Raw genomic sequence first — 72,089 nt, forward strand, 5'->3', positions numbered from 1 at the left:
TCCAAAGCAGGCTCCAGGCTCCTAGCTGTCAGCATAGAGCCTGATGTGGGGCTTGAACTCATGAATTGAGAGATCATGACCTGAGCGGGTATCAGATGCTTAACTGACTGAGCCACCCAGTCGCCCTGTGTGGGGGTCTGTTTATCTCCCTTTTCCATGCCTATGGCATCCCTCCCTCCTGTGGACAGTTCTGTGAGTCCATTTAATTCCTGACTGCTTCTGTGCTTTTCCAACTGTCTTCGATGTGTCTTCTTCCTCATATTTTATTGTGGAGCTTATTCTGCCAGTCTTCAGGTCGTTTTTATTTATACTTAAAGTGAGTGTTATCTAGTTGTATCCATGGGATGACGTGAGCCTAGGGTCCTCCTATTGTGCCATCTTCCCCAAGTCCAGGACTCATTTTCTACATAGACAATCAGGTCACCTGTGAATAAAGACAGTTTTCTTTCTTCCTCCCCAATCTGTATACCTTTCGTTTCCTTTTCTGCATCAGTTAGGACTCCCAATATGATGTTGAAAAGGAATGATGAGAGGGGACATCATTGCTTTGTGCCTGATCTTAGTGGGAAAGAGTTTAGTTTCTCATTTTGATGTTAGCTTGTGGCTTTTTACTCCTCAAGTTGAGGGATTCTCCTTTATCGCTAGTTTACTGAAATCTTTGTGCGTGTGTGTGTGTGTGTGTTCTAAATCATTAATGGGTGTTGAATTTTGTCAAAATCTTCTCCTGCATCTATTGATACAATCACGCAAATTTTTTTAAAGTCTGTTGATGTGATGGATCATATTAGTTGATGTTCAAATGTTAAACCAGCTCTGCATACCTGAGTTAAATCTAAGTCATAGTATATAATTCTTTTTATGCATTGTTGGGACTTAGTTTGCTAATATTTTGTTGTGGATTTTTGCAACTAGGTTAATAAGAGATATTAGTCTGTAGTTTTCATGTAATGTCTGGGTGGTTTTGGTGTTAGAGTAATGTTGGCTTCATAGGTTAAGAAGTATTCCCCTTCCTTCTGTCATCTGAAGAAATGGTAGAGAACTTTTATAATTTCTTAGTTACATGTTTGATAGAATTCACCAGTGAACCCATGTGGGCCCAGTGCTCTCTGTTCTGGAAAGTTAGTCATTATTGATTCAATTTCTTTAATAGATATTGGCCTATTCAGATCATCTATTTCCTCTTTCAGTTTTAAGAACAGTTATGTTGGAATTCCTGAATGGCAGTCTTTTTCTTTTAGTACTTTGAATAGGCCACCCCATTGCCTTCTGCCCTCCATGATGCCTGATGAGAACTGAGCTGTTAACCTTATTGAATATTTGTACATAGTTATTTTTGTCTTATTGTTCTCAAGTTTCTCTTTGCTTCTGTCTCCCGACAATTTGACTATGATGTGTGTGATTGTGGATCTCTTCAGTTTGTACTATGGAATTCATTGAGTTTCTTGGATGTAAATATTAACATTTTTCATCAAATTGAGGATGTTCTCAGACATGGTTTCTATGAACGTTCTTTCTGCACTTTTCTTTTTCCTCTCCTTCTGGGACTCCCATTATGTGTCTGTTAGTATACTTATGGTGCCCCACGTTTCTGAAACTTGTTCTTTCTCCCTATTCATTTTTCTTTTTGTTCTTTTGAGTGGATTCTTTCAATTGACTTAACTTCAACTTCATTGATTCTTTCTTCTACCAGCTCAAATCTGTTATTTACCCTGTAGTGAATTTTTCATTTCAGTTGAGTTTTTCAACACCAGAATTTCTATTTGGCTCTTTTTTTTTTTTTTTTTTTTTTAATGACTTCTAACCTCTTGATAGTCACTGTCAGGCCGCTGCCATGGTAAACAATTGCTGATTTTTATGGTGAGGTATCATTCTCATATTTTAATTCTTTAGACATGGTTTCCTTTAGTTCTTTGAACATATTTATACTAGCTGAATAATGTCTTTGTCCAGTAAGTTCAAGATTTAGACTTTCTCAAGAACAGTTTCTATTGAGTGCTTTTTTTCTTTTGCATGGACCATACTTTTCTATTTTTTGTATGTCTTGTATTTTTTTAATTGAAATTTGGATATTTTAAATAACGAAAATATGGTAATTCTGGATCTCAAATTCTTGCCCCACCCCTCCAACCTGGATTTTGTTGCTGTTGTTTGTTGTTGCTGTTTGTTTAATGACCTTCCTGAATAAATTCTGTAAGACCTGGATTCTTTGCTGTGTGCTACCTCTGAAGTCTCTGCTCAGTTAACTTCCTGGTCAGCTAATGATTAGACAGCAATTTCCTTAAATGCCCTGAATTGGTAAATCTTCCACCCTTTGCTAAGGGACTTCTATGTATGTTGAGACATGCCTTCAGTATTTTTGCAGTTTACACCCCTGACTTAGCTTTTAATTCCTGCTTGTGAAGATCCTCAAGGTCAGCCAGAGATGAGAAATTAGGGCATTCTCAGGTCTTTCTTGGGCAAACACACAGCCCTACAAAGCACCCTACATATATATATACTCTCAGTAATATTTTGAAGCTTTTCGCATTTCCCTAAGGTCATCTCATTTCCAAGTTTGCTGTTGCTCCAATGGGTATTTCTGCCTCAGGCAGCTGCCATGTTAAACAATTGCTGATTTTTATTTATTTATTTTTTTTTTAAGAAAATGCCCTGGTGTTAGGACTTTCCTCAAAGAGCAAGCTCTGAGTCAGGTCAAATAAAGATAAGCCCTGTTAATGGAATTTTCGAGGGAGCTGCCAGACCAGTCAAACATTGACAGTTTTCTGGGGATGTGGCTTTTGGGGAGTTCCAAGCTGGTTTTGCTTCTTTTCAATGCCTGATGGGCTGCTGGTTTTCTCAGTTACTGTGGTTCTGGGTCTGTTGGTTTTCATGGCTATGGTGGAGCTGGGAAGAATGAGATGGGAATAGAGCAAGGTAAAATACCACAAGCTTTACTGTTCATAATGAGATTCAGCCATTTTTCTTGAATAAATGTTATTCACTGTTGCAAGTTTTTGGTTAATTTCCAGAGTTCTGAAAATTTTGATTTTTGACAATTTTGCCTGTGTTCTCATTGCTTTTATAGAAGAGATTTTCAGAGGTCCTTACTCCACCATTCTAGAAGTGTTTCCTCCATAAACATTAATCTCTGTACTGAGCTGTAATATAATGATGTATTCAGGGCATGTTGAGGAATATTCAGTTTTGGCCCCATACCACTGTGCTTTTTATCTTTTTTTCCTGCCTTTAAAAAAAAAATATTTATTTTATTTTTGGGAGAGTGTAAGTAGGGGAGGGATAGAGAGAAGGGACAGAGGATCCAAAGTGGGCTCTGCACTGACAGGCTGACGGCAGCGGGTCCAATGTGGGGCTCGAACTCATGAACCGTGAGATCATGAACTGAACTAAAGTCAGATGCTCAACCGACTGAGCTACCCAGGTGCCCCTCCTGCCTTTTTCTTATAAATGTTAGCCTATGAGTCTTCCCACAGCAGTCCCTTTTTCCTTGTTAATATATTATTTCCAATATGTTGTGGAGTTAATAATCAAATAGCCAAATTGGTTAGCAATACGTTAAAAAGCTTTGGATGGCCCACTGCAAAGTGTGTGGACTTTTGTGACATTGTGACTGCCTAGAAATCATTTTGACTTTTTCTCTATGTTTTAAGAATGAGGTTTCTAGATAACTGAATTTACAAGTGAGTTGGTGATGTCCAAATCATGGGAGATCCTAATGCCACAGTACTCCTTGCTGAGTTAGATTACATCTGTAGTGGTATATCTAACTCTGGGAAACATGTTTAAGATGATGTTGAACAAATAGGAGTTTCAAGATAACAGTAACCAGGATGGAGAATGAGGAAGTTCTGAAACTATGCCATATGAGGAATAATTGGGAAGAGTGGTGATATTTCATTCAGAGAAAGAAAAGCTTGGAAGAAAGGAAAAAGTTACTGGAGTATAGGACAGGGCTAATATGGTAATAAAATTGTTCTGTTTCCCTGAGCCATACTCATGCCAAATGGCAGGATTATGACCAAAAAGCATAGGTTACAATGGAACAGATTCTGACTCAGTATAAGAGAAACCTCTGATAATGAGAACTATCCAATAATGTCATTGACTAAGCATTTATTTACCATAGCCTGGGCCTGGGGAGACCAAACTAAACACGATAACTGGGCACTGTTAAACATACTGTATTGGATAGAAGACTAGAGTATCTGACAGCTAAGGTCCTCTCTACAACAACCATTTTAAGGCTTCAGATACAGGTTGGAGTCCACTGGCACCTCTACAGAGCTGGCAGTGGCAGCTGCCATTTAGGGCAAGATAAAAAATTCACTGTGAGTCTAGTGTCTCCAAGGAATACAATGTATTTTTGAACTCTGTCTACCAAGGTCTCCTTCTCATCATGTATGAAGTTGGAGGCAAGTTAACTTTACCTTAGAGTTTTACTGACACCTAGTGGTAAATATGGATATCAGTATACTCTAAAATGTTAGAAGACCATATATACAGTAGTGCAAATAAAAATGTTCTAATACTGGGGTGCCTGGGTGGCTCAGTTGGTGAAGTGTCTGCCTCTTGGTTTCGGCTCAGGTCATGATCTCATGGTTTGTGGATTCGAGCCCCGTGCTGGGCTCTGTGGCTGACAGTGTGGAGTCTGCTTGGGATTTTCTCCTTCCCTCTCTTTCTCTGCTCCTTCTCTGCATACCCTCTCTCTCTCAAAATAAATAATAATAAAAATAAAACTTAAAAAAAGAGCTAATAAACTATTTAAAAATGTTTTGATATTTACGAAAATTATTGATGCATATAGCGATAAAAATTTATTCATGCTTTGAACTCTTCTCAAAAGATTTAAAATTGCTCGGGACACCTGGTTGGCTCAGCCGATTAAGCGTCCGATTTCAGCTTAGGTCATGGTCTCGCAGTTAGTGAGTTTGAGCCCCGCATCGGGCTCTGTGCTGACAGCTCAGAGCCTGGAGCCTGCTTCGGATCTGTGTGTCCCTCTCTCTCTGCCCCTCTCCTGCTCATGCTCTATCTCTGTCTCTCTCTCTCTCAAAAATAAATAAACGTTAAAAAAAAAAGATTTAAAATTGTTTAAATGTTATCTTCAAGATACTTTTATCCTGAAATTATCTTCAATATTTCATAGATTTTATTTATAAGCAAAATTATAGTGTCATCACTGTATCTTCTCACATATTTCAGTTATACTATTCTCATGGTTTATGAAAAACAAAAACATCATCTAAGCTATCAATTCATTAAATTTTAATCTGTAAGTTGATATCACTAACACCCAAAGGTAAATATCCTTCAATTCAAAGGGAGAATTACAGACACCAATCCAATATCACTAACAGTATTTTTTATCATAGTGATAAAAACCTGATTTGCAACATTCTTGTTTGTGCTTCTGAAGGACAAGTCAGGAGAAGGCTGGTTCTGGTTAGACCTGGGAACTATGGCTAAGAAACAATAGGTGCTAATTGGTCTGTGGGGAAATTAAATCCCTGTTTTGGACCTCTCCAGAATGCCTTTAGGCTAAATAAATTAAGATAAATGGCTACAGCTATTAAGCTAAGAATGTATATAAATACTTTCTGTAATTCACTTATAAACAAAATAGAAAAGCAGAATGTGCCAAATTTTTCATAGTAAGTGAAGCACACGAAAATAAGATTATAGATTTAAAAAATGTAGCTGTTGTGGTTGATATGTTTTAACACCATGATAAGAAAATGAAAGCCTTCTAGGAGAGAAGAAATGGGGATCATTAACATTTTGATGGTTATGGTACCATAACATTTTGATATGACATGAAAATGCCACTTGTCCCATCCCCGTTATGACTTTCAAAGGAATTATAGTCTCCAAATAGTTTTTCCTTCTGCAGGTTTCCCACCCTGCCATATTTCAGAAATAGGACATGACTGATAAGTCGGTTCTTTTTCCTAATAACAAAGGCAAACCACCTAATGTGTGGTGAAGACTGTATTCTTGCAGGACAGAAAGCAAGCCCAGGCGGTCTGGCTCCGGTATCCAGGCTTCCAGTCACTGCCCTGAGCTGCCCTGCGTGACTTCCCAGGTCGTGCCAACACCCCTTAGCTCAACAGAAGTCAGAATGACTTGAACACCATGACGCCTACACTGGAGAAAACTACTTTGAACTCTCTGCCCTATTTTAGTGATGTGGGAATTTATCACTGTCAGGGATGACAGTCTCTATAAATTTATTACATAACATGCATTTTATTACTATTTAGCATCTGTTCGCTTAGTGTTAGTAGAAATGATGAAAAGGAAAAGAACTCATAAGAAGAGTATTAGCACATGTAGGCAAAGCCAATTTAAAGTTTCCATTCAATAATTTTTCTCCAGATAATATATAACCTGTTTCTCTAAGTTTTCTCACAGGGACAGTCACCTAACCTCTTAATCATTTTTGTTTCTCTGTAGCATCTAATAGGATGGCAGTTAAACTTAACTGATTTCAGTGTGGAGTCTACAGATTTTCATATATTTAATAAACTGAATTAATTCATGGAATTATAGAGCACAAGTCTGGATGTTTAATGGAACATCTGCAAAGTGTTTAATGGATTAGGTTACTGTAAAAGAGGATTGGAATTGTAGATGAAAATCAACCTCCAATCCATTTTGAAAGCATTTTTAAAACTGTAGGTTTTTTAAAATCAATAATAATGATTCACAGTGATCGCAATAAAAAAAAGTCTTGCTGTTCTTTCCAAAATTAATATCTTGTATACTTTAGGATGCTCATAGAGACTTTAACAAGATGGAATAACCTAGCAATGGTAACAGGTGTGATTCCAATTTTTAAAAATGCTGCCGATGCAATAATTTATTTAAAGTTATTCTTTGTATCTCACAAGGGCTCAAGGTTGTTTACAAGAAAGTACAGTAGATTAGAAGGAAGATTTATGTTCTAGCTTCCATCCCATTACTTACGAGGCTTGTGACTCATGGCAAATCACCTAAAATCCCTGAGCTGTGGTTTCCTTATTTATACCCCTACTTTATTTAGCCCCACTGCTAGGCTGTTACTGGCAGTCTCCTACACAGGGCCCAATAGACAGCAGGCATGCAGTTAATGTTTGCTGGCTGACCTAATAAGACTGTTAAAAATGAAAATAAAAATATTGCCACACATACCTCAGAAGGGTTGCTACGGGGTTAAAATGATAAAGTGGTATAATACATGGGAAAATGGTTTGAAAAGCATATAATGCTATGTAGACATATGGTGCATTTCTTGTTGCAAATGGAGGAAAATGTTCTTTCTCCATTTTTAAAATGTGGATACATTTTTGGTATCTATCTTCAAAAGAAACAAAGGTAAATGTGTTAATAACTGCAGGTTATTTCAACTCACTACAGCTCACTACAAATATTCTGAGGAAAATAGGCTGTATCTACCTAAAGCTTCAGAGGACTTCAATGACTGCTTAAGGTTAATCTGACGAGAGAGAAAATATCTGTGATTTTCAATAGTCCAGGTAAACTCTTCAGACACGTTTAGATTAAAAAGTCAAATGTGAATTCCCTACAATATAGTCATAACATATAATATCTTACCATATTTAAAAAAGAGATTTATATGTACTAACCTTTAAGGTCTATGATATATTGTTAGGTGAAAAATGCAAACTATACATTTACATTTATATAAAGAAAAGTCAACCCCTCTATTTTTAGGTTTTAAATGTATATGTATATCTTGAAAAAGGCCTAGAAGGTACTCACCTAATTATAACAATGATAACAATGATTATACTGAGGAGGGGAGTGGAACTGCATAAGGGCAAGTAGAGACTTTAGCTTTATTGGTATTGTTTGAATTTTTTTTAATAGAAATGTGAAAAAAATGGACAAGCGCATATTACCAATTTGTAGACTCTTGGGCTTTACCTGAATATTGCAGATGGAAGGGGTAACCAACCATCTATTTAGTTTGACACAAATAAGGGTATATTTCTTGTCCTTGCCAGGAGGGGGCACTACAGCTTTCAGTGACACAACAGTTAGGTATTCTTCTTGCATGGAATAGGTTAAACGGTTTTCCCATAAAGAAGAAAAAGGCTTACTGGCTGACAGCACTGATATCTAACATGAAATATGATACTAAAAAAAAAAAAAAAAAAACTAACCCACAAAATTAGAAAAATTAAGGGAAAATATATTTGTTAGTTATATTAGCAGTAAAGTTTGTAATACACATGATTCTCATTAGAGTTACAGTATAGCTTCTAGATAGTCTACCAGTAAATAAATGAATTAAGTTTCATTTTAATTAGTTTTATTATTTCAACATATTTGATTTGTCCAATCCAGTAGACAAAAAGACATGTTGAGTAAATGCAACATAATTTCCATAACCTGAGGGGGCCTGCGTACCATTACCTGATTGCTTGCAATGCTGACTGGCCGTTGATTGGTTTCATGGCTGGAAGTCTGCCCTTGGTTGTAGCACTTCTGTCCCCGAGGTTTTCCTTATTTTTGTTTGCTCATACTCTCCTTCTTCCATTAGCTTCGTTTCTTGGGCTAACACACTCTCCATATACCTTCCATCATCTGGTGTTCTTTGCAGGGAGTCTCTTCCCAGAAGTGGCCTCTGTGGCTGTGCTGTGCTTTGTTCCTGGAGTTCATAACCCACTGGTGGTTCTGTCGTCCTCCCGGACCCCCCGAGCTCGTCCTTAGGCTTCCTGGCCGGGGGCTGGTCGTCCCTCTGCTCATACGCAGCCTGTCTCTTCTCAACCACCTCACGAATCAACACTGAAAAATTTTATGTGGAAAAATCACTGACTGTTCGGATTTGGGTAGTTATAATGCTGACTTACAGAGGACTATAAAGCACTCACCAGGCCTCAGTCCTTCCCTGTACATAACCTTTTATACGATATCGGCACATTTAACTTCTGTGCCACTTAACGCACTGAATATGAATTACATTCAATGCAAGTTTTACCAGAATATCATTTATAAAGTAATGACAGAAGATATTGATTCTGACCAAATTATACAACAACCAAAAGTATTATTGAGGGTAAAAATATTTGCCTTTGTTAATACAGTTGATATAATGAAACTTTAAAAACTAAAACTATAAAATTTAACATCTTTCTTCTATTCATTCTTTCTACTGGAACATTTCAGAAATGGCTTTTCTTTTAAAAAAAAATTTTTTTTTTAAGTAATCTCTACACCCAACACAGGGCTTGAGCCTACAACCCTGAGATCAAGAGTTGCATGCTCTACTGACTGAGCCAGCCAGGAGCCTCAGAAATGACTTTTACATAAAATAAAACAACTTACTGTCAAGCACTGTTCTTCCCACCATACTGTATTCCATGGTTTTGTCAACTTCATTCATTAGCCATGGAAGGAATCCTATTTCAATATCTGTAATTAAAAAAAGTTAATTTTGTTATAATGAAATTCATTATAATTTCATTATAATGATTTTTATGAATCATTATAGATAGGAAGAATCTGTGCTTTCCCCCTAATGTTGAAGGCTCATTAACACAGTTCTATTTACTTATTTATCTTAAGGTTTTTATTTTGAGAGAGAGAGAGAGAGAGAGAGAGAGAGAGAAGACGTGAGAACAGGGGAGGGGCAGAGAGAGAGAATCCCAAGCAGGCTCTGCACTGTCAGTGTGCAGCCTGACATGGGCTCGATCTCACAAACTTCAAGATCATAACCTGAGCCAAAATCAAGAGCTGGATGCTTAACTCACTGAGCCACCCAGCACACCCCCCTCCCCACTGTTTTCTTAATACTTAAAATATCAAATAGACTTATACAGCATTAATTTTGCCACATTCTCTGTGTATGTTTTGGTCCATTTCCTTTCTATTGCAGTAAAAATAGTATTTTCAAAACTATGAAGCCTTCCTTGGAGTCCAAGCCTTTGGAGCTGACTGCACAGGTACAATCTGAGGTACACAAGGGGGCGGGTTCAGGAGTGGGGAGGAAGATGTGGGTCTGGGAGCAGAACTCCAATCCAAGTGCAATACAAATCTGGGACTGAACCAAGATGATAAAAAGAATGCTCCCATCTGAAGCCCCGAGCCCATGAGGAGCTGACCAAGGGTCAGAGAGTATCTGAGAACAAGGCCATCTAGAAATGGGTCAGAAACTAGGTGCTTCCATTAGTGATAAATTTGTTCAAACCGAAATGGAAATCTGATGTGTAAGCCTTTTAAAAAATATGATCCATTACAATATACATTTTAATGTTTCAAAATAGCTTTTTTGGGGAGGGGGTAGCATCTGTTACTTTTCAATGGGGTGACAATAGAGAGTGTAATAGAATATTATATTCACTACTATAAATAATTTTTTAATCTGAGGCATGAATCTCATTTGCAAGCTTCTCAATGATCTGTGACTTTTTTTTTTTTTTTTTTTTTAGCAATTCATGAGGGGAAAAAAGGTTACCAGACTCTGTGTGGCTAACAGCAGTCTAGCTAGACCCCAAGGAGGCAGCAACGAAGCACAGGAAGAGCACTGGACCTGGGGTCAGAGTCCCAGGCCTAATGGCTTCCTTGCCTGTCTGGGAGAAGGTATTTAACTTCTCTGGGCTTCAGTTTCTACTTCTGAAAAATGGGAATTGATCTGCTCCATCTACCCCCAGGGTTACTGGTATCAATGCTATCATGTATAAAAAATACTACAGAAATGGTAAAGTACAATATAAACTAATAATATTTGTCTGTAATCTGACCCCTTATGCATGTGTACTGAATTGAATCTGTAACCAGTGAAAATTAATATTACTGAACTCTGTCCCCAAATACTATTAGCCATTTGAAATAGGACCTGTACACATTTTGTGAATTTAAATGCTTCTGAACGTGAGGAAGGAGGGCAGCTCTGAGAAGCTGTTCATTTGGCCTGACTAGCTGAGAGGTGGGGCTCAGAGGGTGGACAGAGAGCTGACAGGTGCGGTTCTCTAAGCGCAGAGACAGGTCTCCTTGTTTTTATCTCCCACACCTAATACAGGCCCTGGGATGGTGTCCACACCTAAGCGAATGATGACTTTAAGGGTTTTTGAGCAGAACCGGGAGTCAGCTGAGAAAAAGTTACAAGTACGTACACACATATTTTATACACATCATGTTCCACACATATTTTGACATTTAGCTCCTAAATAATCCTCATTTCACCCATGAGGAAATTGAAGGTCATACAGCTGACCCAGGATGAAACTGGGGCCCGCACTCGAGTTTTTGACATCAGGTCCTAGTTCTTCCTACTGCCCAGTGCTGCTTCTCAGCAAAAGCCACGTCCAGGTCTTTCTAGCATACCTCTCATTAGCAATAGTACTAACTTAACACGACTCGAATTGACTTTCAGAGTTGGTTTCAAGGAGAGATTCCAATTCCGAATGGAAACGGGCACGGGATTACTTGGAAGCATTCAGAGGAAGCGGACAGTAGCAGAGTGACCTGACAACACCCCACAAACCTCTTTCAATGGGGTCGTAGAAGTAGCCGCCGTCCCGGAGGCTGTCGAACACCGAGGGGAGAAGGTCGGCCAGGTACCGCTGGGCGAACACGCGCGCCGCCACTTTCTGCGCCGTCTCGCCGTGTTTGTACACCACCTCCCACTGCTGTCGCTTCCGGCGCTCCTGCACGCACAAGACACGCCCGCACACGGTTACTCAGCCGCGCCGTCCTCCCCCAGCGCCGCGTGTGCTGAGCGCAAGAATCTGGACGCGGATTTGGATCAAAACGTGGACAGCGAGGAATCCGTTAATGGTGCATGAAGGTTTTAGAGAATTTCAAAGAAGTCAAACAAGGGATGGAGCTTCAGGTGAAATTCATCTGCTGATCCATTTTTAAGCAGAAGAATTTCAACACGTGCACGGTTGACCGTATGGGTGTTAGCAAAGAATAATATATAACTCTTATTAGCAACTAGTATTATAATAAACTACCAATATGAAAATTATAGTTGCTCAGATATCTTCATTTAAAGTACCTGGGCCAACGAGTTGTGTCATTTGTAATGATTCTTTGAATTCATAAAATTCTGAAAATTATAAACCTTTTTTTGTTGTTGCTTTTTGTAGACCGTAGGATATCTATAGAGCTAATGAACCACCTTCTCTGCTCCCATGTGCAAGTGGGAAAATTAACGTAGTTTCTTATTAAGTCTATTTTCAGAATTTAAGTAAATATAAATTTAGACGATTTGTATTCTTCATTGTTTTCACAGTGTATTTCCTAATAGTAAATAAACAAGAAGTTTCCTTTGATGAGCATTTCACTGATTATTTCAATAAAGCTAATACTGCCACTGATCATTTTACATTTGTGAACAAATGGTCTTCATTTGCATAATCTCTACCATAAGCCCTATGCCCTTCATGCAATTAATTATTCATTTTGGAGAAAAACTAAAAGTCAATTTAATTAGGTATTGAGCGGAATATCCCAACAACTAAGCTATTCTGTGCTGTGAATGAGACTCTTTGGGAAATTGTTTGAACTCTTTTAGGTATTCAGTCACTTCTGCATAATTTATACATTCGGTGTCCAACAGCGACAATTATTACCAGACCCAGAAAAAGTCTTAAAAGATGACTGAGCCTATCATTTCCTAATTGAAGGTTATTGTCATATTTTAAAAACTAGATCCTAGAACTTTTCTTATTAAAAGTTCTAAAAACTTGTAATGTAAAGCAATATTATGCAAAGAAGTTCTGGAGAATCCCTAGGGTATAGAGAAAGGTCTGGCCACTGAGAAAAAAGACCCAGAATTCTGTCTGGATCCTCTGCTTCTCCACCACACCCATCCCCAATCTAGTCCACTTTTCCCTTCTACTTTTCTGCCACTGATTATGGAAAAACCAATACATTTCCTTTGCTAGGAATCTTGATATGTAAGACTGCCTTTCAGTCAGGACATATGTGATTACGAATGAAATTAAATGTAATTACAAATGTAATTAAAATTACATTTAGAAACTTTTGGCAACTCTAGGTACATATACGTAAGCTGGTATTAAAGAATGTGCTTCTGTGTGTAAAAGTTCTGTGATCTATAGGAGATAACTGAGCAACAAACTCTTTTCTAACATATTTGCAAAGATCTCTAGCTCTATGACATACTACGTGTGATTCAAAACATGATCTGTTAAACATCCAAAGACTGTCTAAGAAAGAAAACTAGAGTTCTATACTTTTTCCTCTCTGTGTCGTTTCTCTTGCTCTGCAAGTCGCTGGACTTCAGCAAGTTCGACGTTGCGTAACTCTTCGTACGCATACTGACTGGCCCGCAGGTTAGCCAACTCTTCTTCTTCCATTACTTCCAAAAGAGACTGCTCAATGGTCTTTCCCACCAGGACTTCTAACATTGGTTTAACTTCAAGATCAAAGTCAAAGAGCTTAAACACACAAAACAAAGCAAATTTAAAATCTGAGTCATGAACCAAATGCTGAAAGAAACAACATCCAGAAAAGTAGTCATGACAGGATACTGTTTATTGAGGATCTTGTGTGTGCTATAGATGCTGTGATGGTGCTTTACTTAATGGTTTCCAACACTCAACACAGCCCCACAGGGCACACAGAATAAGCATTTCATTTACAGGCAAAAATCAGTTTGAGTCCAAATTATATAAAGACCTACAGAGCCATCAAAATGAACCCTGATACTCAATAATTTTAAGAGCAGACTCTGAAACCTGAAAGAAATATCCTTGTATTTCTCAGTTTTTGCCCTTTTGACTCAATTTTTACTGGTTAGTTTTCACTAACACTTTGAAGAACTAAGGAACAAGAATAAAGGGCATTTTGGTGGTTCTCCATGGTTTAGAGGCAGCTATACCCTTGGATGTAGTTTGTGAAGACTTATTTTCTCAATTTCAATGGAAGTTCTTTCAAGTTCCTTCAAGTCTTAAATCTCACTCAAGTCATTATGCACATAAGCATTGCTTCTCTTCTTCCATTTCATAAACTGGCTTATTTATGCATTCTACATTGATATGAAAATGTAATTATTTTAGTTTTTTTCTAACATAGGGAGATTATCTTAATGAAAATTATATAATTTACAAGCAGCTAACAGTGGACCTCTTATACCAGTATCTTATACCAGAGAGGCTACTTTTCTTTATTTGGTACAAATTTACCTTGTATTCAGACATTAATCAAGTATGCGAACACACAAAAATCAAAGTGCAGACATTCTAAAAATATTTCTAATGATTTTTATTGCTGATCTGCAAAGAGGAGAAATAAGAATATGCTATTTCAGGATAAAACTATTGTAAGTACAGTTGGAAAGAAATCCAATAAGTAGAATCTTTCTGATTATGAAGTGGTTTGTAAGCTTTTAACTAAACCTAACTTAACCTGTTTATAAAGAAGATAGAGGGAAGTCCAGATAAAGTACTGTACCTCTCCTTCCAGTATTTGGGTGGCCACATCTTTGCCAGTTTTGGCAGGAATAAAGAGTGGTGTTGGTGGTCTGTCCAAAAATGCATCTGTTTGGCATTCCACATCAACTTCTATTATGCGGTCAGCAATTTCTTCAAGGTACATTTCTAAGAGAATACCATACGCATTGAGTTTGAAATTCTGGTCTCTTTTAAGCATATATGTGTATTGAAACTTTAGCTCCTTCAAAACAGAATTAAATGGATCAGAAAAGAAGTGCTCAAATGTGGGACTAAATTCACATATTGTACTAAGCATTTTTATGTATTTGGAAGACCCAAGGGCTAGTCAGGCTAGGACATTTATTGAATGTTGAGAAAGCACTGAGCTTTGTACTTGAAAACAGAACTAAAGGAGAACATGAGGCCTAGATGTTTGTAAGATGCAAAGTACAATTGGGGATGAAAAGTTAATAATCCACCTATATAACTGAGTTCTAAGATAGTAAATGTGTAAAGATTTGAAAATTCCTGGATATTTAAAAAATTATGCACCATGTCACTATGTTACTTGATGTTCCCTCTAGGCTATAGATTATAAGCAGGCTTATGAAAACAGATTTCACCTTAGGAATAATTTATGTGAGGCAAGGTCAGCGTGGTTATCATGCAAAGAACATGAGAACTGGAGTCATATGTTGAACATAGGACCTAGTCAAGTTACATCTTCTTAGAGCCTTAGTTTATCTGTAAAAGGGATCAAAATTACCATCACAAGGAGTCCTTCTAATAATAAAGAAAGGAGATACACGTAGAGGACTGGAATAGTTTCTGAGATGTAGGAAAACTCAACACAAAGTGGTTGCTCCTGTATCATTTAATATTCTGCTGGTATAAAGAAACACTAAAATTTAGCTCTTACACATTTACAACTATATTGCCTAATTACAGACATATCCTCATTCTAGACTTGGCCCCAGGGTAGGGGGAAAAGGCATGAAATAGTTCTCTTCCATTTGCCCTAACTACCCAGAAATAACTGATGAAGCCACTCATCATCTTGACAAGGTGCAAGGTGAATCCTTTTTTTTTTTTTTTTTAATGTTTTTACTTATTTTTGAGACAGAGAGAGACAGAGCATGAGCAGGCGAGGGGCAGACAGAGAAGGAGACACAGAATCCGAAGCAGGCTCCAGGCTCTGAGCTGTCAGCACAGAGCCCAACGTGGGGCTCGAACTCAGACCACGAGATCATGACCTGAGCCAAAGTCGGACGCTCAACCAACTGAGCCACCCAAGCGCCCCAAGGTGAATCCTTAATAGTTACATCAGTCCAAGGAAAACACCAAGTATTGTCTGATTACCAAGATTCTGACAACAACACAGCTGGGACCTCTAGGTCCAGGTAAGCCTCCCTAGCTCAGAACCGGCAGACAAGCAAGAAAGCCTGGCACTGGCCCAGCAGAGCTTGTGTGGCCCGGGGGAATATGCGCAGTGAGAGGAGATTAAAAGCAGAGAACAGAAAAGGCAGGGGTGAGAGAGTTGGAGGACTCAGATCTGGATGAGTTCACTCCTTTTAAAAGACAGACAAAGTGCCAAGATGGAACCACCCTGCTCTCTCCTCCTGTAGGTCCCAGCTGTGATTCATGTCGGGCTATAAAAAGAAAAAGGGAGAAATAATCACAGTTTGGGAAACGAGTGTGTGAAAAGGGCTAAGACAGAATTAATTTGGTCATCAAATTCTTTTCTAACCCCATCTCACACCTGATGTAATAACATAGTCTATGAGTTTGTTTAATGAATGGACTCCTACTACCATGTGATTGGAGCAGTACTGCATGGCATGACAGATACGTAAATAATGGAAAAGCCAAATAAAAATGGACGGACTTAGAAAACTGGGCAAACCAAGGAGGCATGATGCCAATGGCATGGTCACATACCTGTCTGCACATCCACGTGCTTTCTGCCTTCCACGGGCTCGGGTGTTCGTGGTCTGAACTGTTCTTGAGCTCGTTTTTTGGCAAGAGCCCTCCTCTTAGCCTGTTGCTGTCTCTGAATCTCTATAGGATCAGGCTGCCCAGGCTGAGTGACAGAAAAGGCTTCTAAAAGTTAGAAAATCTTTCTCAAAGCACACAGAACTGCCGTTGCAGAAGTGATTCCTGGACAGCATGAAAGTATCTGTCATATAATGCTTTCTGATTTAATGATTACAATTCTATTTGAACTTTGTCAGGTAATTATAGTTATCTGATGAAGCACGTAAGTAAGCATACTTCAAAGTATGACTGTTAACTGGAATAAACAGTGACAGAATCCTATCTAATAAGTTGTTTTTCCTCATTCAAGCTTTTTTACCACGAATCTCTTGGATGCTTAGTAACCTAGTGTACTATATAACTCCTCAGTAATTAAGGAACTGAAAAGCACCAGGATTTTTTTAAAAATCTGGATTTCATTTAGACAAAATTTCCTTAAAAAATATATTAGCTTACAAAGAAAACATTTTAACCCAAACAAAGCCTGTCCAAGGGCACAAAACAACAGGTGACTAAGGCATTAAAAATATAATTATTCACAGTATTCTGCAGTATTTAGAGGTCCTTGATTTCATATCTATATCTCATTTTGTGGTCATTAAATTTTTTTTTAATGTTTATTTATTTTTAAGAGAGAAACAGAGAGACAGAAAGCATGAGTAGGGTAGGGACAGAGAGAGAGGGAGACACAGAATCCAAAACAGGCTCTGGGCTCTGAGCTGTCAGCACAGAGCCCGACGTGGGGCTCGAATTCACGAATTGAGAGATCATGACCTGAACCGAAATCGGACACTTAATTGACTGAGCCACCCAGGTGCCCCTGTGGTCATTTCTTATAGCAAACCTGTCTTATTTCAAGGTAAATATATAGAGAGGGGAAATATGAAAGTACTTTGCATGAAAAAAAATTAATATTTAAAATTAGAATTGCAAAACATTTTAATTGAAATAACAATGTAATAACATTAAAATTTTTAAAAGGAAAATATCCCATAATCCCATTTCCCTAATACCCTGGCTATTGTCATTTAAATGCACACAGTTTTTTGCAGTTGTGATAATCATACATTTTATATGGTTTTTCCTAACTTAACAGATCATAAGCTCTCTCCATATGAGCGTTAAATAGTAGAAAGAAGAGCACTGGGCTCTGAAGCTCAGATGCCAAGTCTTCAGTTTATTAATTACTAGGATTAGTAAAGCTCAGACTAACAACCTAAGTTTTCAGATATCCTGTTTTCTCTGTACAACAGCAATACCAATAACATATATCTAAAGTTTTTGTTTGCAAGGAACAAATCAGATAATGTAACAAGCCTAACATAATGCCTGCCATAGGAAAGCTTCTCTATGTAGTTACCATTTCCTTTTATTATAAAATAATTTACCCATATTTCTTTAAAAAAGGAAGAAAAAAGAATCACTTATACTTCCATTTTTCTAATATAATTACTAATACCATAGTATTATTATTGGGATCATCTAGTGAAAGCTTTTTTCCTGTGTTCATTCTACATTATTCCAAATATGCTTGACTTATTTCCATTTCCTTACTGGAACAGAACTATTTTTTTTTTTTATTTTTATTTTTATTTTTTTTAACGTTTATTTATTTTTGAGACAGAGAGAGTCAGAGCATGAACGGGGGAGGGGCAGAGAGAAAGGGAGACACAGAATCGGAAGCAGGCTCCAGGCTCTGAGCCATCAGCCCAGAGCCCGACGCGTGGCTCGAACTCACGGACCCGCGAGATCGTGACCTGAGCTGAAGTCGGATGCTTAACCGACTGCGCCACCCAGGCGCCCCTGGAACAGAACTATTAATGTCAGCTCTGGAAAGATTTGGGATAACATAAATGCAAGTAAGTTCATTGTAGAAATACATTAGTACATTGCCCTACTTAACTGTTTCATAATCTAGTCAAAATATTTTTTAAAAAAGAACTTTTTAAAAAGTTTTCTTTCGAAATCATTTATCAAAGATTGCAAAAATAGTAGAGTCCTTTGTACCCTTCACTCAGCTTCCTGCAATATATAATTTATATAACTTCAGCACAATATCAAAATCAGAAAATTAACCCTGGTAAAATATAAACAGATCTTATTCAGTTTTCACAAATTTCACAAGCATTGATTTGTGTTTATGTCTGTGTGTATAGTTCTATGCGGTTTTATCCCAAATACAGATTTATGTTAGCTATCACCCAATCAACAGAGGGATCTGTTTTATCACCACAAAGGAGCTCTCTTGGGTATTCCCTTATAGTTCTTAAGTCCTATATTCATTCTCATCCCCTGGCAACCACTAATCTGTTCTCCATCTTTATAGTTTTGTCTTTTCGAGAATGTTACATGTAAGGAATCATATAGTATGTAACCTTATGAAATTGGCTTTTTTCACTAGGCCAAATGTCCTTGAGATCCATTCAGGTTGTTACATATATCAATAGTTCCTTTCTTTTTTGTTACCGAGTAGTACTTAATTGCACGGAAGTGCCAGGTTTCTTTAGCCATTTACCTATTGAAAGACACTCAGGACGTGTTTTTGGGTTTTGGCTATTATGTATAAAGCTGCTATGAATGTTTGTTAATGTACAGGTTAAAAAAAGTTTATTTATTTTGAGTGAGAGACAGAGAGAGAGAGAGAACCAGCAGGGAAGGGGCAGAGAGAGGGGGAAACAGAGGATCTAAAGCAGGCTCTGTGCTAACAACGGAGAGCCTGATGTGGGGCTCAACCCCATGAGCCATGAGATCATGACCTGGGCTGAAGTCAGATGCTTAACCGACTGAGCCACCCAGGTGCCCCTTACAGGTTTATATGTAAATATAAGTTCCCATTTCTCTGGGATAATGTCTAAGGGAAATTGTGGATTCAAACAGTAAGTAAGACTTGTTAGTTCTTCTAAGTAGCTACTAAACTATTACCTAGAGGGAACGTACCATTTGACATTTCCATCAACAATGCATGAGAGTTCCAATCGCTTCACATCCTCACTCTTGTTACTATCACTATTTAAAAGTTTCAGCTTTTCAACAGTTTTTTTTCCCCACATTTTATTTATTTTTGAGAGAGAGACAGAGAGAGACAGAGAGGGACAGAACCCAAGTGGGGGAGAGGCAGAGGGAGAGGGAGACACAGAATCCAAAGCAGGCTCCAGGCTCTGAGCTGTCAGCACAGAGCCCGACGTGGGGCTCGAACTCACAAACCGTGAGATCATGACCTGAGCCAAAGCTGGATGCTCAACCAACTGAGCCACTCAGGCACCCCTGGATGATTTTTTTTTTAACCTGAGTTTTGAGAGTTCTTTAATATTCCAAATTTAAGATCTTTGCTGGATATGTGGTTTGCAAATATTTTCTTCCAGTTTGTAGCTTGTGTTTTTATCCTCTTATAAGGGTTTTCCATATCACAAAAGTTTTCAATTTTTAAAAAAGTTTATTTATTTATTTATTTTTGAGAGAGAGAGAGAGAGAGAGAGAGAGAGAGAGAGAGGGAGAGCACAAGCTGGGGAGGGGCAGAGAGAAAGAGAGGGAGACACAGAATCCGAATGTGAAGCAGGATCCAGGCTCTGAGATGTCAGCACAGAGCCCGATGCAGGGTTAGAACTCACAAACTGTGAGAGCATGACCTGAGCCGAAGTCGGATGCTTAACTGACTGCACTGCCAGAATGCCCCACAAATTTTTTATTTCAATTAAGTCCAATTTACCATGCTTTCTTCTCTGGATTGTATTTTGGGTATTATATCTAAGAACTCTCTGCTTAGCCCGAGATTCTGAAGTGCTTCTCCTAAAAGTTTATAGTTTTACATTTTACATTTAAATTCATGATCCATCTGAATTAATTTTTTTGTATGGTGTATTGTTTAGGTTGTGGTACATGTAATTTTTTTTGTCTACAGATGTCCAATCGCTCCCGCACTATTTGTTAAAAAGGCTATTTTTCCACTATTGAACTTCTTTATTCCTTTGTCAAAAATTAGTCAAGTGTATCTGTGCCGGTATATTTGAGTTTTCTATTCTGTGTCATTGTTCCATATAGCTATTCCTCCACTGCCCTGTGTTAATACGATTACTGATGTCATACATGATAAGTCTTAATGTTGGGTAGAGTGATTCCTACCACTTCATACTTTTTCAGATTTTAAAATAAGCTTGTCTAGCCCTACATAAATCTTGCTGAGATTGATAGAAATTGTGTTATACTTATAGATCAACTTGGGGAGAATTAACATCTTTGCTGTGGTGAATCTTCCAGTCCAGGCATATCTCTCCATTTCTTTAGATGGTCTTGATTTCTTTCATCAGCACTTTGTAACTCTTATCTTATAGATCCTGTACATGTTGTGTTAGATTTATACCTAGGTATTCCAAGTGTTTTGAAGTAATTGTAAATGGTATTGTGTTTAAAATTTTATTTTCCGTGTGTTCCTTTCTAGATTTATTATATTTCTGTATACAAAAATATGACTGATTTTTGTATGTTGACCTTGTACCTGTGATGTTACTCAGCCCACTTATTAGTTCTAGGGCTTTTTAATAGATTCATTGAGATTTTCTATGTATGTAATAATGTCATCTGCAATTAGGGACCATTTTACTTCTTTCTTTCTGATCTGGGTCTAGTACTGGATAGAACTTCCAGTACTATGCTGAATAAGAGTAGTGAGGGTGGATATCGTTGCCTTTTTTCCCAGTCTAAAGGGGGAAAGCATTCATTCTTTCATTAGGTATGATAGGTAAGCTGTAGATATTTTGTGGATGCTCTTCATAAATTGAAAAAATTTCCCTCAATTCTTAATTTGCTGTGTTTATCATCAATGAACATCGAATTCTGTTAAATACTTGTTCTGCATCGATAAATATGATCATGGGATTTTTTTTCTTCTTTAACCTATATGATATGGTGGATTACATTGATGTACAATTGTTGGAATACTCTTGCATTTCTGGAATAAATCCTGCTTAGTCATGGCATATGATCTTTTTATATATTGCTGGATTATATTTGCTAATATTTTATTGAGAATTCTTGCATCTACATTCATGATAGCTATTGGTTTATAGTTTTGTTTTTAGTGTCTTTGTCTGCTTTGGGTATCAGAGTAATGCTGATTACCCGAAGTGTTCCTTCCTCTTTTATTTTCTGGAAGAGACTGTGTAAAATTGTGTAAATTATGTAAAATCAATGAGGATTTTTTTGGTAGAATGAGGAATGTTTGGTAGAATTTTCCAGTGAAACCATATGGGCCTGATACTTCTTTTTTGAAAGTCTTTAAATTAGAAATGTAATCTCTTTTATAGTTATAAGGCAACTCAGAATATCTATTCCATTGTAGGTGAATTCTGATAGTTTGTAGTTTGGAGAATTTGTCCATTTCATTTATTTTGCTGAATTCATATGTACAGATTTGTTTGTAGTATTCCAATTTTATCCTTTTGCTCTTTTAAGAGATGCAGTGTGTGTGTGTGTGTGTGTGTGTGTGTGTGTGTGTGGTCTATTTTCTATCTGTTGTTCCAACTGGGTAATTTCCATCAATTTGACTTTGAACTCACTGATTATTCCCTATGTTAGCTCTGATGAGTCTGTCCTACGAGTTTTTTTTTTATGTTAAGAATTACTTTATTAAGTACATAAAATGAAACAATTTTAAGTCTACAATTAAAATAACTATGTATACATCAGTAAAACTACCACTCACATACTGATCATTTTACATATGAATGCCATGTTATTTACCACATAAAGCTTAAATATTACATACTACAGTTTTATACTTTGTTATAACTTAAATTCTGATAAAAACGTTGCTCCTACTTCAATTTTTGTGACTTATGGTTTTCATTATCTTTAAATTCCTTTATCCTTTGTTTTGTACAAATGTGAACATTCAGGTTCAGAGACCGATTTTTGACCCAATTTGAATCTTTTTAACAGAGGTATTTAGCCTGACTATGAGTGTGATAATTCACCTCTGTCAATCTATTTTATGTTAATTTTTATGTTTCCTTGCTGTTTTTCATACTTCCTCTCCAATCTGTAAAACTGGTATACTATAATTTACCTGGAACCTTATCTCAGTGTCAAATTTACTTATAATGAACTACTATATGAAGCAGGAACTACTGATTTTCCCTGGACAAGATGTACATAAAACAAGGTTTTCATCTACCACCTCCCCAACCAGGGATTTAGAAATTTTCTTTTTGCACGGTATTCACATTATAGATAAACTTGTTACTTTTTTCCCCCTCTATAATAAAAATAGAGGACATAAAACTGTACTGATTTCCCATTTTGTCAGATTAACACTTGGATTGCCTTTACTCTATGTGTCCTGTCCACACTGACAAAGCCCTTTTATTTTACTTATGTTTAGCTGAAGAGCATGCATATCTTTATCTACATTACATACTAAAAATAACAGCACTTGCTTTCTAAATGAAACATTTACCACACTTTCAGTTTACAATGAGAGAAACTGAAATTTTAGATTGAACTTACAAATCTATTTTTGCACTTAGTCTTATAACCCTACAGCTAACACTTTAATCTTAATGATGTTTAACTAGCTTTAATGCTTACCCACTTTTTTTTTTACCCTTTTTTTTTCATACAATTGTCTCACTACAATTGAATTGTTTTAACTTATGGTGTTTATGGGTTGCAGCAACATCATTTAACAAATTTTTCAAGGACAGCATTTGGGTGATATACTTTAACTCCTGAATATCTGTGAATGTCTTCCAGTTGCCCTTGTATAGAAACGATAACTTAGCAGGATACAGAATTCTTGGCTCAAAATTATTTTTCCCTTAAACCTCTGTAGACATTGCTTCATTGTCTTTTTGGCATTTAGAGCTGCAAAAGAAATATCAGGTCAGTCTGACTTTTACCCCTTTATAAGTAACCTGCTTTCTCTGAATACTTGCAGAATTTTTTCTTTATCTTCCAGTTTAACGTCACTAGGGTATGTCCAAAGTGTTGCTTTCTTTTCGTTAAGTTCTACTGGTAGCCTATGAGCTTTTCTATTTGCCGATCTAGTTAGTCCCTCAAATCTGGAAAATTTTCTTCTATTGGTTCCTGAATTATTGTTTCTGCTTCATTTGCTTTCCCATCTATTTCAGGTATTCTTATTATGCATGGATTGCAACTCTTGGAGAGATTCTGTAGATATCTCTTCTATCTTTTCCCTTTTTTTCCGCATGCTGAGTTTCTCTTGTTTTTCATTTATTTCTGTAATTCGTTTTTGTGACTGACCGGGTTTGCACGTTTCCATTCTTTTTCAATTCTCTTATACTTTTCCAAGTGCTCTGACAGTAGCCTCTTTATCTTCGAGCATAGGTCTGTAAGCTCCTGTACCATAGGATGGTCCATCTTTAAAACCTCTTCAGTTTCCACTTCTATATCCGTTTCAAGAGGCGGCATTTTCTCAATTGTAAGCGGTTTCTGCTGAACTCAGGTATTATGACGTTTTGAACAGCACTTCTTAGTAATCTGACCAAAAGTGACGATTAGAGAATGCCGTCTGTCTGAAAACCAAACGAAAGATAACTGTCTTATGAGTTTTTAACTTTGGTTATTACATAATTCAGTTCTATATTTTCCATTTGGTTCATTTGTAGATCTTCTATTTCTTTGCTAATATTTTCTGTTTTTCATTTGTTTTAAGAATGGTCATAATTACTCACTTTTGACTGAGGCACTTTTTATGATCATTGCTTTATTTATTTTTAAAATTTTATTTTTTATTTTTTAAAATTTACATCTAAATTAGTTGGCATATAGTGCAACAATGACTTCAGGAGATTCCTTAATGCCCCTTACCCATTTAGCCCATCCCCCCTCCCACAACCTCTCCAGTAACCCTCAGTTTGTTCTCCATATTTATGAGTCTCTTCTGTTTTGTCCCCCTCCCTGTTTTTATATTATTTTTGCTTCCCTTCCCTTATGTTCATCTGTTTTGTCTCTCAAAGTCCTCATATGAGTGAAGTCATATGATTTTTGTCTTTCTCTGACTAATTTCACTTAGCATAATACCCTCCAGTTCCATCCACGTAGTTGCAAATCACAAGACTTCATTCTTTTTGATTGCCGAGTAATACTCCATTGGATATATATATATATATATATATATATATATATATATATATATATATATATATATCACATCTTCTTTATCCATTCACCCATCAATGGACATTTGGGCTCTTTCCATACTTTGGTTATTGTTGATAGTGCTGCTATAAGCATGGGGGTGCATGTGCCCCTTCAAAACAGCACACCTGTATCCCTTGGATAAATGCCTCATAGGGCAATTGCTGGGTTGTAGGGTAGTTCTATTTTTAGTTTTTTGAGGAACCTCCATACTGTTTTCCAGAGTGGCTGCACCAGCTTGCATTCCCACCAATAATGCAAAAGAGAGCCTCTTTCTCCACATCCTCACCAACCTCTGTTGTCGCCTGAGTTGTTAATGTTAGTCATTCTGACAGGTGTCAGGTGGTATCTCATTGTGGTTTTGATTTGTATTTCCCTGATGATAAGTGATGTTGAGCATTTTTTCATGTGTCAGTTGGCCATCTGGATGTCTTCTTTGGAGAAGTGTCTATTCATGTCTCTTGCCCATTTCTTCACTGGATTATTTGTTTTTTGGGTGTTGAGTTTGAGAAGTTCTCTATAGATTTTGGATCCTAACCCTTTATCTGATATGCCATTTGCAAATATCTTCTCCCATTCTGTCGGTTGCCTTTTAGTTTTGCTGATCGTTTCCTTCTCTGTGCAGAAGCTTTTTATTTTGATGAGGTCCCAGTAGTTCATTTTTGCTTTTGTTTCCCTTGCCTCCGGAGACGTGTTGAGTAAGAAGTTGCTGCGGGCAAGGTCAAAGAGGCTTTTGCCTGCTTTCTCCTCAAGGATTTTGATGGCTTCCTGTCTTACATTGAGGTCTTTCATCCATTTTGAGTTTATTTTTGTGTATGGTGTAAGAAAGTGGTCCAGGTTCATTCTTCTGCATGTAGCTGTCCAGTTTTCCCAGCACCACTTGCTGAAGAGACTGTCTGTATCCCATTGGATATTCTTTTCCTGCTTTGTCAAAGATTAGTTGGCCAAACATTGGTGAGTCCATTTCTGGGTTCTCTATTCTGTTCCATTGATCTGAGTGTCTGTTTGTGCCAGTACCATACTGTCTTGATGGTTACAGCTTTATAGTATAGCTTGAAGTCTGGGATGGTGATGCCTCCTGCTTTGGTTTTCTTTTTCAAGATTGCTTTGGCTATTCAGGGTCTTTTCTGGTTCCATACAAATTTTAGGATTATTTGTTTTAGCTCTGTGAAGAATGCTGGTGTCATTTTGATAGGGATTGCATTGAATATGTAGATTGCTTTGGGTAGTATCGACATTTTAACAATATTCTTCCTATCCAGGAGCATGGACTCTTTTTCCATTTTTTGTGTCTTCTTCAATTTCTTTCACAAGCTTTCCATAGTTTTCAGCGTATAGATTTTCCACCTCTTTGGTTAGATTTATTCCTAGGTATTTTATGGTTGTTTTGCGCAACTGTAAATGGGATCGATTCCTTGATTTCTCTTTCTGTTGCTTCATTGTTGGTGTATAGGAATGCAACCGATTTCTGCGTGTTGACTTTATATCCTGCAACTTTGCTGAATTAATTTATGATCGTTGCTTTAAAATGTTCATCAGGTAATTTCTACATCTGAGTCATCTTGGTGTTGTCATTTCTTGATTGATTTTTCTCCTTCAAGTTATGACTTCCCTGGTTCTTGGTAGGATGAGTGATTTTTTTAGTTGTGTCCTGGAAATTTTGGGTATTATGACATGACACTCTGGATCTTATTTAATCTGTGTAGCAGGAAGTCACGCTTTTTTGTTTTAGCAGCAGGCATGGGTGGAGATGGAAGTTCAGCATCCTGCTAGGCCCCATGTGAAAGCAGAGGGTCAACTAGGTGCCTGCTAGGGGTGGTATTTCAGCTTCTTGCTGTTATCAACTGACACCAGTGCTGGGGTGCAGAGGAGTGGAGCTCTGACCAGCCCTGCCTTATCCCACCTGTTTTGCTTTGTTGCTGACAGGTAGGGTTGAAAATTCAGCTCCCTCATGGCTCTGCTGCTGTCACCCCAGCAAATGTAGGGCACCAACTTATACCATTTCTTACCATCTCCCTGCCCCTGGGTAGGAGTGGAAGTTCAGCTTCCTGCTCCACCCATGTTGGCACCACCTCAGTGAGGGAATCAGAGCACCAATGGGTACGGTGGTGTTGCCACGCGGGGCTGGAAGATCAGTTGCCTGGCTCAGTCTCGCTGACTCCACTGGGAGGGCCAGGACAGTTTTTCTGTTGGGGTTTGGCTGGAGGAGGGGTAGTAAAAAGGTTTCTGCTCTGCTCGGTTACCCTTCCCTAGTCTTCTGGATAGATAGAAGGAGCAGGCCTGTGCCTGTTGGTGGTTCCAGGTTGCAGGCTTTTCCAGCGCTCTGAATGGGATACGCAGGCAGCAAAAAGAAGACTTAGGGAACTCACCACTATCTCGCTCAAATCCTGAGGACCCCAGCCAGTTCCCTTGCTTCTTTCTACTTCCAGAGTCTTCCTATGTTTGCTTCTTGGGCTATGTCCGGGGCTTTTTCACTTGAAAGAGGGAGGAATGGGAAGGGATTGGTGAATCCCTGCTTGTCTGGAACTGGAAGTCTCAGTATAGACTTTTTATTTTTATTTTATTTTTTAATTTTTTAATGTTTATTTATTTCTGAGACAGAGAGAGACACAGCATGAGTGTGGGAGGGGCAGAGAGAGAGGGAGACACAGAATCTGAAACAGGCTCCAGGCTCCAAGCTGTCAGCACAGAGCCCGACGTGGGGCTCAAACTCACGGACCGCGAGATCATGACCTGAGCTGAAGTTGGTCACTCAACCGACTGAGCCACCCAGGCACCCCTCAGTATAGACTTTTTAGTTAAATTGTTGAATAACTGACTAGAGAACTAAAAAAAAAAAAAAAAGTATATCAAATTATCAAAATATTAATTTAAAAAAACCTAAAAAAATGGTGATTCTCTTTTTTCCTTTACTTCTAGATGTGCCAGGGTTCATTTCTACTGCCACAAGATGCTGAAACACATATCCATATTGCATATTTGAGCTGTTGTTTTCAAGTGTTGGTCCCTGAATTGGCTGTACCAGGACTGCCTAGGGAAGTTACTAATAATGCACATTCCTGTGTCCAACCCTTGAAGGTTTTAATGTAGTAGATCTCGGGTATAGATGAAACATCCATATTTTTAGTGAGTTTTCTAGGTGGTTTTGATGTATATTTCATGCTTCAAAATGTCTAATATTCCACATGTCACCATGTGGTGTTAGGCACATATATATCACACAGTGTTTACATATTAACTGAACTATATTTCATTTCTGTACCAAGAAATCATCACTCTTAATATCATGCCACATCCTAATCATCTCTGTATCCTAGGTACTCAGCACAGGAGTGCTAAAACTTTATAAATATTTACTGAGTGAATTAAAGAAAATAATTTTTTTTTTTTTTATTTTTTTTTCAACGTTTTTTATTTATTTTTGGGACAGAGAGAGACAGAGCATGAATGGGGGAGGGGCAGAGAGAGAGGGAGACACAGAATCGGAAACAGGCTCCAGGCTCTGAGCCATCAGCCCAGAGCCTGACGCGGGGCTCGAACTCACGGACCGCGAGATCGTGACCTGGCTGAAGTCGGACGCTTAACCGACTGCGCCACCCAGGCGCCCCAAAGAAAATAATTTTTGACTAAATAATGAAAATAGTATTACAGTATGAAATAATTTAAACAAACCTAAATATGTTACACGGATGCCTATGAACTGTTTGGTCTGCAAAAATTTAATTACAGAAATTGAGAGTAGAAGTTTACAGACTTTTAGAGCAGTGTTACAAAGTTCTGTTAACCTAATAAAATCTTGGGCTTTGTATTGTTTAATTATTATTTTTAATTGCAGTGAAGTACACATAAAATTTACGATCTTAGCCATGTTTAGGTGTAGAATTCAGTGGCATTAAGTACATTCATATTGTTGTACAACCATTACCACCATCCATCTCCAGAACTCTTTTCATATTGCAAAACTCAACTTCTGCACCCGGTAAACACTAATTCCCTATTCCCCCACTCTCCCAGCCCCTGGCAATCACCAGCAGCCTTGTATTTTGCATGTCTTTTTTTATTTTTAGATTTCATTTTTCCAGTAGTCTGTCAATATTCTATTTTACAAAAGTTTTAGTTTGCAACAAATTAGAAATCAAAACAAACAAAATGCTCCATTAGCACAGTTAGTTTGAAAAGCTCTGTATTAGAATATTCACATTATACTTACCAGCGGTCCTGTGTGTAGAGCATAAGTATTGCCTCGGACCACCCTTCTGTCATACATTATGTTTCCATGATGCACAGGCTCTTCAGCACTGTAAAACAGCAAATAGTAAATAACTACGGTAATAGAGTGTTGTCTATGCAAGTCAACTCATTTTTAATTGGATTTAGACTAAGATAAAAATGTTAAGAATACAGATTTTTGTTCTGACACACTCAATGACAAATGACTACCACTTATTGAATGCTTATTAGATGCCAGCCCCTCCACATATTTTAATTATTGCTCACAATAAGCTTCCAGATGGGAACTATGATTCTCATTTGACAGAAGAGGAAGGAGATTGAGAAAGGAATGTGCCCGAGGTTACCTAGCTAGCAAGTGGTAGAGCTGGAATTAGGCTGTAAATCTGTTTGGCTAACTGACAAATGTGAAAATGGCCAGTGGGAAAGGGGTCTGCCTTCAAGTACTGACAATAATTTGATTCAAGGGTTGAAAGGATTCACAGAATCAGGTTTAAAAAGTAAGTCAAATTTCTCATTGTTCTTTAACCTCAAAGATATATTTTCATGGGACTTCAAGCTTAATACAAAGCTGTAACCATCAAGACAGTATGGTACTGGCACAAACAGACACTCAGATCAATGGAACAGAATAGAGAACCCAGAAATGGACCCACGAACGTATGGCCAACTAATCTTTGACAAAGCAGGAAAAGAATATCCAATGGGATACAGACAGTCTCTTCAGCAAGTGGTGCTGGGAAAACTGGACAGCGACATGCAGAAGAATGAACCTGGACCACTTTCTTACACCATACACAAAAATAAACTCAAAATGGATGAAAGACCTCAATGTAAGACAGGAAGCCATCAAAATCCTTGAGGAGAAAGCAGGCAAAAACCTCTTTGACCTTGCCCACAGCAACTTCTTACTCAACACGTCTCCGGAGGCAAGGGAAACAAAAGCAAAAATGAACTACTGGGACCTCATCAAAATAAAAAGCTTCTGCACAGAGAAGGAAACAATCAGCAAAACTAAAAGGCAACCGACAGAATGGGAGAAGATATTTGCAAATGGCATATCAGATAAAGGGTTAGGATCCAATATCTATAGAGAACTTCTCAAACTCAACACCCAAAAACAAATAATCCAGTGAAGAAATGGGCAAGAGACATGAATAGACACTTCTCCAAAGAAGACATCCAGATGGCCAACTGACACATGAAAAAATGCTCAACATCACTCATCATCAGGGAAATACAAATCAAAACCACAATGAGATACCACCTCACACCTGTCAGAATGACTAACATTAACAACTCAGGCGACAACAGAGGTTGGTGAGGATGCAGAGAAAGAGGATCTCTTTTGCATTATTGGTGGGAATGCAAGCTGGTGCAGCCACTCTGGAAAACAGTATGGAGGTTCCTCAAAAAACTAAAAATAGAACTACCCTACAACCCAGCAATTGCCCTATGAGGCATTTATCCAAGGGATACAGGTGTGCTGTTTTGAAGGGGCACATGCACCCCCATGCTTATAGCAGCACTATCAACAATAACCAAAGTATGGAAAGAGCCCAAATGTCCATTGATGGGTGAATGGATAAAGAAGACGTGGTATATGTATATCCAATGGAGTATTACTCGGCAATCAAAAAGAATGAAGTCTTGCGATTTGCAACTACATGGATGGAACTGGAGGGTATTATGCTAAGTGAAATTAGTCAGAGAAAGACAAAAATCATATGACTTCACTCATATGAGGACTTTGAGAGACAAAACAGATGAACATAAGGGAAGGGAAGCAAAAGTAATATAAAAACAGGGAGGGGGACAAAACAGAAGAGACTCATAAATATGGAGAACAAACTGAGGGTTACTGGAGGGGTTGTGGGAGGGGATGGGCTAAATGGGTAAGGGGCATTAAGGAATCTACTCCTGAAATCATTATTGCACCATATGCTAACTTGGATGTAAATTAAAAAATAAATTATTAATTAAAAAAAATAAAACCTATTATCTCACATAGGCAAAAAAAAAAAGAGATGTATTTTCAAATGATATATATTTTTTATTTTTTTTAATGTTTATTCATTTTTGAGAGACACAGACGGAGTGCGAGTAGGGTAGGGGCAGAGAGTAGGGTAGGGGCGAGTAGGGTAGAAGCAGGCTCCAGGCTCTGAGCTGTCAGCATAAAGCCTGATGTGGGGCTGGAACTCATGAACCATGAGATCATGACCTGAGCTGAAGTCACTTAACTGACTGCTTAACTGACTGAGCCACCCAGGTGTCCCACAAATGATATTGTTTTAAATGTTAATAAAATGTTAATTTAAATTAATATTTAAATGTTAATAAAATGTTAAAATTTAAAAATGTTAAAATAAATAAACATTTATTTTAAATGTTAATAAAAATGTTAATAAAAATTTAATCTGGGGTATCAGAATATCAATAGTGAATAGTGAAAAACATAGAATTGATGTTTTAATTCAAAGTTCTTTTAAAAAGTTTTTTTCAATGTTTATTTATTTTTGAGAGAGAGGGACAGAGCATGAGTGGGGGAGGGGCGGGGAGCAAGGGAGACACAGAATCTGAAGCAGGCTCCAGATTCTGAGCTGACAGCTCAGAGCCCAACGCGGGGCTCGAACCCACGAACTGTGAGATCATGATCTGAGCCGAAGTTGGACTCTTAACCAACTGAGCCACCGAGGTGTCCCTAATTTAAAGTTCTTTAAAATGATATCCTATGTATGGCTATGAAACAAAATATTGACCTACACAATAATAGTACTCCACCAGAAATGATTTTGAGAAGGGTAGTAAGTTGCTTTTTTATCATATATTGAAACCACTGTTGGATAACCTGACTTCATGTTACTTACAACCCAGATGTGTTACACTGTGCATTTTACTTGATCCCTGGGAAGTGTTCAGCTCAGTTGGCCACTCCTTCACTGAAGCACTCTCTTTTCTAGCCTCTGTGGCACTACCATAGTCTTCTGATTGTTTTTTCTAGGACTTCTTTAACCGCTCTTTCTCAGCCTGTGTTGGCTAGCTCCTCCTATACTGAAGGATTTCCTCAGGGCTCAGCCTTCTCTTGCCTTAGCTGACCATATCCATTCTCAAAAGACTTCACCCATAATCCTTATACCTAAAACTCCCTATTTTATTTCACCTTTAGCTCAGAACTCTCCTCTGAGCTCTAGGAATGTATATCCAATTGATAATGTTCAATGACATCTCACTGAGATATCTCAAAAGGCAACCTCAAAATTGAACCAATTATCACTCTCCCACTCCAAACTGTTACTTCTTTAGTGTTCTCTGTTTCATTATATGGTACTGCTAACCACCCAATTGGCTTAATCTAGAAGCCTGGGAGTCATCCATGGTTCTTCTCTCTTCCTCACTCCCTGTATCCTAGCAGTCCTATTGATTTTCCTCCCCAAATCTTTTTCACATCTATCCATTGCTCATTGCCACCACTGTCTTTTACGTGGACTACTGCAAAACTCTTTCAGGCTCTTAACTGTTAACATTTCTCCCTCAGTTTGTTCTATACGTTGTATCCAGTGGTCTTTTAAAATAGAATAATCTAAACATGATGCTCACTTGATTAAAACCTCCTAGTGCTAATTAATATAATAATGAGAAAACATCTTAGTTTTGTTTTTACACTATCAAAAGCCGAGAAGAAAGAAAAATCCCTACCACCTATTGCTGGTGAGGATGTATGGAAAAAGATATGTTTAAACATTCCTAAACGAAAGGCATATCATTCCATCTGTTCATGTTAAAAATATTCGTGACCTAACAATCCCATCCTGGGAATCTGCTTCATAGAAATCAAAAGGCCAGCACATGAAGTTGTTTATTGAAATCTTCCTCTTTGCGTTAAAAACTTGAAGCAAACTGAATATCTATCAATAGTGGAAAATATGTGAATATCTGAATATCTACCAATATCTATCAATAGTGGAAAATTTTAGTAACACGTTGTACATCCGTATAGGGCACATCATGCTATTGAAAATAATTGGGAGGATTTCTAGAAAGAATTAACTGAGAAAAGGAAGATGTTGAGAATTGTGTATGTTATCATTGCTAAGAAGTAGACAAAACTCCTGTGTGTACTTGTATGTATATACTTATATATTTGTACACAAACGCAAATATGGAGAAAAGTCCAGAAACATTCATGTAAGGTCATTAACATGGTTTACCCTCTGGGGAGGAAGGGAAGAGCAGGTTTACAAGGGAAGAGGGTGGGGTACTAAGAATGTACCCAAGGATAAATGATAGCATTCTATTTATATAAAATTAAATATGTGTGTGTATACATAAAGAAATTAGGAAAAAAAAAAGAATTAGAAGTTGTAAAAAGCAGGGAGGAAGCTAATTACAGATTAATATGTGTAGTATGATTCTATTTTGGAAATAAACCTCCTATATAAGGTACATATCCTCAAGTACAGAGGTGTAGAAGAATAATATAAAATTGTTAAGGGAAGTGGGAATAGAGGTGGGTGGGAGTTCATTTGCCTTTTTCATTCTTATTTTGTATTTTTCATTTGCTTCAACAAGCATTCATTAATTTTATAAACTGAAAATCACCACTGATAATTTTAAACTGAAAAATCAAACACATGCACATACACACTCCTTCCAATGGTTGTAATCAATGGATTGCGTCAATATAAACAAGGTCCTACAAGTTGCTTATCAACTAGCTATGAAAAAAATCATTCCTAATGAAACACCATTTATTCTTATTTCATTGTTGGTATAATTTACTAGTAATGATTTGTAAGCAACACTTAAAGACACCAGAAAGTGTTTTTGAAAGTGTTTTTAAGTTGAAACCTTTTACAGTATAAATAATCCATCTATAAATTTAAATTTTCCATCCTGGTTTCCTTAAAGTGACAGGAATTTTTTCTTTCTTTCTTTTTTTTAAAAAAAAAATTATTTTATTTTTTTTAAAGTAACCTCTACACCCAACATGGGGGTCGAACCCACAATCCCGAGATCAAGAGTTGCATGCTCCATTGACTGAGCCAGCCAGGCGCCCCATGACAAGCATTTCTTATAAACAAGGTTTTTATTTGTCATAAGACAATTACAAATTTAGACTAAATGTTTGAAATAAGCATCAAGAGTTACTTAGCTGATATGTTCAGTCATTAATTCAACAATTTGTTTTGAGTGCTCCCTGTATGTCAGGCACAGTCCTTGGTGGACAAAAGACAACAAAGGTTTCAGCTTCCAGGGAGTCTGCATTCTTGGGCAGTTCTGCTGGTTCCAAAATTTGAGGCTTATAGCAGGAACTATAAGCTTTAGAAAGGGCCGTAAACGTTATTATGGATAATACATATGGATATTTGAATATTTGCAAATAAACGCATTAATGTAAAAATACAATTTGGGGTCCAGCCTGGAAGAATGACCTGATGATTCCTGGCCAAAGACTGGCGTGCAAAGAGCTTTATTTGGCTTTCAGTCTGTTTCTTCATGTGCATAATGGGAGTTACAAAACCAACTTCACAGTACTGTGGAGTAAGGAAGAAAACGTGCATGAATGCCCTTAGTGAGGTGCGGATAGTTGGCCAACAATAGTGACTCAAACGTTGTGAAACAAGGGGGTTTCATGTACATGTTATTGATCATGCCAGCAACTCATTATCACTAAAAGTTAACCAAGGGAGGCCACCCGTGCCCCTTCTTGTTTCATTCCTCCACGCCACGGGGGAGTTCTTTAGGGAAGAGATTTTATTTCGGAGGATGTGGAGTGGGGAGAGCAGCGTGGGCAGAGTCGCCAGGGCGAAGGGGCCAGAATCCCGAGGTCCCGGGATAGGGGCAGGTGGAGACCACTCAGGGGGCCGGTTGCTGACTCACAGCTGCATCAGGTGGTCCCGGTAACGGCGGCGCTGGCAGGGCAGGGCCCGAGGCCGGCTGGTGTAGGTGTAGGTGTAGGTGCCCATGGCCAGGGAGGTGCGGTCGGTCAGCGTGGAGGCCACGCCCGCGGCCAGGTCGCTCCGCTTCGGGTGAATACCGGCTTTCAAGCTGGTGGGCGCTAAGCGGTCTTGGGAGCCGGAGAGGTGTACGTATTGCCAAGGGCAGGGATTCCCCGATGCAAGGAGAGGCGGCGAGAAGGAAGGCGGCCGGGAAAGGAAGTTGCCAGGACAGGAGGTGGGAGCTACACTCGGCTTGCCCCACGGAACACTGAGCTAGCCTGCGTCTCCCACCGCGGTTGCCCGGCAACCCGGAGTTCCGCCCGGAGGCGGGACCTCCTGGCAGTTCCGGCCGGCGGTTTTCGCGGGAAGGCCCGTCCTCAGGAGAACTTCCGGTTCTTGCCTCCGCATGTGCGCGCGCGCACGCCTCCCCGGAAGGTGCGTGTGCGGCTTAGGAGCTCTCTCCCGGGCGAGTCGGGCAGGGCGGTGTTGAGGATCTTGGCAGGCACCGCGGCCGCCCTCGTCCCCAGTTTGGAGTCTGGCTTTTCGGCGCCATTCTCCCAGGCCCACGTGCTCCCGTTCCTTAAGGGGCGCCCTCGGCCGTTTCTGCTCCCGTCGCGCCGCTACCTGGCGCTGCTCACCTGTGCTCGCACACACGTGGCACCCGGGCTCCCAGCTCTGTTACGTGCCAGGGCCGGGGGAGGGCTTCTTGGTGTCCCAGCACCGCCACCCCTGCGCCTCCGGGGCGGGCTGCCGCCGCGCTCCGCAGCCCTGTCTGCATTTCCCGCCTTCCTTCGCCTACCGCTCTGTTGCTAGCACCTCAGAGGACCCACGGATGCGCGGAGCTGCAGGGGCCGCCCCTCAGACCCCTAATTTTGGCAGAGGGGTGGGTGCTTTGTTGAGTCTTTCTTTTAGGCCTCCTATATCATAATCTGTCAGGCGCCAGACTCTGGAGAACGAAGCATCATGGGGTGGGGTCTGCGCTTCGAAATGCAGGTGCTTTAGTTTTAGTATGAACAACGTTAAAAATGTTAGAGTTCCTGTATGTGAAGTGTGTGTATCCCCGACCGATCAGTTATTTGCGTGCATGTACTCCCTCAGTTCAGCCAAGTGCTGCGCGGATTTGAACTCACGTTCTGCCGTGTGCGAGGCCCACGACCCCTGGCAAGTTAATGCTTTTGCGCTTCATTCTCCTGATCTGTAAAATGAGGGTAAGAGAATTTATAAGGGTTTGTCATGAGGATTCAAAGTGTTAATAAGTATAAAATACTTAGAACTGTGCTGGGGAATGATAAGCTGTTATACTGAGATCTAAATTCCTCCTGTACTTTGAAGATTAAGACCGAAAGCTAGTGTAGGTATTGTATAAATAATCCTAACATAGAGATGTGTAGGCAGTGCTAGAGGTAAAAACACTGCGTGAAGATTTGAGGTCTGATCACTGAATTTCGTGGTAACTTAGGATAACGATTACAAGAGAAAGTGACATTTTTAGTTGTGTCTGACGGGTGACAGTGTTTTTACTGGTGAAGGTCTTTGGGGGAAGTGCATTCAGAATGGCTTGATCAAAGACTCAAAAGCCCAAGGGGTCTTTGGAGAACTCTAAGTGAGTAAATACATATGTTTGATAATTCCAAGAGCTAAGGAGAAACCACAGGCCAGGAGGTGTCAAAGGTGGAGGGGGACCTAGAGATTTCAGATTGGTCAGGGAAGGCTTCACTGAGAAGGTAACCTTTGAATAAAGATGTGAAGGAGGTGAAGCCGTGAAACTGGGGACTAACATTCCAAGACGCAGTCAGTGCCAAGTTCTAAGGCACATACAAACCAGGTGTGTTCAAGGATAAGAGTAAGGAGGCTAGGGTGGGTGGAGCAGAGGAGAGCATCAGGAGATGATGTCAGAGGTAATGAGTTCAGATCTTTGTGCCTTGTAGGTCAGCATAAAGGTGAACTTTTATTCTGAGGTTAAAAGCCCCAGAGGGTTTTGATTATTGGGACATAATTTGATTTTTTTTTTTTTAAAGCATTTCTATTCTAGCTGCTGGGTTGAGAATAGGCTGGGGCAAAGAGAAGCAGAGAGACCAAACCGAACCAGTAAGGCTGGCTGAGAAAGTGGTTTGGATCAGGGACCAGGCAATGGAGGGGTGAGGTGTGGTCAGAGAGATCCTGAATCTATTTTGAAAGTAGAAACAGATGGAGTAGAAATGGGGCACTAGACCAAAGAGGAACCAGTTAGTGATGCTGAAGAGGCAGGAAATAGGAGCCTCCCCAAGAAAAAGAGGAAATTCTCTTCCAAGGAGGAGCCACTCAGCAGTGGGCTGGAAGGGGCTGCTTTCAGCAAGAGCAGGAGCTCCGAGAACAAGAAAAAGCTCCAGAAGTTATCCCAGGAAGATTAGATTGGACATTTACCTGGTGGGGCATAACCCGCAAGACAGTTCCTAATCCATCCCTTATATCCCAATAAAAAATTCACAAGAAAAAAGAATTGGGCAGTAGAGAAAGAAAGGAGTTAAAGATCATGCTAAAGTTTATGACTAAATGTTGAAGATTGTGTAGAAAAAATTGCAGAGGCACTCCAGCAGGTGTACTCTTTTTCTAGAGGATATAATTTTATTCCACCTCCCAATTAGAGTAGGAGCAGATGACTTTTAATCAAGAATTCAGGCTTTAGGAGGGCTGATTACTTTCTGGTTTGCCCTTATCCTAGAGCACAGGCCTTTAGGAATCTCAACAGAAAGCCTGGGGTGTTCAACAGGTCCCCATCTTTGGGGGCCCTTGAACTCTCATTTTTGTATTCCCAACTCTGTGAAGTTATTGGAAAGTCTGCTTACCATTTTAGCCACTGCAGCACCTTTGTTTCTTGATTTCTAGTGTCCTTGCAACTTAGAATTTAGCAAATGCCGATAAAAACCAAACAAATTGTCAGGCTTACTTCTCTGTGATCCACCTTCGTCGGGGGTCTTGTCCCTTCAAGTTCTGTCTGCATTTCTCAGCTCTAATTTCTATCTCCCTAGATCTGACATCGCTAGACCATTGCTTTCTGCTTGCCTGTAAATGCCCTTCTCTGGAACTCTGTAAATGCCCTGGAAGAAAAGCAATGGAGAAGTTCCGTGTCCCTGTGTATTTTCTTTCTCCCTGGGATCCCAATCCCTCATGTCCACTGGTTTGGTTATTCTCTAGGGCCTTCACACAACCTGTGTGGTTTTTGTTTTTGTTTTTGTTTTTGTTTTCAGCTTTTACAGTTATTCCTGTAGGAGAGTTGTCTCATTCAAGTTACTACTCAGTCCTAGGCAGAAGCTATGCCAAGAATGGAGTTTCTGTTTACTAATACAGGGAACACTGGGAAAGAGCAGGTTTTGGAGGGAACATTAGAAGTTCAGTTTTAGGCACATTAAGCTTGAAAAGCACGTTAGTCATCCAAGTGGAGATATTGAGTAGACAGTTTGACATGGGAGTCGGGCTTCAGGGGGATTGGTCAAGAGTAGAGAGGGATTTTTGGGTTGATGGCATAAAGATGATATTTAAAGCCATGTGACTTGATGAGATTGCTGAGTGTAGAGAGAAGACAGATGAGCCCTTGAATGTAGTTAGAGGCTGGAAATGTGAAAAATAACAAAGGATACTGGAAAAAGATGGTCAGAGAGATGGAAGAAATTGCAGAAAGTCTGGTCACCAGGAATCAAGTGAAGAAAGTGTTTTTTTTTTTTTTTAAGTTTATTTATTTTGAGAGAGAGAGAGTGCATGGGAGAGGGAGAGAGAGAATCTGAAGCAGGCTCCATGCTCTCAGTGCAGAGCCTGATGTGGGGCTCCATCCCATGACCCGTGAGATCATGACCTGAGCCGAAACCGTGAGTTGGATGCTTAACCCACTGAGCCACCCAGGTGCCCCAAAAAAGTGTTTCAAGGAGAAGTAAGTATGGCTAATGCAGTTTGTGGATCAAGCAAGCTGTGAACATTGGATCTGGCAACATAGAGATCATTGGTGATTAAGCAAAGGGTGCTTGTGATGGAGTTAGGGAGGAGAAAGTTCAGTTCCGTATTTTGAAGAGAGTGGGAAGAGAGAGAGTGACTCAGGGAGGTTTGCTGCAAAGGAAAAGAAAGAACCAGGGTGGTAGCCAGAGAGAAATTGGGCCAAGAGAAAGTTTTATATTTTTTAATGGGGGAGTTGACTGTATATGTGTGCTCATAGGAGTGAATAGAGAGGGCAGAATGGACTATGGAGGGGAGAGAGCCAAGAATTGATGGGCTGATGTAGGCCAGAAAAAATGGGTTCTTGTGCACAGTTAGAAGAGTTGGCCTTGCCTAGAATCATGCACATTTCATCCATTATAATAGGAGAAAAGGTAGACATGACCACAGATGTACCCTGGATGCAGGTAGGTACATAATAATTTTCAAATCCCTTAATAATTAATAGGTGTTTCTGATAAAGCAGTCACTGTGCTAAGCACTTTACATACATGATTTCACTTAGTTCTTAAAATGACCCTGTGAGGTAGGTTCTCATATTATTTTTACTTACAAGGGGACCAAAGCTTGAAGGGGTTAAAGTAACTTACAGAGTCATACAGCAAGTAAGTGACAATACAGATTAAAACCCTTATTTAAGCCAGATTCTAGAACCTATACACTGAAGTATCAACATATGATGTTCATTATCTTCCTACACTTAATCCTCTCTTGCTATGTTTCTTTCCCCCTCTGTCTCTCATTCTCCGTATCCCCAATAATCACCAAGCCCCGCCCATTTTACCTCCTAAATTGTCTTGATTCTGAGACCTCTTCTTTGCATCCCCACTGTTTATACTAGCCTTGACCTGATCCACACAGCCTGAGCTGGCTCTTCTGTGCAACCACAAAGTGTAACTGAAATACATCTCTGATCCTGCCAGTTCCCTCCTCAAACATTTCTGTAACCACTTTGCCCTGTGAGTTCAAGCTCCGTAAACGTGCTGTAGGCTCTTCTCTACCTGGTTACTGCTTCTTTTTCCTAGTTCAGATCTCGCTGGTTTCTCCTTGTGCTTTTTCCCCCAGAGTAGCTGAACCTTTGCAGTCCCGCTGTGCCGACTATGTGTGTTCTGCCTCTATGATTTATACTTTCCCTTTATCCCTTCTGGTCGATTTTCTGCTCATCCTTTAAGCCACAGCTCCAGTTTTTTTCTCCACAAACACATTTCTGATGCCTCTTACTGGGGCTTACGTAGTCCTGGATCCTATTTCCATCTTTTATTTGCCGCATGGCTTTTATAACGTGTCACCATGTTTGCCTCCACAACTAGACCACAAGTTTCTTGAGCATAGGAATTGGGTCCTATTCATGTTTTTGGCCCTACCACATGGCTTAATGTTTGCCTCTAATAGTTTATTGAGTGAATAAATGAATGAGTGAATAGCACACGTGCAGGGTTTATCCAAGGAAGAGAAGAGGGAGCCTTTCTGTTTAGAGTGTGAAAATGAGTGAATGGCCATAGTTTTTGAACTATTTCTAAGCATAGTAAGAGAGTGTGAGAGAGAACCTATGACAGCTCTTATTTAACAAATATCAAGCACCTTCCATGTTCTAGGCACTTCAGTAAGATCTAGGGACAGATGGGGCTTACATTCTAGTGAAGGGAAACATAGTAGGCAAATGAATTGAAAAAGAAAGAAAAAAGTTTCATAGAACGATAAAAGCTGCGATGAAAACACGACAGGATGTTAGGTAGGATAGGGGGTACCTAAGCAGCCCCTTTACCCCAACTGCAGAGAAAGGCTGCAAAGGCAGTGTTTAACCTGAGATCTGTATGCCCTAGGAAGGAGCCAACCACGTCAAGTTGGGGAGACCAGCACAGGCAGAAGGGAATGGGTAGTGTGTTGTCCTGAAGGCGGGAGCACAGCTGTCATGTTTACGTAACAGAAGGCCAGTGTAGCCAGGACTTGGAGAGCAAAGGGGAGAGTGATTGGAAATGAGATTTTAGAGGTAGATAGGAATTCAATCAGGTAGGGCCTTACAGAATGGGGAGGATTGGATTATGGGGAGCCATTCAAGGGTTTTTAAGGTGGGAAGATGATACATTCTGAGTTCTCTTACAAAGATTACTGATTGCTATGTGAAGAATGGATTGTAAGAGGTGAAGACTAAAACTAGTCAGGAAGGTGGTGCAGCTGAGTTAGGGTGATTGTAGGGAAAATGGAGAGAAGGGGTGCATTTGGGGACATTTTGGAGAATGGATCTAGATAACTTACTGGTTGATTAGATAGAGGGGCAGGAATAAAGGAATAATAGATGACCACTAAGTTTTTGACTTGAGCAAAATAACGTGGTAATCATGTCATTTATGGAAATGTAGTCGATGGGGTGGAAGAAGTAAGAAATCAAGAATCCCATTTGGGGTATGTTAATTATGAGATGCTATGGGACATCAAATGGATGCGTTAAATTGGTAGGTTGGAGATGTGAGTCTGGAGTTCAGTAGAAAGGTTGGGCCAGGGACATACATTTGGTATGTGAGCACTGGGAGGGCTTGAAAGGCTTTAGAGGTAAGAAGAAGACAGTGTAGTGTTGCTCAAGTCCAAGGTTTCAGGAGCAGTGGGCTCAACCTGGTCAAATAGTGTGAGGGCTTAAGTAAGATGAAAAGTGAGAAGTAACCGTTGGGTCCACGGAAGGCATCTGTGAACTTGACAATAACGGCAGTTTTTGTGGAGTGGGGACTAAAGCCCAAGTAGTATAATTTGAAGAGAGATCTAGTTATGAGGAGAATCTATAACCTTAGATTATTCTTTCCAGAACTTTTGCTGTTGTCTTAACTACTTAATAAGGCCTTTGGACAAGCCTGTCAAGTGAAAATGGGTGGTTGTAGCACACGAATTAATATGTTTTTGCCACAAGGTGTCGCTAATTGTTTATTAGTTTTTAGTAAGTAAATAGCTGCACAAGTTATACCTTGCATTAAGGAGATGCTGTTTTACAAAATCGCATTTACAAAATAGACCAGTTAGAAAGTAGTTGTGGAAAGATTTCCTTTAAAGAGCCAGTCTCTGTAGCATATTCGACATGTGTGCCTGAGTGTGGAGTAGTGCACTGAGCAGCAGCCTAGGAATCTGCAGACCGGAGTGTGGGTTTAGAGCGCTGGATGTAGAGTCAGAAGACTTGAGCCCAGCTCCAGTTTTGCACCTGCCAGCTGTGTGACCTCAGGCAGAATTTGAATGTTCTTTGTCTTACTGGTAAAGACAACATTTTTTTTTTGTTGTTGTTATTTTAAACTAACGGAGATAGTAGATTCTGCTTTACCCATCTCACCCAACTATTTTTACATATCAGAAGACAGTGTGTATGGCAGTGTTTCAACAGTTGTGAGGTGCTATGTGAATATAAGATTAAAAATTATAAAAATTGTTTATGCCCAACTTTATAACAAGATAGGTATTACATAACGCAGTTGTATTAGTGAAGACTTGTTTGCAGATGGGAGAAACCCAGTTGGGATTTGATTGCCAAGAAGGGAATGTTTTGAAGTTTATAAGGACAGCTCATGTGACTTCAGGAATGGTGGTGCTGTGGGGTGGGTGACAGGAGGGGGCTTTGAATGTCTGCACCTCTACTCTTTTCTTTGCTTCTGCCTGATGTCTTTCTTTTCTTTGGCCTCAACTTGCTTCCTCTACTTAATAAGGAACATTTTGATATTATGAAGGTTGTAGGAGGTGCATGTGACGACATCCTATAGGTTGAGAAGGTTAGAAGGCAGAGCTGGAGAAGTAGATGCTATAGAATTACCTTGATTTTGGTGAAGAGCGTGGATTTCAAATTTATGAAAGCCAATGTCAATTAATACTAGCCTTCACATTAAAAAAAAAAATGATAAAACCCAAATGTCCTTAAACAGTCTAATATCCTAGGGTCTTTAATTTTTAAAAGTAGACACTTTACATTATTTTCTTCAATAAATTCACACTATAAAGGGTTAAGATAAAGGGATAGGCACACCTAATTTAAAGAAATGAAAGATTAAAAAAATATTCACCCAAAACAAAAAGATAGTTATAATTTTTCAAAAGAAATCTTCATTTACAAAATTTCACAATGTAATTCTTGAAAAAGGAATTGTGCTCTGAAATATGTGTTAATTTAAAAACCTATTTTTATATGACTTCAGGAAGATATGTACCAATATTATGAAGTGTCCTTGCTAGATGTATATATTTAGCTTCTTTTCAATCCAAACAAATATGCTAATTGCTTTTAACAAAAAAAGTCTTAACTAGAACCATTGCTAAATGTTTTCTCTACATGTGTATTAGTTAATCACAAGTAACTTTAGTTATCTGTAAAATTTTACCCGGAAATAAATTCTCGCAACCTCAATTCCCTTAGCAGGAAGCAGAAGCAAGTTTTCAGACACGTTCATATGTTGAATGAATGGAATCTCTCAGCCCTGAGATGATGTTGAAATGCAAGAGATGGAGACACTGGTAGGTAAGTCCCCTGCCTACCAAAAGGGAAACATCTTGAAACATCTTGAAAGTAGAGACCATTCTCTTTCCTGGGAGGCTGGTGTTTCCCCCTTCTCCATACGGTTTACCAGATATCTGAAAATAATAATAACATTGGTGGAATTGTGCATGCCTTAGCTATTTGTGCATATTCTTATGTATTTAGGTCTCTTCGATAAAAATCTCTAATATAATATATGGACATAACTAAGGCTTCTAAAGTGCGTTCAAGGGTACTTCTTGAAATTATCTGATAATGTCCCTGTCCCTATGATTTGTTTAAAAGACAGTGTCAGGGACTCCTGGTTTAAAATGACATTGACTCAGGGGAAAGTCTTCCAGCCTTGAACGAAATACCCACGGCAGCAAAGACATAGTGTGTCCCATTTCTGTCTGGAAGGACATAGTGGGTATAGACAAGGGGAGAGGGGACAGGAGTTGTGCATAGCAGGCTGGTTGCAGCTTGATAAGGAGATTTCAGATGCACCCAGGTATAGGTAGAGTGAGTCCAGAGGCAATGATGATGCTGTGTCTGCTGGAAAATCCAGGTGTGGATTTATTTCCCTTCTTGGAAGATGAGGGAGAGGAGGAAGAGGAGAGACATGAAATTCACCAGGTGCAGTGAGGGGGGGAAGAGAATACCACATGTGAAGCCTTTGAGATGAGGGGATGCCTAGAATTTTGAGGAGTTGAGAGCTCATCATGTCTGAACCAGAGCTCAAGGCAGAGTGTCAAGAAATACGGATTAAAGGGAAAGTAAAGATACAGTAACAGAATTCAGATCTACATACTGGAGGATGTTGTCAAATGTCAAATCAGCGATTTAAAGAACTACCCTGAGGAAGGTTCCCAGAATCTAGAGGAGAAGATAAAAAATATTGACCCAGCATGGGAGGTGATAACAATTCAACCTATGATTCCTATCCCTGTAGGAAGATGGAAGCAACAATCAAAGACTTAATTTAACAAGTGTTTCCTAAACACACAGATCAAGAGGGTTCACTGCATTCCAAGAAACACTAATAGCAACAATTTTTATATGATAAGAATATAGGAAACATATCTTATGAGCATTTAGGCAAAAAGGAGCAAGTTACCTTTGCAAGAATAAAAATCCCTGTGGCCTTAGGCTTTATCTGCAATACTCAACATCAGAAGGCAATTAAACAGCATATAATAGTTTTCGGGGGAAAGTGCTGGAGCACCTTGTACCCAGCTAGGTCCATTGTCTTTCAAGGTAATTACTTATGCTTTCAGATTTGCAAGGCATTATGGACCATTCTGTCCCTTCGTTAAAAAATGCTTTAAGACTTCTGCTGCCCCAAAGAGCAGTCAAACTCAGTAACGAAAAACTCAGTAATGAGGAAATTATGACACAGGATTTGTAATACTGACCTTACTCACTTTGGACCAAACGCAGATATTCGACTGGCCCGCACGTGGTCTGGTCAGTTCTGCGTCTGGGGGTTGGGGGGGGTGGTGAAGCATGGTCTGTAGAGCCTCCCTGAGCTGTTCCCCCTGAGGCTGCTCTCATTTCCCAGAAAATGTCTTTCTTGCGCCACATGCTATACCCCATGTATCAGAAGGAATGTTTGATGACCGCTTAAACTGACTCAGTTCTAGTGTGTGTTAATATTGGCTTAATTATTTACCTGGTTGAGATACTAAGTGCTCCCCCTTTCCCAAAACGAGTGATGGATAATGTGGCATAGTGATCATTTTCATTTCCAAGAGCCTCACATATTCTCTGCATCTGTAAGACTCTGACTTGTGGCACTTGTAATTGGGTGAAATTAGTAAACCATATGTTAGCAGCCATTGAGTTTAAAATTAAGCTTCACTCGATCTCTTCCACCTGGGACTTGGGAATGTCCCCCTGTTACCTATGGTTGGAATCATTATTTTCATTACGGACGATGCTGATGTTTAGAAATGTAGCTTATCTGTTTTTCTATTTCTTAAAGAAAATCTCAGAATCAGATAAATGATTTATCATTTCCTTTTGATCTACGAAGTAAGTGACTCACTTTAGTGAGATATATTTTTAAAGGCACATTAAAGAAAAACTAAGAACTATAACATTTCTAGGTACTAGTTTCTCCAGAAATGAGTGGCTTAAACAATAGCCATTTTCCTGTGCTCCCAGGTTCTATGGGTCAGGAATTGGGACAGGATGGGGTGAGGAGGGTTTGTCTTTCCTTGGCGAGGTCTGGGACCTCAGGTGGCAAGGCTCAAACTGGGGATGACTTTACAGTTGGGGCTGGAAGCACCTGGAAGCTCTTTCACTCCCCTGTCTAGTGCCTGGGCTCTGATGACTTAATACCAGCCCTACAGAGCAGCACTACGTTACCGCCTGGCCCAGACTCAAGGAAAGGGGATGTGGATCCCACTTCCAGCGTCAATATTTTGTGGCCATACTTTTAAAAAACTGCCTAATAATAAATGGCCAACACTGGTTTTCTTTCACTCATAGGTTTGGGGATGGTGTAATGGGCTGAATTGTCTCCCCTTAAAATTCACATGTGGATGTCCTAACCCTCAGCAGATGTGACCTTATATGGAAATAAGATCTTTGCAGATGTAATTAGTTAAATTAGAATGAGAACATACCGAAGTGGGGTGGGACTGATGTCCTTTTTTTTTTTAAATTTTATTTATTTTGAGAGAGAGAGAGAGAGAAGAGAGTGCAAGTGTGCACACAAGTGGGAGAAGGGAAGAGAGAAGGAGAGACCCAAGCAGGCTATGCGCCATCAGCACAGAGCCTGATGCGGGGCTCGAACTCATGAACTGTGAGATCATCACCTGAGCCAAGATCAAGAATTGGACGCTTAACTGACTGTGTCACCCAGGCGCCCTTGAAATGACTGATGTCCTTTTAAGAAAGGGAAATTTGGATGCAGATCTGCACACAAGGAGAACACCGTGTGGACATAACGGGTATCTGCGTGCGATGCTTCCAAAGCCAAGGGATGCCGCAGACTGCCAGGGAACCAGCAGAAGCTGGGAGGGAGGCGTGGGATTGAGTCTCCCTCACAGCCCTCAGAGGGGACCAGCCTTACCAACAGCTGGATTCTGGATTTCTAGGCTTTAAAACTGTGAGACCATACATTTCTGTGGTGTAAGCCACCCCTTGTGTTGGATTTTGTGATAGGAGCCCTAGGGAACTAATACAGATGGTTTTAATGTCTTTTCAATATTTTTCATATTTTTGACCAGGAACATATGTTTCTTTAAAAGTGAGGAAAAATAGGTTTATTTAATATAATAGTTTCAATTTCTGTGTTCCATAAAACATGGAAATAGACCAAAATCTTACTAAGGTTGTGTGTAGGTAATGTGACTATAGGTAACTTTTTTTTTCATTCCTTCTTCCTCTCTATATTTAAATGTTTTCTATACCATCTATGCATGACTTTTATCATGGTGGGAATCGAGACTGTAGGAAGCAGCCATTGAATGTAGCAAGAGGAGGGGCTTCGGGGAGTTCGCCCTGGGTCCTGCTCTGCTACTTAGTGACTCGGAGCCTGTTTCCCAGTCTGGACGTGGGGCACGTGGTGCCCTCAGTGTTGCTGTGAGAAGTAAATGAACGAATATATGCGAACCCCCCCAACCTGGTGTCTGATGTCTGTGGCGACTAGGTAGCATTCTGTGTCCACTCTCTGAGACGTGTTTGACAGCCTCCAGGACTGTGACTGTGGAGGGCTGGTGGGAGACTGAAGTTCTTAAAGAGCTCACGCATGTCTTTTCACTGATTATTGGTGGCAGACTGAGGGCTGAAAAAGCTAGGGAGCCCAGAGGCGGCTTTACTGTGAAGTAAGGGCAGCTGGATCTAAGGGCCTGTCACTTACCCAGGTCCCTCCTAAGGCTTTGGAAAGGATTAAGGTCAAAAATGGATTCACGTGGTGGTGTGGTTTATAAAATTTGCAGAAATATGCATTAACTATAATCAGTTAAGACTCCTGTCTCTCTCTACTCTGATCTCTTGTGTTCCCCTCACCTACCACCTTTGGAGTGGCCATGGGGACTTGGGGATTGGGCTAAAGGAAAGTTGACTTATGGATATTTTTTACTTGGGTTCTGTGAGATTTACTTACATGGTTTGCAGTCACTTCCCTGAATAGGTAAGCTATTAATAGCTGTCCTGGAGTAGGAAGAGCTTCCAGAGATATTCCCACTGACTACTGTGCCTTTTTCACTCAGCTTTCAGCACCCCCAAGAACACATTTAAGAATATTCTACAGGGGTGCCTGGGTGGCTCAGTCGGTTAAGCGGCCAACTTTGGCTCAGGTCATGATCTCACGGTCCGTGAGTTCGAGTCCCGCGTCGGGCTCTGTGCTGACCACTCAGAGCCTGGAGCCTGTTTCAGATTCTGTGTCTCCCTCTCTCTCTGACCCTCCCCCGTTCATGCTCTGTCTCTCTCTGTCTCAAAAATAAATAAACGTTAAAAAAAAATTTTTTTTTCTACAGAGCCTACCACTGAAAGTATGTAGGTAATGGAGGAGAAACGAGATTTGAGATATATGAAGCCAGAAGGTAGTATGTGGAAAAATTTCCCAAATTTTACAGCTCATGTATGAAACTTGATAGAGATTTCTCCAAATTTGATAGAGTCTTAAAAATTTATATTAAGAATGAGTTGAGAAGTTGAAATTTATTCTAAGTTATTAATATTGAAGAACCCCAAATTTTAATTAAGTGAACCCCTCCCCCCCAGAATTAACTTTTATTCTCACTACGGAAAATAATACAATATATTTATAGGAAGAAGTGATTAAAAAAGGTATGTAGCCAAAAATCGTAGGAAAAGGAGCATTGCTGAAATGCATCAGGAGGTTGTTAATAAAAATACTACATAATTTTGGGGGGCAGATTTTACCAGTTTTTAGATAAACCACAGCTTCATTAAATTTATAATTTATTTAATGTCACTCCATTAGGCTTACAATTTGTGATTTTTGTTTCTCATTCTATGTAAATATTTGTGTTCATTCACTTTTTTAAAAAAAGTTTTTATTTATTTTTGAGAGAGAGAGAGGGAGGGAGGGAGAGAGAGGGGCAGAGAGAGGGAGACAGAGGGTCCTAAGTGGGCTCTGTGCTGACAGCAGGAAGCCCAATGTGGGGCTTGAGCCCAAGAACTGCAAGATCATGACCTGAGCTGGAGTCAGACACTCAACCGACTGAGCCAGCCAGGTGCCCCTGTGTTCAGTCTTAAATTTATATTTGGGAGTTTGCATTCTTTTTCTCACAGGGGGCTTCCAAAATTGTGTAAGTGGCAGGCCCCTCAAAACCTGGGCCTGACTTCAAAGAACCTGTTTCCAGATCAGTTCTTGTTCCTCCGCAAAGTTGTTATTTGAACCTGATGCTAATGTTTAAGACTCCCGCTTCTCTGTTTTTCCATTTCCTACAGAGGAACCCAGAATCAAAGTATTTACCCATCGTTTCCTTTTGATCTAAGAGGTTTCAGTGGCTCTGTCTAGTAAGAGTTTCAGGATGTATGCTGTTTACCTCGTCAGAGCAAAACCGTGACTCAGAGTGTGAGAAAATGGCTCTCCGCTTCCTAGGAAGTTTTCAATATAAAAACATGCTGTGCTTTTGAATGAAAAGTAAAATTAAAAGCCAATGGATGGAAATTTCTTGTAAGAAGATATAAAAAACCCCCAACTCTTCCTATTCTTAAAAATAAGAATTGTTTTGTCAAAGGATCTGAGACCTGAATAACGTTTTTTGAAGTGAATTTGGCAGACTGTGTAAAAGCCCATGCGCCTATGATCTTTCCTTGGGGAAGTCCCTCAGCTGTTCTCCTTCCATGCCCACTGTGCTTGGGTGTCTTACAGCTAAAGACAGAGGAATAATGGTCTTGAGTAACAAAATTACCTTTGCATACATGTGGTTTTAACTTAAAGCCAGAAGGTTCTTTCTTTTATCTCTTGTCAGAAGTTTTACCCATCTTGATGGGAACTACTCTGTGGTTTTAAAAATATTTCAATTCCATGAAATATAACGGGTGTATTATAGGAAGGACATAAAATCAGTATCCAGCCTAGAATATTTGTCCCTTATCCCCCATGCAAGCATGGGGAAAGGGGATGTGTCTTCAGAATATGGTCAATCTATGTTCAGATGCTACCTTTATCTCTCATTAACCATGTGACCTTTAGAAAGTTACTTAGTTTCCCCACTTGTACAAACATGGATATTAATATTCATCCCACAAAGTTGTTGTGAGGATTAACTGAGATGGCAGGAGATAAATCCCCCAGATCCCCATCTAGTTCTAGCACCTAGTACAAAGAAGGAGCTCAGTAAATGTTTGACGTAAAAGAAAGGTAATGCCTTCATTATCCTCCCAAGGAGTTTGGGATCTAGAGTGTATTAGGAAAGGAGGATTAAAATGAAAGGGTTAAGTCATGGAACCTTTGAAGTTGATGAGTATTGAAAGAAGTGGTAGAAAGATGAATGGTTGTAGTTTGGAGAAATTTGACTTCAGAGAAAGTTTTGTGTGAGGCTGAGATGTAAGGAGGTAAATTGTGTGTGGGGAACCACTGTTCTATTTTCCTGGTTGAATTAAAGAGTGTGCATTCATGTGTTGCTTCTTTCATTAAAGCATGTGAGGATGATTTTTAGAACTGGGGAATACAAAGAAGAAACGTGATCCATTTTTGCCCTCAAATAAGTTACAGTGTACTAGGGAGAGAGAAACATGAAAACATAAGGACATTAAGATTTGGGGTACAGAAGAGGAAGGGTCAGTTTTACAGTGGAGTGGAGATGGGCTCTGTGAGGGCTTCATGGAAGAGAGAAGGTGTCCACACAGCAGTGGAGTTGGGGGAGTGTGGACTGTGTAGACGGTCCAGGTAGAGGAATTGGAATGAACAGAGCCACAGGTGTGGCTTTGCAGGTGTGTGGGAGCAGGACGCCGGGCAAGAGCAGGTGGTACAGGATGCCCCTGCAGCAGTGGGCAGGGAAAATAGGCAGAGGCAGATGATGGAGGGTCTAGCCTGCCATGCTTCTGGGGCAGGGCTATGAGGGGTTCCATCTAGGAGTAATGGTGGCTATGGAAGGGATGCTATGAACAAATTGACATCCTCTGAGACCTGAATAACGTTTTATAAATTGCATGGGGAAGACAGTTGAGGCAAGGGTATTAAATAAGACATTAAAATTTTTTTTTTTTACTGCTTATTTATTTTTGAGAGACAGAGCATAAACAGAGGAGGGGCAGAGAGAGACGGAGACACAGAATCCGAAGCAGGCTCCAGGCTCTGAGCTGTCAACACAGAGCCCGATGCGGGGCTTGAACTCACAAACTGCAGTATCATGATCTGAGCCGAAGTTGGACACTTAACCCAACTGAGCCACCCAGGCTTCCCTGACATTTTTTAAGCTTGGGAATTTGATATGAGCTGGAACCAGTAGATTGAGGTTTAAATTTTGCCTTTCTATTTTCTAACTCTTTAATCCCAGGAATGGCTGGAAATTTAGAAAAATTGCTGTCTCTGCTGTGGGAATGGATAGTCTCACAAATTAGACTTGAAATCTGATTTAAACAACTTAAACTGACTTAAAAACTTATGTAGCAAGAGGAATCTTACACATGCAAATGAACACCTGTGAAAATTCTTGGGCAAGAAATGCTAGATTTAGCAACTCCAGTTTAGCAGTTTGAGAGGGGATCTCTTCTGGGACTAAATGGCCAATTTTAAAGATTGTTTTACTGCTTGGGTCTGCTTTAATGTTTGAATAGACAATTCCTATCTCTAAAGCAGTTCTTGGACTTTCTTTATAAATTAGAGATCCTGAAAGGAATGTAGTTAGATAGTGTGCATTTCAGTGTACTCTGAGCCCTGGGGATGTTTGCTGCCTTTCCAAGCTTTAGTTTAGACATGTAAGCTTTGCCATATAAATTTTTCGTAGGAACTAGGTGTATACAACTCGAGTGTCACATCTCCTACAAATTTGCCAGAAACGAAGCCACAGTTTTTCTCATTTCCAATCCCAATGAAAACCTTATCGCTTTTTGCTATAGAGTCATAGATAACAATAGTTGAGGTCATGAATCCAATGACCAGATGGCTTCCCTATCACCCTACAGTGAGTGTCTCCCCCAACCCATGTTTCTGGTTCCTTAAGATTTTAATGTATTTTTCTTAATATTTGTTTGGGCCATATTTATATCTTTGGAAACTGGCCAATTTCTGTGTATGTTTAAATGCCTCCTTTTACTTGACAGTATATTTAACATGCCAAAAGCATTTTCCAAGATACGATCACATTGTATCCTTTTAATAAGTTTATTCGGGATCAGAGACACCAGTCCATGTTGAGAGCTTTTCACTAGGTCGTGCATAAGCAACGTTGAAGAAACATACCCAGTGTTACAGTGGAAAAGGCTCTTAACAGATGAACCCTTTCACAAACTGCAACTATCAACTCTAGATAAACTACAAAAACAACTACCTAAGGGGTTTTGAGAGTGAACAAAAGCAGACAGAGGGGAGTTGAAACCTGGCGGAAGGTGAGTTTCCTGGTATTCAGCTTTGGCCAGAGGACGGGTCATAGTTGCAAAGGTTGTGTGGGTGGCTAAAATTCCAATGGAAAGCCTGTCAGATTTCTGGCCCAAAAAACCAGATGATGGAGCCCAACCATGAGAGAGTGAGGGATCACTCAGAGAAGAAGTGACCTGTGTTTGAACTCTGTCCAAGTCTCTAGCTGACCCACATCCCACACAAGGCAGACTCAAAGCAGCTTGCAGCTGAGGTTTAGAGTAGTGACCTGACATTTAACTGCTACCCGCCCCAGGTGAGGCAGAGTTTGAGTTGGAGCCTCACCAAGTCAGTTGCCTGTTAAAAAGAAATATCACAGTGGGATAAATACTACAAAATTCAGTCTTGACAGTATTAACATTCATGATGTCCAGGATACAATCCAAAACTATTCAAAATATGAAGAAGCAGAAAAATGTGACCTAATTTCAAGAGAGAGGACAATCAAGAAGTTTAAAGCAGCTGTTATAATTATGCTCAGTGGGATTTAAAAAATGCTTCTAATAAATGAGAAGACAGGAAATCTCAAGAGAAATTGAAAATGTATGAAGTGAAAATGTTAGAAATGAAAATATAACATTTAATAAAAAATACAAAGACAAAAAGGTTGAAAAAGAAATGGTTGGAAAAGGACATATCACACACACACACACACACACACACACCATAAGAAAATTGAAGTGGCTTATATTACTATCAGATAAAATGGACTTCCAAACAAAGAGTATTACCAGAAATAAATAGGAACATTACATAATGAATGAAAACCCCTATTAGGATGATAAAACAATCATAAATGTGTATGCATCTCAAACAGACTCTAAATAAAAGAAACAAAAATTGATGGAATAGTATCATAACCATAGTGGGAAGTTTTAACATCTCTTGCAGAGCAATTGCTATGATAACTAGACAAAGTGTCAGTAAAGACACAGATGATCTGAACACTATCAATCATCTTGACCTAATTGATATTTAAAATCAATTGTTTTTATTTAGACATTATTTTTTTTTAGAGCAATTTAAGGTTCACAGCAAAATTGAGGGAAAGGGCCAGAGATTTCCTCATATCCTTTGCCCCCACACATACACTGCCTCCCCCATTATCAATATCCCCAAATGGTATATTTGTTACAATTGATAAACATATGTTGACACGTCATCACCCAAAGTCCATAGTTTACATTATGGTTCACTCTTGCCGTTGTACATTCTATGAATTTGGACAAATGTATATTTGGACATGTATCCATAATTAGGTATCAAACAGAGTATTTTTACTGCTCTAGAAATTCTCTGTGCTTTGTGTATTCATCGTTCCCAACTCCAACTCCCAATCCCTGGCAACCACTCATCCTTTTATGCTCTCCATAGTTGTCTCTTTTCCAGAAGGTTATATAGATGGAATCATGCAGTTTGTAGTCCTTTTAGATTGGCTTCTTTCACTTAGCAATATGCATGTAGAGTTCTTCCATTTCAGTTTTACTGAAACTGAAAAATGGATTTCCTGAAAAAATGCTCCCTGGTATGTGTGTATGTATTTATTTTATTTTTATTTATTTTATTTTTTAATAATTTATTGTCACATTAGCTAATATATAGTGTATACAGTGAAGTCCTGGTTTCAGGAGTAGATTCCTGTGGTTCATCACTTACATACAACACCTAGTGCTCATCCGAAAAAGTGCCCTCCTCAATGCCCATCTCCCATTTTCCCCGCCCCCCCACCCCACCCCCATCAACCCTCAGTTTGTTTTCTCTTCAGTTCTCTTCAGCAAACCCTCAGTTTGCTTCTCTTCCCTTTTGTTCATCTGTTAAGTTTCTCAAATTCCACATATGAGTGAAATCGTATATTTGTCTTTATCTGACTGACTTATTTCACTTAGCATAATACCCTCCAGTTCCATCCACATAGTTGCAAATGGCAAGATTTCATTCTTTTTGATCACTGAGTAGTATTCCATTGTATATATATACCACATCTTCTTTATCCATTCATCAGTCAATGGACATTTGGGCTTTTTCCATACTTTGGCTATTGTCAATAGTGTGGCTGTAAACATTGGGGTGCATGTGCCCCTTCGAATCAGCACTCCTGTATCCTTGGGATAAATGCCTAGTAGTGCAATTGCTGGGTCTTAGGGTAGTTCTATCTTTAATTTTTGGAGGAACCTCCATACTGTTTTCCAGAGTGGCTGCACCAGTTTGTTTGCCACCAGCAGTGCAAAAGGATTCTTCTTTCTCCGCATCCTTGCCAACATCTGCTGTTGCATGAACTGTTAATGTTAGCCATTCTGACAGGTGCGAGGTGGTATCTCATTGTGGTTTTGGTTTGTATTTCCCTGATGATGAGTGATGTTGAGCATCTTTTCATGTGTCTGTAATCCATCTGGATGTCTTCTTTGGAAAAGTGTCTATTCATGTCTTCTGCCTATTTCTTCACTGGATTGTTTTTTGGGTGTTGAGTTTGATAAGTTCATTATAGATTTTGGATGCTAATCCTTTATCTGATATGTCATTTGCGAATATCTTTTCCTTTCTGTCAGTTGCCTTTTAGTTTTGTTGATTGTTTCCTTTGCTGTGCAGCTTTTTATTTTGATGAGGTCCCAAAAGTTCATTTTTGCTTTTGTTTCCCTTGCCTCTGAAGATGTGACAAGTAAGAAGCTGCTGTGGCCAAGGTCAAGGAGGTTGTTGCCTGTTTTCTCTTCTAGGATTTTGATGGCTTCCTGTCTTACGTTTAGGTCTTTCATCCATTTTGAATTTATTTTTGTGATGGTATAAGGTTCATTCTTCTGCACGTCACTATCCAGTTTTCCTAACACCATTTTCTGAAGAGACCGTCTTTATTCCATTGGATACTCTTTCCTGCTTTGTCAAAGATTAGTTGGCCATACGTTTGTGGGTCCATTTCTGGATTCTCAGTTCTGTTCCATTGATCTATGTGTCTGTTCTTGTACAAATACCATACTGTCTTGATGATTACAGCTTTGTAATACAACTTGAAGTCCGGAATTGTGATGCCTGCAGCTTTTTCTTTTTCAGGATTGCTTTGGCTATTTGGGGTCTTTTCTGGTTCCAGGCTATATTTAGTTTTACAAGAAACCACCAAGCTGTTTTCCAAAGAGACATCCATTTTGCATGCCCATGAGCACTGAATGAGAGTTCCTGTTTCTCCACATCCTCCTCACATCTGGTGTTGTCAGTGTTCAAGATTTTGGCCATTCGAATAGGAGTGACATGGTATCTCAATGTTGTTTAATTTACATTTCCCTAATGTGGAGCATCTTTTCATGTTTATTTGCCATCTGTATTTCTTCTTTGGTGGTGTCTTTTCAGATTTTTGGCCTGTATTTTAAGGTCAGTTTCTAGGTTCACTTTTTTGCATGTGGATGTCCAGTTGTTCTAGCACCATTTGTTGAAAAGACTATCTTTGTTCATTGTGTTGCCTTTGCTTTTTTGTTAAAGATCAGTTGGCTATATATATGGGTCTATTTCTGGGTACTCTGTTCTCTTCTATTAATCCGTATGTCTGTTCTTTCACTAATACTACACTATTTTGATTACTGTAGCTTTATAGTAAGAATAGAAGTCAAGTCAATACCATTCCTCCAATTTCTTCTTCAGTATTGTGTTGGTTATTCTAGGTCTTTTGCCTCCCCATGGAAACTCTACTTTGCTGATATCCACAAAATAACTTGCTGGGATTGCATTGACTCTATAGATCAAGTTGGGAAGAATTGACATCTTGACATTATTGAGTCCTCCTATCCATCAATATGGAATGTGTCTCCAATTAGTTCTTCTTTGATTTTGTTCTTCAGACTGTGTAGTTTTACTCATTACTTTGTTATGTTTATACTAAGTATTTTTTCTTCTTTTTGAATTTAAATTCAAGTTAGTTAACATAGAGTGTAGTCTTGGCTTCAGGAGTAGAGACCAATGATTCATCTCTTACATATGACACCCAGTGCTCATCCCAGAAAGTGCCCTCATTAATGTCCATCACCCGTTTAACCCATACCTCCACACCTCTCCTCCAGCAACTCTCAGTTTGTTCTCTGTATTTAAGAGTCTCTTATGGTTTGTCTCCTTTTCTGTTTTTATCTTATTTTTCCTTCCCTTCCCCTATGTTCATCTGTTGTGTTTCTCAAATACTAGTATTTCAGTTTTGGGAGTGTTAATATAAACAGTATTGTTTTTTTTATTTCAAATTCCACTTATTAAATCTTGGTGTATGGGAAAGTGATTAGCTTTTGTATATTAACCTTGTATCCTTCAACCTTGCTATAATTCTTCATTAGTTCCAGGAGTTTTTGGTTGGTTCTTTTGGATTTTCTACATAGATGATCATGTTGTCTGTGAACAAAAACAGTTTTATTTCTTCCTTCCCAATCTGAAACCTTCAACTTCCTTTTCTTGTCTTATTGCATTATCTAAGACTTCCAGTATGATGTTGAGAAATTATGGTTAGAAGGGATGCCCTTGCCTGGTACTTAATCTTAATGGGAAAGCTTCTAGTTTTTCATCATTAAGTGTAATATTAGCTATAGTTTTTTTTTGATAAATATTCTTTATCAAGTTGAGGAATTTCCCTTTATTTCTGATTTACTGAGGGTTTTTTTTTTTTTTATCATGGATGAGCATAATTGATTTTTATAGAATCTGAAACACAACAACTGAAGAATACATTTTTTTTTCAGGAACACATGGTACATTCACAGAGATAAAGCTTATGCTATGCTATAAAACAAGTCTCAATAAATTTAAAAGGATTGCAGCCACATGGAATATATTTCCACAGGCCAAAGAAGAAACCATAGAGAGGTTAGAAGATATTTTCTCCTAAATGATCATGAAAGTACAACATATCAAAATTTGTAGGATGCAGCTAAAGCAATGCTTACATGGAAATGTGTAGTTTTAAGTCCTTATTCCAGGAGAAAAGTCGACTTTCATCATTTAAGTTCTTACCTTAAGAAGCTCTGGAAAGAAGAGCAAAGTAACCAAACAAATCAGAGGGAAAGATTAGAGCAGAAATCAGTTAAATAGAACATATTAACCAACAGAGGAAATTAACAAAACTGGAGCCTTGTTGGTTGAAAAGTTCAACAAAAGTGATAAGTCCTGAGCAAGGTTGATGAAAAGAGAGAGAGAGAGAACACAAGTTACCAATATCGTGATTGAAAGAAGGGATATCACTACAAATCCTACATATATTAAAAGCATAATAAGAACAACTTGATCATGAACAACTTGATTCCAACAAACAATAATTGTGATGAATTGGACAACTTCTTTGAAAAATACAACTTACCAATTGACTCAAGATGGAACAGAAAATAAGAATAGCTCTATAACCATTAAACTGTAGTAACTCTGTAACTATCAGAAACCTTCCTATAAAGAAAACTCCAGTCCCAGTGATGTCACTTTTTTTTTTTTTTTTTTAAGAAGATAGAAGACGAGTAACACTTTGTAACTCTCTTTTGTCCTTCTCCAAGCTGGGCTGCTGGGTCTTGGGGGAATGGTGACAGGAGTAATGTGAAGCTATCTTTCCTACCTACTTCAACGTATCTTTTCTTACTCCTGTGCTCCATCCAAGTGCTGTAATCCCTTGCCTGGAGTCCTTAGTCTTTATAAAGGTATTTTTGTGCATGGATAGTTGTTCTAAGTAATATTTCTGTGAGGGTATAAGCTCTGAAAACTCCTATTCCACCATCTTACTGGTATCACTGTCTCAAAGTTGTCTTAACATTAGAAAATTAATATTTCACCATATTAATAGAATAAAGGAGAAAACCATATGACCATTTTAATACATAGAGGAAATAATATGACATAATTCAACATCCATTCAGAAGATCAGTTCTCACCAAACAAAGAATGTAAGGGTACTTCTACTCATAAAAAGCATCTATGAAAAACCTCCAGCTAACATCATATGTTCCTGTTGAAATATTAAATTATTTTCTACTAGAATCAAGAGTAAGGTAATGTGCTCCATTTTGCCACTTTTACTCAACACTGAATTGAAGGTCCTAGCCATTGCAGTAGAGGAAGAAAAAGAAATAAAATGATAAAGATTGGAAAGGAGGAAGAAAAATGGTCATTTTCGATGTGAAATAATGGAAAAATACATATAGTGGTCTCTGTCCTGAGTTCCTGGCACAGAACTTCTAAAATCCTTGCAATTTCCCAAGTGGTAATAGAACTAGGGGCATCTTTAGTTCTAATATTTGGTCTTTAAACCTGGTTTCTGACACAGGGCTCTTGAAATCCTTGTAATTTCCTGAGTGATAGGAATGTTTTTTGTTCTAGTGAGATGACTCTGACTGGGCTCCTAGAAAAGCACTGATCACAGGAAAGACCAAGCCATGATTAGAAGCTTGAAATTTTCAGGATACCCAACCCCACTCTCATTCTCTTGAGAAGGGAGGAGGGCTAGAAATAGAGTTAATGATTGATCAAGCCTATGTGAGGAAGCCTCCATAAAAATTCACAGAGTATTAGATCCAGAGAGCTTGCAGGTTGGTGAACGCATCTACATACGGGGAGGGTAACACAGCTCAACTCCACAGGCACAAAAGCTTCTGTACTTGGCATTCCCCCAGACCTCACTCTATGTACCTCTTCATCTGGTTGTTCATCTGTATCCCTTATCATATCCTTCAATAAATGGGTTAACATAAGTGTTTCCTTGAGTTCTGTGAGCCACTCTAGCAAATTTAGAATCCAAAGGGGGAAGAGGTCATGGAAGCCATGATTTGTAGCTAAGTCAGGCAGAATTGTGGACAGTCTTGGGGACCTACTAGTATTTGCAATTGGCATCTGAAGTGGAGGACAGTCTTGTGGGGCTGAGCCCTTAACCTGTAGGTTCTAAAGCCATCTCTAGATAGAGTGTCAGAATTGAGTTAAAATGTAAGAAACCCAGCTGGTGTCACAGAGAATTGCTTGTTGTAGGGAAAACCCTCGTCTGGTGTTGGGAGTGTTGTGAGGGTGGTAGTGGTGTGAGAAGAAAGGAGACACACAGGAGGAGGACTGGGTTTTTCTTAAACAGTAGCTAATACGCTTGTTTACATAGAGAACCCTGAAGATCTGCACAACAACTAGAAGTAATTAGTGAGTATGGAAAGTCATAGTATATAAAGCTAAAATTTTAAAAATCAATTCTATTATTATATTCTAACAGGAAAAATTGTGAAATGAAATAGAAAAACAATTCTGTTTATAATAGCTGCCTAAATCAGAATATTTAGGAATAAATTTAAACAGATGTTCACTGAAAACCACAGGACATGGCTGAAATTTTAAAAGGTGTAAGTGAATGGGAAGATATATTATCTTCATGGATTGAAAGACTCAATTTTAAGATGTCACTTCTTCCTAAATTGACCCATACATTTAATTCAATCCCAATAAAAATCCCTAGAAGTTTACATACTGATGTTAAAATTTATATGGATTCAAAGGACTTGGAATTGCCCCAAAAAGAACAAAGTTGCAGGACTTACTATAAAGTTCCAATAATCAAGACTGTACTATAAACAAAAGGATAGGTATATTGATAAATCAATGAAACACAACAGACTCCAAAAATAGTTCTACACATATTTAATCAATTGATTTTTTATAAAGACACAAAGCAATTCAATGGGGAAAGGAAAGTCTTTATTTGTAAGTTCATAATAGTGTAGATTTTAAAAGCTCTCAGAACAAAAATTTTGTGACTATGTGTGGTGATGGATGTTAATAGAATTGTGGAGATCATTTCACAGTATATACAAATAGTGAATCATTATGTTATATACCTGAAACTAATATAATGTTATATGCCAATAAAAAAGTGGTCTTTCCATATGGGAAAAAAATGCATTGACTTTTTCCTCATATCACATACAGAAATTAACTTGCAATGGGTCATAAACCTAAATGTAGAATCTCAAACTGTAAAACTTCTAGCAGAAAATGAAGAAAAAAAATTTTTTGTGACACTGGATGAGGAAAAGGTTTGCTAAACAGAAGATGAAAAGCACAAAGGAAAGACACACTAGAATGGACTTCTTTAAAATAAAAAGCATTTGCTCTCCCATAGATACAGGTAAGAAAACAAAGCCTAAAAGACAGGCCATCGTCTGGGAGGAAATATTTGCAAAACATGGATCTTTGTGTCAAAGGGTTTATATCTAGAATATGTAAAGTACTCTTAGAACTCAATTCTTAAAGACAACCCAATTTAAAAAAATGGGCATAGGATTGGACATTTCACAAATGGCCGAGTAAAAACATGAAAAGATGCTCAATATCACTAGCCAATAGAAAATGCAAATTAAAAACAATGAGATACTACTACATACCCACTAGGATAAATTAAACCAAAAGAAATCTGACAATACCAAGTATTATCAACAATGTGTTCCATATTTTGACGGTGGTGTTTTCATGAGTTTATATATAAGGCAAAATTAATCAAAGTGTACAATTTTTAATGGATATAGCTTAATGTTTGTAAATTGTACCTCAATGAAGTTGACTTAAAAAAATAAGCCTATGGAAGAATAACAATTTATTATCCCAATGAAAGACCAAGCCGTGAAGATGCTTAGGTATTTGCTAAAGTAGTAAGTGTAGCTGGGATCAGACTTTAGTTCTCAATCCAGACTATTTTCTCTTCCAATTAGATCATGCTGCTGAGCATAGAATGCAGGATTGCAGGACAGGAAGAAGCAAGAAGGGAAATAAGTGTCCTAAGAATGGATCTGCTGTAATCAGATCTTGATCTTATCCCAACCAGTGGTGTCAAAACACTTCCCCACAGTACTTAAGACATGCTTTGCTTTTAACTTGAAAATTTTTCATCTTTTAAAATAGCTTCCTCATTTTCCTTTCTCTTCCCTAATTGTAACAGAGTCAATTTGAATTATATGGACATATATGGAAATAGAAAGTCCAAGTGACTTACACTATGTACCGTTAAGGGATGTGAATAAAGAACTTTGGACACATCTCTTCCTATCAGCCCATCAGTTTATTAGTGAATGTTTTTTGGAACCTATTTCAATTATGTTGATAGATTAAAAGTACATAAAGAATTTAGGGAGAGTCAGAAAATGCAGAGAATGTGTTGAGTAAATGCTTTTTAGAATTAACATGTAAATTTGTCAAATCTCTTTCCAGCTTATTATCTTTAACATTTTAATACCCTATATATTTTACGTGTATTTTCTGTATGCCTTTCTTAGTCTTAAAAATAAGTTCACTGAAATTTGATATTTTTTCTCTAAGAGGGCATTTTATCATCTTGAAATTACTGATGTACTAAATTGTCACATATTTGATGTCAGTGTGAAGATTCCACTGTAAGAAAAAAAAGAAAGATAATTCAAGGGAGGAGAACGTACTTAAACATGAGTTCACCAGCCTTTGTTATCTTTAAAAAAAATTTTTTTTGATGTTTATTTATTTTTGAGAGAGAGAGAGAAAGACAGAGTGTGGGTGGGGTGGGGCAGAGAGGAGACACAGAATCCCAAGCAGGCTCCAGACTCTGAGCTCTCAGCACAGAGCCCGACGCAGGGCTTGAGTTCACAAACCGCGAGATCATGACCTGAACCCAAGTCAGACACTTAACCGACTGAGCCACCCAGGTGCCCCCATCCTTTGCTATCGAACTGAAGCGACATCGTCACCTTTCAGGATTTCTAATACGTAATGGTGTACAGTAAGGGCTTGAACTGCATAGGTTACATTTCTGAAAAGCTCCTGTGTTCAAACAGCAAAATACCACATTGAGAAATTTAAAAATTTTCTCTGTGAATCTGAATCTGAATTTATGTAGCATATTTCACCTGAACTTACGAAACACAGATAATGTAAAAAATGAGTTCCTTGGAAATAATCTAAATTTTATGTTCCAGAGAAAACTAGCATTTATCGACCACCGGCCGTTCTTTGGGGACTGGAAGGACTTCTTGCATGTGATCTTATTTAGTCCTCCTGTCAGCCCTGCAGAGTAGGAAGTACTGTTACCCCCATTTTGCAGATGGGGAAATGCAGGCACAAAGGGATAAGGATAAGATTCAAGATTTTTTTAATAGAATATTTAAAATTTTTTTATTTTAGAGAGCACACAAGCAGGGGAGAGGGAGGGAGGGAGAAAGAGAGAGAGAGAGGGAGAATCTCAAGCAGGTTCCACTCTCAGCACAGAGCCTGATGCAGGGCTCTATCCTACGACCCTGGGATCATGACCTGAGCTGAAATCAAAAGTCAGACACTCAACTGACTGAGTCACCCAAGGTGCCCCGATAAGATTCAGAATTTTAACCCAGGCTGCTTTCTGTGGAACCTGTGCCCTCTCACCCCGGGCCATACTCACAGGAGTGGGTCCTTGCTCTTGCCTGCACATACCCTGTTCCTTCCCATCCACATTCATCCTGCTCCGTCCTCCTAGAGTGCCCAGCCTGCCCTCTCCACTGACCACATCCTGTCCACCCTTCACTGTCTGGACACTTAGTCCTTCCTTATTCCCACTCGGCCTGATTTCCTACTGACCAAATGTAATTGCTTCCTAATGTTTGGGTAATAACCTCAGAATTGGCTGTTTTGTCTCGCATTGCATTTCCTCCAAACCATCCTATGTAATCACCCTAAATACACATCCTGAAAAGTTTGGGTGGCTCCCACTTTTATGCTTTGAAGCCTAGTTTGGAGAACACTCAAGGCCCTCCAAAATCTGTCTCTGACCCACTTTACCAGCCTTATTCAGATGTTGAAACACCAACCCCAGGCAGGTAGTTCTCAGGTCATTTCAATGTGCTTGGCATATAACACACACTGAATATTTGTTATCATTGTTTTATGTTTAATATTTGAGTATATACATAGTTACATAGTTCAAACACTAAAAATATAGAAATATATTGTTGAAATATCTTCTACTTATTCTTGGCCCAGTTTCTGTTCTCTGTCCCCACACATTAAACTGTTACTAGTAATTTATTTATTTTGTAAATGTTTTATTTATCTTTGAGAGAGGACAAGCAGGGGTGGGACAGAGAGAGAGGGGGACAGGATCCGAAGTGGGCTCTGCACTGACAGCTGCGAGCTTGACGTCGGGCTTGAACTCACGAACCAGGAGATCATGGCCTGAACCGAAGTGGGACGCTCAACTGACTGAGCCACCCAGGCATCGCAGGAATTTCTTTTTTTAAAAGATAAATTATCGCATACAATATACATTGACCTACCTGTTGCTTTTTTCTACTTAGTATATCTTGGACATCTTTTTATATCAATAGCTGAAGAGCTTGCTCATTTCTTTTTTACAGCTGCGTAGAAATTTTTAGAGCTGTACAGGCATATCACAATTTAATTAACCATAGTTTCATTATTTTCTGGTGATGCATCTTTTTTGTTACTTCCAGTCTTTTACTGCTATGAACAAAGCAAATGTCCTTATTCTCATTGTATGCATGAAAATGTACTTGTAAAGCACATTCCTAGCGGGAGAAGTAGGAAAGTGATTTATGCATTTGTCATTTTAACAGATACTGCCAAACTGTCCTACATAGGGGATGTATCAGTTTCTATTTCCAACAGAAACAAATGAATCAACAGTTTCCCCACAGCCTTGCCAACACACGTTATAAACTTTTCATTTGTGCCTATCTGATGGGAGAAATGGTGTCTTAGTGTGGTCTTAGTTTGCCTTTTAAAAAAAAGAGGAGTGAGTTTGAGCATTTTTCAAAAGTGTAAGGGCCATTTGTTTTTCTGATTTGGCTCTTCGTACCCTTTGCACATTTTAAAACTGTTCTGTGCTTTCCGTTACCAATTTACAGGTACTGTGTATGTTGTGGAAGTTAGCCCTTTATCTGCTATATGAGATGCAAACATTTTTCCAAGTTTGTCATTTGTCTCCTGTTTATAGTGTTTTATGTGTGCAGGTGTTTTTGGTTTTAACTTGTCATTTTCTTTCATGCTGTCAAGACTTTAAGTTATGTTATAAATGTCTTTCCCACTCTGAGATTACAATGAATTTTCCCTTATTTCTCCTAGAAGTTTGGTTCTTTCACTTCACACATTTAAATCTTTGAGCCATCTAAAATTTATCCCGGCACGTCTTATGAGATAAATTATGTTCTCCCTTTTTTTTTTCCCAGATGGCCAATGATTTATACCAGCACCACTTATTAAATATTCCTTTTACCCCTCCCCCTGCTTTGAAATACCACCTTTATGTGCCAAAGTCCTGTATGTATCTGCCTCTCTCCTTGGGGTTTCTCTTCTGTCTGATTGGTTTGCTGTCTGTTCACATGTCAGGACCCAGCCATTCACCTTCTGAGCATGGCTGAAAATCAAGCAGAGTTGGTTTTCTCTCACAGATCCTCCTTTCAGGGTTCTCTTTGCTATTAGCATTTGCTGATTTTTTATATTTATTTTTTATTTTTTTTTAAAGTTTATTTATTTAGAGTGTCCCAAGTAAGCTCCAGACTGTCAGCACAGAGCCCCACATGGGTCTCGAACTCATGAACCAGGGATCATGACTTTGAGCCCAAATCGGGAGTCAGTTGCTTAGCCAACTGAGCCACCGAGGTGCTCCCAGTGTTTACCGATTTTTTTAAATGTGGTTTTCAGGGGCGCCTGTGTGGCTTAGTCGGTTAAGCGTCGGCTCTTGATTTGGCTCAAGTCATGATCTTGTGGTTTTGTGAGTTTGAACCCCGCGAAGAGCTCTGTGCTGACAGCCCAGAGACTGCTTGGGATTCTCTCTCTTTCTCTCTCTCTTTGCCCCTCCCCCACTCACTGGCACTCTCTCTCTCTCTCTCAAATAAATAAATAAAAATTTTTAAAAATGTGTTTTTCAGATTCAGTTAGTGTTGTTCCAGTAAGTAACAACAGCAATGACAAACAACAAAAAAACATTCCTGTTGGATGTTTTTTTGTGATCATTTTAAGTTTGAAAATTAACTTAGGAAAACTTGATGGTTTTGAATTTTACTCTCTAAAAATAAGTTCTTCTATTTTTGTTCCATTCTACTTCTTTGTCCTGCAAGAACATTTAAAATTTTTGTCACATTGGTTTTATGTTTCTTCCTAGGTATTTTATCTATTTGTTGCCAATGGAGTCTTTTCTTTCATTATATTTTCTGTTAGTATGTATTGAGACTTTTGGTTTCTGTATATTAATTTCACAGCTTGCTAGATTAATGTGTTTTCTTATTTCTAGTGGTTTTTATTTTTAATCGATTCTCTTGATTTTCGAAGTACTCAATTATATAACCTACAAATAGCAAAACCTTGCCTCCTCTTTTATAATATTTATTCCTCTGTTTTCTTTCTCGTATGGGTGCTTTAGATAGTACCTCAAGAACAGTGTTAATAGAAATAGTACCAACCTGACTTTTTTCGCACTTCAGCGGGAGTTTCCAGAGTTTCCTCATTAAGCCCTTACAGCCTTTTCATCTAAGATTGACATCTTTAAAAAATCATGTTCATCATTTTCTCTCATTAAGAATCTTTTATTTATTTAAAAAAGCTTTTTAATGTTTATTTTTGAGAGACAGAGACAGAGTGTGAGTGGGGAGGGGCAGAGAGAGAGAGAGAGAGAGGGAGACACAGGATCCCAAGCAGGCTCCAGGCTCCTAGCTGTCAGCACAAAACCCAACACGGGGCTGGAATTCACGAACCCTGAGATCATGACCTGAGCCAAAGTTGGATGCTCAACTTGACTGAGCCACCCAGGTGCCCCTCATTAAGAATCTTTTAAAAATTCAGCAGTGGAGGGGCGCTGTGTAACTCAGTTGATTAAGCATCCAACTCTTAATTTCGGGTCATGATTTCATGGTTCATGAGTTCAAGCCCCTCATTGGGCTCTACTCTGACAGTGCAGAGCCTGCTTGGGATTCTCTCTCTCTCTCCCCCTCTCTGCCCCTCCCCTGTTTGTGAGCACTCTATCTCACAATAAATAAAACTTAAAAAAAATTCAGTAGTAGAGATTAGATTTTGACAGGTCTCTGGAGCTGGTTATATTTTCCCGGTAACTTGCCAAAATGATGAATTATGTTAATAAATTTCCTACACTGCAATTATACTTGCACTCCCACATTAACTCCACTTGGTATCCATACATTCCATCACTAATATTTTATTTAGGATTTTTACATCAATATTCATAAGATTGATCTGTAATTTTCTGTGTCTCTTTTCATAATTTTTTTTTAAGTGGGCTTGGTGCCCAGCATGGAGCCCAGCACAGAGCCCAAACTCATGACCCTGAGATCAAGACCTGAGCTGAGATGAAGAGTTGGATGCTTAACCAGCTGAGCCACCCAGGCGCCCCTTCTCTGTTTAGATTTTCTCTGTCTTCTGGAGTTAGATTAGTAAATTATGTTTTTCTAGAAATAGTTAATCTCATCTACATTTTCAAATGCATTTGCATTCAGGTCAGCAAAGGAGTTCTTTGATTCTTTAAGTTTTCAGTCTCTGTTTTTATTTCCTATCATCATTTCTCCTGTTGTGTACTTCTGATGTATCTTTCCCTGGACTAGATTAGGCAGCGATTATTTTCAGAGAGACAGCTTTGGTTTTATTTATCAGTTCTACTCCTTTTCTGTTTTTGAAATTACTAATTTCAACTTTTTTTTTTATTATTCCGTTTCTAACTTCATGAACAGTATGCTGAATGCATTCAGTTTTATTTTTGTTTATTAATATAATTATGGAAGGACATGAATTTTCATCTGAACATTGCTTGTCTCCGGTTCTGAAAGGTGGGGTGTACACATGCATCTTTCACATTAGCTGTCGTTCTTATTTATGGTAAAAAGTCACTGGGGGGTTAAGGAAGGAAGTTTGGGTACTATTTCTATTCTTTCTAAGGAAAGAAGCCCCTAGGATGGGGCTAGATAAGGTGGGCCTTTAGACTTGATGAAAACGGTATTAAGTCATTGGAGATCTTTGGTTAGGAAAGTAACAAGATGTACGTGTTGTTTTGAAAAGATGAACATCCCACATATTAGCAGTTATCTTACATAGTACTTTGTCTTTTCCAAAACCATTTTGTATAGGAAATGCCTTTTTCGACAAGGATGGGAAAAAAAGAAGTTGTCAATTTCCTTTTCAACAGTGATGTGCTCTAATCACATAAATGAATAGCTTCCTGGAAACTCTCATGATTATTTTAAATGTCATACGCTTGGCTTAAATCTTTCATTACTGCTCTGGAATCTGATATAGGAAGCACTTTTAAATGTGAAGTATATCCTGGGACACCTGGGTGGCAAGGTCGGTTGAGTGACTTTGGCTCAGGTCATGATCTCATGGTTTGTGAGTTCAAGCCCCGCCTTGGGCTCACTGCTGTCAGCCTGTCAGTGCAGAGCTTGCTTCAAATCTTCTGTCCCCACCTCTCTCTGCCCACTCCCCACTCACAGTCTGTCTGTCTATGTCTCTCTCTCTCTCTCTCTCTCTCTCTCTCTCAAAAAGTAAATAAAACATTAAAAAAAGTTTGAAGTATATCCTAAAACTAATTGGACCATGAAACAATCATTTCTCCTATAGCACTTTATGCCATTTCTCATTTGGAATGTACCTTACCTTCAAGGCTGTCTTATTTCTAGCTTGTGAATTTCTTACATACAATATGTCTTACATTTTAATTTTAAATTTTGTTAGTAATTTATTTTACTTAAAACTTCTCATATGAGTATTCTCACAATGTGCATATGAATGATTGAAGTACTCCAAAATTATCTGCCTTGTCTTTATTTATCCCTAATCATATTCAACATTTTCATTTTGAGATTTGTCTCATTATACTAAATAATCTGTGCTTTATCCTTCTTTCTATGTTAGAGCAACTAATTGTATGTGTTTTACCATATCCACGATCTCTTTTGATTTTTGTATCAAGGGCTAATAGTTCCTACTGATTTAGGGTAAAATCCTACTGATTTTGTTGGGAAAGGCAGAGTGCCTATGAGAAACTTATTTCCTAGACTCCTCTGCAGGTGAGAGTAGCCATGGGAATAACTTCTGGCTGCTGGGATGTAGATAGAAGTTAACTGAGCAAGAAAGTTCAAGGCTGGAGGAGGAGGATCTTGCTCACAGAAATGATGGTGGATTAGAAAACCACAAGGTGTGAACAAGGTGAGCTACCTAATTTGCAGGGGGCAGCATGAAATGAAAATGGGGGGCCCTTATTCAACAGTTACTAATAATGAAAAAAATGCCAACAAGCAGAGCAATGAACCCCAGTGCTGGGCCCTTCTAAGCGTGGGGCTCTGAGACAACACAGGTCCCGTGCCCATGATGCTGGCCCTGGTGTGAAGGAACCCAGGGGCATGGGATGTCCTGGAGCTTCCATGCCAGCCCTGGACTGCCTGTCTGCTTTTCTTTTAATGGAGAGCACAATCCCCTTCTTGTTTAAGCCTCTGTTATCTGGGTTTTCTGTTACGTGCATCCCACAACTGATGCGCTGTTGTGATTATCCTCGTTTTACAGATGAGGAAATGGATGCTCAGACAAGTTTAGTACCTGGTCCTGGGGGCACATTTGGGGTGTGGACTCAGGCCCTGCGAATTGGGTCGTGTACTATTATGCCAACACAGTGTCTTTCCTTGCCTACAGAGATGTTATCATTCTGCATTTCCTTTTTCCGGCAAGACTTTGCACTCTGCAGGTTTGCTGGTCTCCCAGGGGCCCCTCTTTGTAGGAGCCCTCTATAGTAGGAGGAGGGCAGCACTTTATCCCAGTGGTTTTTCCCCCTTCACATTTAATTTGTACCCCAAAGTTGACAAGATGCAAAATCTCTGTCCACATTTCAAATATGGCCAAAAAGTGATTCACTTCCATCTCTAGCAAAATGTTTATAATTTCTTCCTCAGTGGTTCTGCTTTTGCAGATAAGGAGTTAAGATCTTACATAATTCAATTAAAAAAGAAACTCAAAACATGTGAGATCCTATCTGATGTGGGTTTCTGTCTACTTGACCCTTCAGGAGGAAGGCATGTACTGGCGATCCTTCCAGTGAGATCACAATCAGGAAAATGCAGCTAGAGTTTATTCCATTAACAGTGCATTAGGATCAATAGTGTTTATTGCCCTTGGATGTTCTCATCTATGGTCATGGAAAGCTTTGTGGCCATTAACTACTATTTCTTTTATTAACGTACAAGCCACGGCTGCCACTTCCCTGCATGGGGACCCCATGTAGCACAAGCATTGTATTTGCTAGGCTCTGAGGTGATTGGAGTTTGGCTGAGCTCCAGTATGAGCATCTAGCCTTGGTTAACATTCACAAGTCAACATTTGTGGACCACTAGGCAGGGGTGGTCACAGTGTGTCATGTGGGAGGCTGGCAATGGCATCTGGAACCCATTTCTCTCCCTCCTTATAAGAGAGAAAACTACCTATCTTCCCTGAGAGGAAGAAATTCTAGTCTGTACAGCCAGATTCCAGGGCGGTGAAGGCTGCATATTATTCACCAGTGGGCACATTAACTTTACATGCTTCCTTGTCTCTCACTTGGTAAGAGGGTCAGGGTCCCTCTTAAGCTAGGCCCAGGCAGGTGATGCATGGATGCTGGGGAGACCCAGTGGCTGTGGCTCAGAGGCTAGAGATCAGACCTGGATTTAGGTAGAAGCCCCTATTTAGCCCTTGACTTCCAACCTGATTTTACCATAGACCTTACACCGGGGTGTCAGGCACATTTGCAATAGTCCCATTTGTGATTGTGTGGCCCTTAGGAAGTTCATGGAGGACAGAACTTTGGAGTTCCTGGGTCCTTCACTAAAGCATCATTTTAACATTTTCCAAATCGCACCATAAGCTTGGGTCTTCTGATTCCTTCACTAAAGCATCATTTTTTTTTTTTTTTAATTTTGAGAGAGAGAGAGGGAGAAGGTGAATGGAGGAGGGGCAGAGAGAGAGAGGGAGACACAGAATCCAAAGCAGGCTCCAGGCCCTGAGCTATCAGCACAGAGCCCAACACAGGGCTTGAACTCAGGTACTGCAAGATCGTGACCTGAGCCGAAGTCAGATGTTTAACTGACTGAGCCACCCAGGTGCCCCAAGCATCATTCTAATAGTATCCAAATCTCACCATAAGCTTGGGTCCTTTGGTTATGGTGAAGTATTAAGAATTTTCAGCATAATCAAGGTATCATTAAGTAGTATTCTGTGAAGCTTGATGGAGGGGTTGCATTGTGTGCCCCCCCCATTCATTTGTAGAAATCTTAACTCATAGGATCTCAGAATGTGACTACAAAGAGGTAAAATGGATCATTAGAATGGGTCCTAATCCAATATGGCTGGTGGTGTCCCTCATGAAAGGGAAATCTGGGGACAGACACACATAGAGGGAAGACAATGTAGAGATACAGAGTGATGGCCATGTACAAGCAAGCAGAGAAGCCTGGGAAAGATCCTTCCCTTGTGACCCTCATAAGGAGCCAACCCGCCGACACCTAGATTTCAGTTCTAGCCTCCAGAACTATGAGATGATACATTTCTGTAGCTTACATTCCTTGTTTGTGATACTTTGTTATGGTAGCCCTAGGCAACTGATGGGCTTGGCAACTGGGGTTGGGCAATGCTAGAAGCCAGTGGTCTCCATGGATGGATGTGGGAAGACCACTCTGCAATATATAAGGTAGTCACCACACCTTTTTCTCCACTATTCAAAGATAGCAACAATCATGACATTTGCTCAACTGCAGGAAGCTCATAAATGTTTGCCACAAACTGTACTAGTTATCTGCAATAGGTAGACGGCTTCCAGTCTCACACCACCTTTTTTAAAATAAAGAAACTTAAGACAAAATTTTGGTGATTTGAGTTGGGTCAACAGAGGTCAGGTCAGTGGTAAAGTGGAATAGATGGGAGGCTTCCTAGTTTTAGTTTTTTATTGATGAGAATTCTGATTGTCAGTAGGAAGTTGCTATTCTTGTTTTAGCCCTGAAATACTTAAAACAGTGCTTGGCACATGGTAGACGCTAAAAATTGTAACTGTCACTTGTGTCCAACTCTGGAAAAGGATTGCTCTTCAGAAGTTAGTGGTCAGAGGGGAGTGTCAACCCCTTGAAACTTATACATTTTTAGTGTGCTTAATAAAGTATTTCTCATGAAGTCTGAAAATATTCTTTGAACAAATAAAAAACACACAGTGTTTTATGAAAGAAGTTGATAAAATAAGGAAAATAGAAGTCCAGTATCTCCAATGTACTGGATAAATATCTTAATCATTGAGCATTAAAGTTCTAACATATGACAAATATTTTTACCATTATGTTTGTGAATAAGCAAACTGAGCATCATAAAAACAAGGTTTGTGAAGGTAATGAAGAGTTTCATTCACTAAAACCAGGAAATATTATATTGGTTTTATTATCCTGTATTTGCATACTAAATTTTCTGGTCTCTGAGTGACTATTGAGAAAATGGCTTCGAGTAGGTATATTTTTATGGTTTTGCAAACTACCAAAGAATAGGGATTATCTTTTCTTTCTAAAGACAAGATCCTCAGCCTGCCTATTAATCTAGAATAATGGATATACATTCAGTAGATGCTTGTTGAATGGACCAATGTGTGAGTGCTTTTCTTAGTGGGTTTCTATGAACCAAGGAAGAGAAGGCAACACATCAGTAAAGAATGAACATGTTTACTTTGAAACAAGGAAGGCAATTTATTGTAGTGAGATTATATTGAAGTTCTATATATGATCCCCAATGCATATCATGCATATAAAGTTTCCTGCACACTGTTGGAGAAGGCATTGCTGAGCCACAGAGAAACTCAAAGTGCTATAAATCAGTTAATATTGATATAATGCATTTTTGCTAATCTACCCAAATTGAAAATGAGATGATTAAAAGAACACATTTCACTATTTTTCATAAATGTTAACGATGGCCTTTTCATTCACTGGAGTTTGTAATGCCTTCGATATAACTCCAAACACTGAAGTCTGTTCTTGCAGTCTGCTCCTTTTTTCTTACCGTTGTGGGTAATTATCACAAAGCTGTTTACTGGAGGAAACTTCTAACAGAGATTTAAACATTTTCCCTAAATGGAGTTTGTGGAAAATATGAAAAATGGGATGACATTTGAGGCAACATAAAAAGGAAAAAAATTATTTTTGAACACTAATAGTGTTCAAAATACTGCCCCAGGAGGCAGAGAACAGCAATGCAGTTGACTACAAGTTCACAAATACACACATACTCATGTAGACATCTTTGCACCTAACACCTTGTCTCTAATACATTTTATACACTTGCTACATGTTGCATGAATTTGGGCACACACACACACTGCCTGAGTCCCATTGCGTGGCTAT

The 72,089-nt window shown here is 39.1% G+C and overlaps 2 protein-coding genes across 2 annotated transcripts in view; both read right to left on the reverse strand.

Annotated features, from left to right (window-relative positions):
- Positions 1–8,291: 8,291 nt before the first annotated feature.
- Positions 8,292–35,427, reverse strand: RSPH3 (radial spoke head 3). The gene is given in 8 exon segments (XM_042940209.1): positions 8,292–8,784; positions 9,325–9,411; positions 11,483–11,645; positions 13,203–13,406; positions 14,422–14,567; positions 16,341–16,482; positions 28,801–28,888; positions 34,701–35,427. Coding segments are annotated over 8 exon segments (1,632 nt in total). The 5' UTR covers positions 35,168–35,427; the 3' UTR covers positions 8,292–8,449.
- Positions 35,428–71,070: 35,643 nt separating this feature from the next.
- The window catches only part of LOC122220549 (T cell activation RhoGTPase activating protein), a 10,002-nt gene continuing 8,983 nt past the window's right edge, over positions 71,071–72,089 (reverse strand). Inside the window, exon 10 of the mRNA XM_042940208.1 lies at positions 71,071–72,089. This exon is cut by the window's right edge and continues 1,410 nt beyond it. The gene's annotated coding sequence lies outside the window, so the exon portion shown is untranslated.

This window comes from Panthera leo, chromosome B2 (assembly GCF_018350215.1).
Source record: "Panthera leo isolate Ple1 chromosome B2, P.leo_Ple1_pat1.1, whole genome shotgun sequence".
NCBI classification, from domain to species: domain Eukaryota; kingdom Metazoa; phylum Chordata; class Mammalia; order Carnivora; family Felidae; genus Panthera; species Panthera leo.